The sequence below is a fragment of the Hemiscyllium ocellatum genome, chromosome 9 (genome assembly GCF_020745735.1).
Source record: "Hemiscyllium ocellatum isolate sHemOce1 chromosome 9, sHemOce1.pat.X.cur, whole genome shotgun sequence".
In the NCBI taxonomy this organism is placed as follows: Eukaryota; Metazoa; Chordata; class Chondrichthyes; order Orectolobiformes; family Hemiscylliidae; genus Hemiscyllium; species Hemiscyllium ocellatum.
In genome coordinates this window covers 15,057,313-15,129,401 of record NC_083409.1, presented here as the reverse complement: position 1 = coordinate 15,129,401, position 72,089 = coordinate 15,057,313, and the positions used below count along the sequence as shown (strand labels likewise).

General features: G+C 46.1%; 1 gene segment (V, D, J or C); it reads left to right on the top strand.

Annotated features, from left to right (window-relative positions):
- Positions 1–43,741: 43,741 nt before the first annotated feature.
- Positions 43,742–55,611, top strand: LOC132818599 (Ig kappa chain V region Mem5-like). The segment is given in 3 exon segments: positions 43,742–43,808; positions 43,995–44,321; positions 54,945–55,611. Coding segments are annotated over 3 exon segments (705 nt in total).
- The last annotated feature ends 16,478 nt before the right edge of the window (positions 55,612–72,089 follow it).

The following is a 72,089-nucleotide window of genomic DNA, read 5'->3' as shown; positions in this document are numbered from 1 at the left end:
TCTGCTATCTGGGTACCTACATTGGGGCTAGGGAGGGGAGCACCATTATTAAAGCAGACACTGTCAGATACCAGCTAAAACACAGCCATGTAAAGTAAACCCAGCCACTGCAGGACTGTCTGCCTGGGGCCACATTCCTGGGGGATTAGAACATGTCCGTCAGTTTCAGATCATCCTGTTACACTTTCATTGTTAATAAAGGAAACCGGTAACTATCGGATAGTGTAAATCGCACCGATACTACACTTGATTGATAAAGTACTTGCTAATGCCTCCGCTGACGTCAAACTCATTCGGGTCCTATGTTAAATGATAATATCTGTATATTCAACTATGGAGAACTATTGTGAACACCCAGACAGCCAGGCGCATAGCAATGAGGAAACCCTTCCAACAATAAACTTTTAATTTACAAGATCGGAAACTGCCGAACCTAGGATGTCTACCCATTGTTCGGCACAGCAGGAGTGGGACAGGTATCTCGGGGCAGCCAATAGAGACACTAATCCCTTCACAGACAGGTGAACCGACCAATGAAAGAGCCGAACAAGGGGAACCTGACCGGGAACTCGAGGAAGCGCGAAGTATAACTGCACCAGATCCGAAGGGAGAGTCAGAACGCCTTCTCCAACGAATTTGCATGCTTTTGAATTCGTTGTATAGTTTGCCAGTTTTGATTCTGTAATAAACGGTGTTTTTGCTCCAAACTCTAGCCGGTTTGATCTCTCCTTCCAACGAACACGTAGAGACGAGACCATTCGGTTTCCGTCTCAACAGATGGTGAGCCTGAACGTGGGAAGGGAAAGAGATGACCGTAAGATTGGCCACGTTGGCGGACCAGAGGGCAGACAAACTTTCGGCCGAACTTTTAAAAGGTCAGGAAGCACCTGTTAAAGCAAAGACTTCCAGTAGGTAAACTTTTTAGTTAGTCAGTCTTTGTCTGCTCCCTGATCCTCACCAACACAAACAGTACTTTTAAATCAGTTTGGCAGCAACGTTGCAGAGTCCATACTGGTAAGCTATTTTCTCACTTCTTCACTAATACCTGCCTGTTTTCGCGGTACTGAAGTGACTAATTGATCCATGGCTAGCCTTAAGTTAATGCGCAGCTTTTTGAGTTGAGTTTTACGCGTGGATTTCGGATCCTGGACGCGGTTTTTGAGTTAAGTTAATGCGTGGATTTCGGATCCTGGACGCAGCTTTTTGAGTTTGAGTTTTACGCGTGGATTTCGGATCCTGGACGCAGTTTTTGAGTTAAGTTAATGCGTGGATTTCGGATCCTGGACGCAGCTTTTTGAGTTTGAGTTTTACGCATGGATTTCGGATCCTGGACGCGGTTTTTGAGTTAAGTTAATGCGTGGATTTCGGATCCTGGACGCAGCTTTTTGAGTTTGAGTTTTACGCGTGGATTTCGGATCCTGGACGCGGTTTTTGAGTTAAGTTAATGCGTGGATTTCGGATCCTGGACGCAGTTTTTGAGTTTGAGTTTTCGCGTGGATTTCGGATCCTGGACGCGGTTTTTGAGTTAAGTTAATGCGTGGATTTCGGATCCTGGACGCAGTTTTTGAGTTTGAGTTTTACGCGTGGATTTCGGATCCTGGACGCGGATTTTTCAGTAAAGTTTATGCGTGGATTTCGGATCCTGGACGCAGCTTTCTGAGTTAAGGTAAAAGCGTGGCTTACGGAACCTGGACGCTTTCTGAAATTAATTAATACAGCGCTGACTGCACTTGACTGATTGGATCCTTTCTTTTTAGTAAGCACTTTATCTCTGACAACTATCGATAGACACACTCGCTGCGAGCATCCTAAGGGGACAGAGGGCGGATCTCATCTCCTGGATAGGGTTTACCTGCACAGGCGTTTGCCTTAGACCGGTTGTTAAGAGCAGAAATCTGCCACGCGAAGGTCAGGCTTTTGAAAAACGCACTGGTTTTAAAGTGGTACCCACCAGGTGAGATCCGTCATGGGGGACTTGAACTTTGGACCACCAAAAATGACCCACTTTCGACCATTACGCCCCGGAGTGCCCTGGTGGCACCTCACGGTGGGCACAGACGTAACTTGGCATGCTCTTTTATTACTGGACAGTGTAACAGTGCACAAGACAGCACTGGATCAAGTGTTTAACCAAGCGCCCGCCCAAAGAAAGACCTGATATTGACCAAACTAAAAGAGACCCTCACAAATACGGCGCTAATGAACAAAATTGTACACGGTCTCCTACTCTCGCCGCAATATTCAGTGCGGCAAACAATAGCCCTAGGAAAACCCCCTACTGATTGGGCACCACTGACCGCCGATAAATCCCTGGGGTGGAAGACGAAACTGTTAGTCACATTCAACCCGCAGTGGCAAGGGGGCCACTGTACCTCCACGACAGCCCCAGTCATTTCGGACGCCCCTGCCAAACATGTCACTAAAACTGGGGACAGGGGACTGCGACAGGCTGAGACGAGAGTACGAACACACCGACAGTATGCGTGGGTTGGCATGTATGTGGATGAAAACCAGTGTGGGGCCGGCCCAGTGAGAGAGGGAGTGAGTGAGTGAGTGCAGTGATTTTAACAGACGCGGCGAACGGAGGTGTCGCAGCAAATGTTTCATCCCAGGTCTCGGTGTACAGTGGACCGGCGCCGACAGCCTGAGTGACGGAGAGGGACCGTGGGAAGCCGCCCAGCAGCCGAAAGCAGTTTTACTGCTGTCGGAGTACGTGAGTGTTGTTCCCTACACTTAGCGTTTTGGGATTGATCACTTAATGGTCTGGGGTTTTTCTCCATAGTCTCGTCTTGATTTTTATGATTAAATACCGCTTGTTCCCCCACTATCACTTTTAATTACTCTTATACTTGGGAAGGAATACCTGGATGTAGAGAGGGGGTGCAGGAAGGGATGGTGGAGTTTTTATTTTAATAACACTACGGTTGTGGAATCCTAAGACGGCAACTCCCGGGGTGTCCCGTGCTGACCCTAGTTTTGGCGGGTCACCCTTCTCTGGGCGGGTCACCTTAGTTCTTGGCGGGCTTTCTTGCTTTTGGCGTGAAGACTCAGGTTGGGCGGGGCCAGCTGACTTTTGGCGCGAACGCTCAGTTGGGGCGGTGCCCGTTCGCTTTTGGCGCGAATGCTCACTCTTGGCAGGATTGCACAGTCTAGAAGGGGCTGCTCGCCTGCGGACGTTCCGCCACCCTATTAGCCCAACTACCGCGCCACCACTACCGCGATGGGTCTCTCAAGCGTCATTGCCCTACTCCAGGGGATTGCTCGATGAACAGGTCCTCTTCAGTTACTGGGATGTCGATATGAATCATGCCTCTAACCACATCTTCTCTGACAGGTTGTACCTTTCTAACTCTAATGTCCCGACCAACAACATGCGCATTGCCGTATCGCCATATTGTGCGTTTTCATTTACAACGTTTTGTATGTCCAGTGGTTGGCCGTCCCACTGCCCGAATATCCCCCAGCCCACTTATTTTGTCTCTCTCTTTTTCCCCCGCTGGTCATAGGCCTCAGGCCTCCAACTAGGACGTGCTACTCAGCACACAGCAGGGTGTTTGGCCCATCTCTCTTCCTCGCGGCCGCTCACTCATCTTTTTGTCCACCGGCATGGGTGTTTAGGCCATCCCTTTTCCCCCTCGTGTTCACAAAGTGCCAAGAACGAGGGGGGGCCCACCTACTCCTTCTTCCGTCTATGCCCTCCACATTTTTCTGCCCCCTCTCACGAACCCATTTTTATCTTTTCTCCCAAGTCCACAGATTTTTTCATTCGCTAAAGCATTATGGACGCTCATTTTAAAGCAATTTCCTCCTGCTACTTGTCCCCCCTCCTCAACTTTGCGGCTAGGGAGGGTTGAGCTACTGCTGCCACAGACACGGCCATTTCCAGTCCCTGAAGCGGGTATTGGCAACCATACGGGTTGAAGATGCCAGCCAGTCTACCTGTCTGAGGCTACACTCTCCAATGCTTTGAACATGCAACCTGTAACTGCCAGTCAGTACCAAACCTTCCCATTGAAATCTCGTACAGACTCCTCTTGCCGATTGTACTGCCCTATCCTACACCCCGCTCTCCATTCCCCACGCCATGGTCACGTCCCTTCATCGTCTCCTCCCAAACCTACACACTTTATGGTCACCGCCGGATCTGAGGTCATCTCAGCTTTGTCCTTCACTCAGCCTGCATTGAATTCACCTGGTTCTCATTGAATTGAGGATCCGCTGATCCCTACGCTCCATCTCTTTTTAAGGTTTTACGCTCCCTGAGGTTTTCTACCAGGACACAGTAACTCATCTTCTGGCCTCATCTCTCCATTAGGGCATTTCACTCACTATGCTTCCACTGCCGTGCTCTGCACCCCATCTTCTTTCCAAAGTCTTATGCTCCCTGAGGTTTCCTACCAGGGTTCGTCACGTCGTCTCCAAAGACTAAATGGCTTCTTTCCCCAATCTCACGCTCCCTGAGGTTTGCTACCAGGATTTTCCCCACTCTCATGCTCCCTGAGGTTTGCTACCAGGATTCCTCACGTCATCTCCAAATAATAAATGGTGCCACCGCCACTGCAAACTTAAAGGTTCCTGACCTCTCTGTTGCACTGTGGGCGCTCACGCCTGCCTTTCATTTTTCTCTGTTACACTCCTGGCCAACGCTCTCTTTTATCCTCCACCGCACCTACAGTATCGGCAGCACTTTGCTGTCGCCTTTTGCTTGAAGGCATTATACATACAATCGCCTCCCACAGGGATCAATACTCAGCTCCTGCCCAAATCCTTCAGTCTCTTCAACTCCGAGTAGTCCTCTCCAACTCATCTGTTCGTATCTTTTGCAAGGCGCTGGTTCGCGCTGAGAACAGCAGGGTCACCAGGTTCCTTTATGATTCTTTTCCCGGGGTATCTTTTAAAGGCTGTTACTTCCCTCAAACTGATCAAATCCTCAAGTGTCAAACGGAGGAAAGTGCTACACAGACAATTTCTGTCCTGACCTGTCTGACCATCCTTTTATGATACTCTCCCTCTCCCTCTCCTTTACACAGGGATGAAGTCCGATATGCCCGCAGCACCTGCGCATTCTCTTTTGTCTATGCCACACGGCCCTACACACACACAGATTCTTGCATACACAAGGATTATACTTGCACCTCTCGTTTTGTATCTCGTTTGGGGGGACAAGTCCCCTCAGGCAAACAGTCCAATTTCGTCACACCACAAATCTCCTAATTGCCCAGAGTTTTACATTGTCCCCCTCTCCATAATCATCATCATCATATCTTATACTGAGCTGGCTGGAAACACATAGGCCACCGCATGCACCACTTCTCTCATTGCTCCAGGTCAGCGCAACCTAATATATCCCTAAAGTCACTCGATGAGACAGGACCTGACGGGGAGGTGCAGAAAGAGAGGGGATCATGCAACCCCACCTTGGCACGGTTTCTACGTAGAGTTTGGGTTGCTGCCCTTCTACACCGACATGGCTCTGTTTCACTGATATCTTTGCTCTTCTGTACTTTATTCTGCTGTCTAAACTCTTCATTGGGCCTTCTCTTGGGAGGTCCACCTGGTTTATCATAGACTCCGCTTCGAGCGGGCAAATAGCCGCCAGGATAAGTTTGTGCCCTTTAGCTGGTGACTCAACCCCTTTTTATCTACATTGGTCTTTCTCCATTGTATAGGCGCCTTTCTCGATGTTACCAATACTGTCTGCCTCACAGTCGCCGTTCGCTCCAATATCATACCCAAGTGTCCGGGGGCGAAAATCCCCGCCCTGCCTGCTAGACGGGGTCCCGGCCGCCTTGAGGCTTACGCTGCACGCCCTGAGAGGTTAGGGGGATCTCCTGCGCTGTGTCTTCCCTAAACACATGGTGGAAATTTACCTGCTCTATTGTCCTGTTGCCACAGAGTTGATAGGGATCCTCATCATTTCCACATTAATGACCCTTATCCTAAACGGTCTCCATGGGTGACTCATCAAACGATTGTCCTACGACAACCCCGTTGGTTGGGCGCCCCGAGCACGGGCAGTTCCCCGGGGTGCAAATCGAGATTGCTTGCGCCCCTTACCGCACAGTATCAAGGCGTACCGTAGGCCTTCCCCTATGCAGTCTATTGTAGTTCCCTTCTCACTATTACCAATCCCACTTCCCTCTCGAGGGACTTACTCTATTTTTTCGACACAACTCCTGGACGAATGTTTTTACACTTCAAACATTGCGTTTTAAAACATACAGGCGCCTGTGCTCCTGCAGCTGCTAGCACACATTCCCACCGAGTCAGAACTGTCACTCGTACTATCTTGCATTTATATCAGTGTCCCGACTTTCATCTACCCCGTGTAGTGCTGCTGCTCAAATGGACACGGATTATCCTACTAATTGTCTTCCACACTATGCGCACACTTGATTGTAACTTTGTCAGAATATTGCGACTTGACACCGTTTGCGTGACTGCTCCCCGCAATTACCTCACCGACACTGGACCAGTGTCATGATTACGTTTTTTACATTTTTCCTCTGCCTCTTTGTAATTCGACGAACATTAAAACACCTACAGTATAATCTGGCTACCCCTGCCTCGACTGCCTTTTTGTGGCAGCCCGTGCTAGGGAGCCTTTTTCTCTGATTTGAGATCACGAATCCCTCTGACTACCTTTGTGTAAAGTTGTACCCTTTCCCTTACATGAAACCACTCCTTCTACCTCACACAGAGTTCTCTCTATTTTGATGTGACTCCTTTTTGTGGAATACTGCCACATACAGGTCCGCGACTCATAAGAATAGTTAAGGCTTTCACACTACCGTCATTATTTTCACCATGGTCTTTATATCTGCCCCCATTCCTCTTACACAAATGGTTGAGTACACTCTTCCTGGTTGCATTTGACAGTCCACATGAGCACAGACCTTATGTTCAGGAGTACTGACTGGAGACTTTGGGGACTGCCTCCCGTCCATTCCGGTCTCCCAGACATGCCACCCCAAAGACCCCTTACAACGCAACACTTTATTTCCCATAGTAGTCACATGGTTCCTGACTGACCCCGCCATATATCACCCTGGTGATGCGGGGACTCCTTTTTACTGCATTCCCACAGCCCCATCTCACTGATTTAAAGGTGATGAGGTATCATTACTTTTCAACCGGACCCCCATCCGTTGAGCTCCACCAGGAGACGCCGCTGCCACCAACTCCGACAACACGGCAGCCTGTGTGTGACCTCCTACAAACGGACAGGGACACATCCAAATCATGCTGTAATGCGACGTCCGCTCGTGAGCCATGATACCGGGTTTCTTGCTTACGGCTGGTTGCGATAAGGGCTGGCGAGTGGGCACCTCCCAATTCTTCTCCCCACTGGTATATTACCGCCGTTCCATGAGCTCGCGGGTTGGGCGTAGTAAATTCTATCTCACCGGTGCGTGTCAGCTCCCTCAATGACTTTCTTTCGAATTCGTCTGATCCTGTTGTACTCATGACTAACTTTTCATCTTCATGTACGCTAAATGCAGCCTGGTTGTCCAAAGAGCCCCCACTTATTTATTTTGCCCGTTTAAATTGGGGATATGTGAATTGATCCTTCCATAACAGCGGGTGGGTGAAATGTACTGTGTGCCTTGGCAATTGAAACACTGCTGTTCTCGCAAGCGGCCCTTGCGGACTGTCTAATATTCCTGACTGGCCTCAGCCACCCTCGGAGGCCACTGACCATGCTACTGAGCTGCCCACGCCTGTCCTTGGGGTGGTGAAATGGATGTCGGCGTCGATTACTCAATGCAGCACGACTGGTTAGCCAATGACGGGTAAGATCCCTCGGGCGAGGGACAACCTAAGACAGGCACAGTCGCGCATTGACATCGGAACGGGTGGCCTCCGTTCATCTCCATTTGATGAGATTTCTGCCTGCTTGCATCCGTGTCGGACGGTTGGACAGCACTGCTGCTCTCTGGACCATACTGATCTACGGGACCACCGGGGCACAGTACAGTTTCACACTGGGGTTCACATCTCTAGCGGGTACCTAAACTGCTGGTACCAGGCTGTTCCTACTCCCTTTCCAAACTTACAACGCCTATTTACATTTGCCGGCTCTTTGGACTACAGACTTGCGTTTACTAAATGGCTTACTCATTCTAACGCACTCGCGTACATTTCGCCAGCTCTGAATGACTTATTGCAATGTATGTCTAATCCTGTGCTTTTCGTTATTTCTGCAGACACTGCCTCAATTACTTCAACTATTAGTTTAACTTAGCATGCAGCTGTGACCATCTATTGCTTAATTGTGTAGCGGCGCGTTTTTCAGGGCACCCTTCATCCCCATATGACTGTCTCCTTAGAACCGGTGAGTCTGGTCGATACAACACCGGACACCGGTCGCCTCGTGGGGTTGCGTTCCTTACGGGATAAGGGGGTGTGGCCTCTTTCGAGGCCAAGGGAGGGAATGTTGGGGAGAATCTGCTATCGGGGTACCTACATTGGGGCTAGGGAGGGGAGCACCATTATTAAAGCAGACACTGTCAGATACCAGCTAAAACACAGCCATGTAAAGTAAACCCAGCCACTGCAGGACTGTCTGCCTGGGGCCACATTCCTGGGGGATTAGAACATGTCTGTCAGTTTCAGATCATCCTGTTACACTTTCATTGTTAATAAAGGAAACCGGTAACTATCGGATAGTGTAAATCGCACTGATACTACACTTGATTGATAAAGTACTTGCTAATGCCTCCGCTGACGTCAAACTCATTCGGGTCCTATGTTAAATGATAATATCTGTATATTCAACTATGGAGAACTATTGTGAACGCCCAGACAGCCAGGCGCATAGCAATGAGGAAACCCTTCCAACAATAAACTTTTAATTTACAAGATCGGAAACTGCCGAACCTAGGATGTCTACCCATTGTTCGGCACAGCAGGAGTGGGACAGGTATCCCGGGGCAGCCAATAGAGACACTAATCCCTTCACAGACAGGTGAACCGACCAATGAAAGAGCCGAACAAGGGGAACCTGACCGGGAACTCGAGGAAGCGCGAAGTATAACTGCACCAGATCCGAAGGGAGAGTCAGAACGCCTTCTCCAACGAATTTGCATGCTTTTGAATTCGTTGTATAGTTTGCCAGTTTTGATTCTGTAATAAACGGTGTTTTTGCTCCAAACCCTAGCCGGTTTGATCTCTCCTTCCAACGAACACGTAGAGACGAGACCATTCGGTTTCCGTCTCAACAAATGTCAGGAACGTGGCAGCCAGTTTCTACAGCAAGATCCAAGTAGAAGCACTGAGATCAAAGAGCAATAATGATGTTGGATTAATGATAAATATTGCCCTGATTAGATTCCCTCCAGTCTGGAAACAGACAGTTCAGCCTGACAAGTCCACATCAACCCTCCGAACAGCAGCCCACCCAGAAACATTCCCTATATTTACTCCTGACTATTTCACCTAACACCATAGGCAATTTAGAATAGGAGAAAGTGAGGATTGCAGATGCTGGAGATCAGAGCTGAATATGTGTTGCTGGAAAAACGCAGCAGGTCAGGCAGCATCCAAGGAACAGGAGAATCGACGTTTCGGAAGAAGGCTGCCTGAACTGCTGCGCTTTTCCAGCAACACATTTTCAGCGGCAATTTATAACAGCCAATTCACCTGACCTGCACATCTTTGGACAGTGGGAGTAAACCAGAGCACCTGGGGGAAACCCACACAGACACAGGGAGAATGTGCAAACACCACACAGACAGCTTCCCAAGGACGGGAATTGATCCCAGGTCCTTGATGCTGTGAGGTAGCAGTGCTAACCACTGAGCCACCATGCCTGAAGGTAACCCAAAGACAAAGTAATTTGGTTCAGTTGGATGGAAAATGAGAAAACGGAAGGTGAAGAAGAAGGTACGATTGCTGGTCAGTGATGGGATTGATTGTTACCAGAAAATAAAAGGTAGGGACAGAAATTTTAAAATCAAGGGAACCAAAGAAGTGCCAGGAAAATCAATAATATAACAAACTTAAAGAGTTTGTAACTCAATGCACGAAGTATTCCGAGTAAGGGAGACAAAGTGATGCCACAAATCCAGGTAAGTTGAGTGTCCAAGGAATTTAAACTAGTTAAAGTGTAGGAGTGCTCAGGGGAGATTATTTAAGTTTCTAGAATATGTAAAAGGACAGAGAGTGTGAAAAGGATCAGGAGTCAAAAGTAAAGCACAGCAGATAAGGGGACAATGATGGGAACATTGAATCTGGCAGGTACAATGTTGTGGGTTTCACAGAGACATGGTTGTAAGGGGATCCGGGCTGGGAACTAAATATCCAAGGGTACATGTCCTATCAAAAGGACAGGCAGAGGGGCAAGAGTTGCCTTGTTAGTGTGAAATAAAATTCAATCAATAGCAAGAAGTGATAGAGAGTCAGAAGGTGTAGAATCTGTGTGGGGAGAGTTGAGGAACCGCAAGAAATAAAGAATTTGATGCAAGGTATGTCCAGGTCTCCAAGCAGTAATCAGGGTGTGGGGAAGGAAATCAATCAGGAAACAGAAAAGCCGTATACAAAATGTCAGGGCAGACTTCAATGAATAGGTGGTCTGGGTAGTGCGTCTCAAGGAAAGGATTTCATGGAATGTCTATGAGATGGTTTTTGGAGCAGCTTGTGGTTGAGCCATAATGGAACAGGCAGGTCTGGATTCAGTGATGGGTAATGAGGCAAACTTGACTAGTGAGTTTAAGATGAAAGTATCCCTGTGGATAAATGACCATAATATGATAGAATTCCCCCTATAGTTTGAGAGGGAGAAGCTGCAATCAGATGGAACAGTGTTTCAATTGAGTAAAGGTAACTCCAAAGACATGAGGAAGGAGCTGGCCAGAGCTGGTTGGAAGGGGAGCCGAGCAGGTAAGATGGTAGAGCAGCAAACAGCAGGGTTTCTGGGGGTAATTCAGGAAGCAGAACAGGAACTCATCCCAAAAAAGAAGCAACATACTAAGGGGAGAACAAGGCAACCATGGCTGATGACGGAGGTCAAGGACAGAATAAAAGCAAAAGAAATGGCATACAATATGGTGGAGAATAGTGGGAAGCCAGAAGGTTAGGAAGTCTTGAAAAACCTGTAGAGGACAACGATAAAAGCATTAAGGATTGGAAAGGTGAAATGTGGGGGTAAGCGCACCAGTAATACATAAGAAGATTGTCAGAGTTTTTTCAGATATATAAAAAGGAAGAAGGAGGCAAAAATAGACATTGGATCACTGGGAAATGAGGTTTGAGAAAGAATAATAGAAATAGCAAAGGAATTGAATCGATACTTTGCATCTGTCTGCACCATGGAAAACATCAGCAGTGTACCAGTACTTCAAGACTGTCAGGGGGCAGGGGGGCGTGTAGTGGCCATCATTAAGGAGGTACAGGGGAAGCTGGAAGGTCTGAATGTGGATAACTCACCCAGACTGGGTAAACTTCATCAGTGTGTTCTGAAGGAGATCACTGAGGAGATTGTGGAGGCATTGGTGATGATCTTTCAGGAATCAATGGAGTCGGGGTGAGACCGTGGGGTGGGGTGGAATTTGGTGGGAACAAGGAAATAGAAAATGGTTCCCATAACAGCCCTGTTTAAGAAGGGAGGGAGTTGGAAGATGAGAAATTATAGGCCAGTTAGCCTGGACTGTTGTTGGTAAGGTTTTAGACTTCAATTTAAGGATGAAATTACACAGGACTTCAACGTGCAGTGGGAAAATAGGGCTGAGTCAACACGGCTTCATCAAGGGGAGGTACTGCCTGGCAAATCTGTGAGAATTCTTTGAGGAGACAATGAGCCAGTCAGACAAAGGAGAGTCTGAGGATGTAACCTATTGGATTTCCAGAAGGCTTTTGACATAAATTAAGAGCCCATAGTGTTAGGGGCAATGTACTGGCATGTAAAGCAGAGAATGAGGAAAAATGGCCGCTGGTGACTAGTAGAATTCTGCATGTGTCAATGTTGGGACAATAACTATTCACGTTATACATGAACAATCTGGATGAAGGAAGTGAAGACATTGTTGCTACATTTGCAGACGACATAAGATAGGTGGAGGGACAAGTAGTGTTGAGGAAGTGGGAAGACTGAAAAAGGACCTGGATAGGCTGGGAGAGCGGACAAAGAAGTGGCAGATAGAATACAATGTGTGACAGTGTGAGTGTGTGCACTTTGGGAGGAAGAAGAATTACAAAGACTGTTTGCTAAATGAGGAAAACCTTTGGAAATCTAAAGGACAAACATCTTTCAGGTTCCTCTTCAGGTGAACAGGCAGGTCCAGTTTGTGCTTGGGAAGGCAAATGAAATGATAGCATTCATTTCAGTAGGGCCAGAATACAAGAGCAGAGATGTCGTGCTGAGGCTGGGCAAGGCTCTAGTCAGACTGCATTTGGAATATTGTGAGCAGATTTGGGACCCAAATTCGAAGAAGCAATGTGCTGGCATTGGAGGGGTTTACAAGAATGATCCTGGGGATGAATGGCTTGCCATATGAGGCGCAGTTGAGGACTCTGGGGCTGTACTGAATGGAGTTTAGAGCATGAGGAAGGATCTTATTGAAATTTATAGAATACTGATAGGCTTGGATAGAGTGGATGCAGAGAAGATGTTTCCAAAAACAGGAGAGACTCGGTAACCAAGGCACAGCCTCAGAATGCAGGGCCAACCTTTCGAGCTGAGATGAGGAGGGATTTCTTCAGCCAGAGGGTGGTGAATCTGTGGAACTCATTGTTACAGAGGGCAGTGGAGGCCAAGTCACTGAGTGTATTTAAGACAGAGATAGATAGGTTTGTGATTATTAAGGGGATCAAACGTTCCTGTGGAGTAGGCAGGCAAATGGGGTGAGAAGCATATCTGCCAAGGTCAAATTTCAGAATAGATTCAATGGGCTGAATGGCTGATTTCTGCTCCTGTTTCTTAAAGTCTTCTGGAGAGTTTCCCCAAAACCCTGGAACACTGAATCCGCTGGACTGTGAGCCCTGCTGTAACTGTTTGTTATCAGGACTTTGCCAAGAGATAACCAAAGAGTGGAGAGAGTGTGCATCCATGTGGGAACTTCCAAATGTTTCCCAGCTCCTGGAATACCATGAGCACAGGAAGTGTGGTCAATGACAGCAGTTGGATCTCCGGGTTCTGGAGCTTGAGCAGCAGCTGGTGTCAGTGTGAGGCTGAGAGCTCCGTGGAGAGCACGTTTCTAGATGTGGTCACTCTGCAGCTTCAGAGTATGCAGGGAGAGAGGGAATGGGGGCGCAGTAGACAGTCCAAAAGGGCCAGGCAGCTAGTACAGGAATCCCCTGAGTGCATCCCACTGTCCAACCAGGATTCAGTTCAGAATCCTGATGAGAATGATGGTTCATCTGGGGAGTGCAGCCAGAGCCAAGTCCCTGGCACCATGGGGAGGGTTCGGCTGTACAGAGGGGCACATGGAAGACTGAAAGAGCGATAGTGAGAGGAGATTCGAGAGTGAGGGCTATCAATTGGTGTTTCTGCAGCTGCAGATGGGAATCCAGGGTGGTGTGTTGTCTCCCTGGTGCCAGGGTCAAGGGTGTCACTGAGTGGTGACAGAGCACCCTGAGGGGAGATGGGGAACAGGCAGCAGTCGTGGCCCACATCAGTCCCATTGACAGAGGGAGAAAAGGGATATGGTCCAGCAGTCAGAATTTAGGGAACTCAGGAGGGAATTAGCAACAGGAACTCAAAAGTAGGATTCTCTGGATTATTCCCAGTGCCCCATGCAAGTGAGAAGAGGAACAGGAGGATAACACAGGTGACTGAATTGCAGGAAAGAGGGTTCCAGGAAGGTGGGCTTTAGATTCTTGGGACATTGGGACTGGGTCTGGGGGAGATGGGACCTGCACAGACTAAACGGGGTTGCTCCTGAACAGACCTGGGACTGAGTTCCTTTGGGATGATCTACTAGTGCTGTTGTAGAGGGTTTAAGCTAACTTCACAGTGCTGTGGGAGCCAGGGGCGAATATCAGAGAGGAATACCAAGGACCACAGAATCCTCAGTGCAATCAATAAGTCACCACCCAGTGGGAAGGATGTAGAGGAATACAAAGCAAGGAATTTACAGAGAACTGCAAATATGATAAGGTCGTTATCAATGGGGAGGTGGGCTCATTAATTTCTGAATATAGACTGGCGTAATAACAGTGTAATGGGCAGGGAGGGGCCAGAGTTGAGAGAGTCTGTTCAGGTGAATTTTCAGGTGGCATCGTGGACAGTGAAGAAGGCTGTCTCAGAGTACAATGGGACCTTGACCAACTGGGCCAGTGGGCTGAGAAATGGCAGATGGACTTTAGTTCAGATAAATGTGACAATACGGTTAATGGTAGGGCCCTACGGAGTGTTGCTGAACAAAGAGACCGAAAGTGAAGGTGCAGGTGTGTTATTCTTTGACAGTAGAGTCGCATGTAGACAGTGATGAAGAAGGTGTTGGGTACGCTTTTCTTTATTGGTCACTGCATTGAGTATAGGAGTTGGGACATCATGTTGCAGCTATATAGGAGATTGGTGAGGCCGCTTTGGGAATAATGTGAACAATTCTGATCATCCTGTGAAAGGAAGGATGGTGCTAAACTTAAAAAGCTGCGGAAAAGAATTACAAGGACGTGACCAGGAACTGGAGGGTTTGAGCTGATGGGAGAGGCTGAAGAAATTGGGCCTATTTTCCCTGCAGCATCCAAGTCCAAGGGGTGACCTTATAGATGTGCATAAAATCATGAGGGGCATGGACAGGGTGTATATCCAAGGTCTTTTCCTTGGGAAAGGGAGTCCAAAACAAGACGGCATAGGTTTAAGGTGAGAAGGAAAAGTTTCAAAAGGGACCTGAGGGGTTACTTGCCACACAGAGGGTGGTGTATGTCTGGATCGAGCTGCCAGAGGAAGTGTTGGAGGCAGATACAATTACAGCAGTTAAAACACATTTGGATGGGTGCATGGATAGGAAAGGTTTCGAGGAATGTAAGCCAAATACTGGCAAATGGGATGAGGTCTGTTTAAGATATCTGATTAGCACAGGCAAGTTGGATTGAAGGGTCTATTTCCACGATGTATGACTCCATGACTATGAGACTTTTTTACCTGAAGTGTAAGAGTCTGAGGAGTGACAATACAGAGGTTTATAAAACCATGAGGGACATAGATAATGTGAATCATTCAAGGAGCAGGTGAAGTTTTGTAGAAATGGCAAAATATATTCCCAACGATCATTCCAGGGGTGAGGAACATCAGTTATGAAGATAGTTTGGAGAATTTGGGCTGACTTCTTTGGAGAAGGCTGAGACGAGATTTGTTCAAGGAATTAAAACCACGAGGGGCCTGGATACAGTAAATAGGGAGAAAATGTTCCCAATTGACAAATGATTGAGACCGAGAGACCACAGATTGAAGGTAATTGGGAAAAGTAACACAAGTGAGATGGGGAACAACATGTTCAGCCAGTGGGTGGTTAAGGTGTGGAATGCACTGCCTGAGAGTGTGGTGGAGGCAGCTTCAATTTAAACATTCCGATGGGAATGAGGCTATTATTTGAAAAGGAACAATGTGCAGGGTGACAGGGAGAAGGCAGGAGAATGACACTCAGTGAACTGCTCATTCAGAGAGCTGGTCCAGAAAGGATGGGCGGAATGGCCTCCTTGTGCACTGTAACAATTCTGTGATTGTGTGATTGAGCAGAGTTAAAGCTGGGGGAGGTGGGAGCTCAGTGTCTCACTGTGCTGCTGCTGCTGCTGCTGCTGCTGAGGTCAGTGAGATCAGAGACTGGGACAGGGAGCCAGAGCTCACATTAAAATCTGCCCGTGTCCATCACACTGAGACTGGCAGGAGGCTACTCACTGATTTCACTCCATGCTGCAGGAATGGGACCACAGGCTGCAAATGGACAGAGCTCCTCCACACGGTGAGTAAAAATTACTGACTTATGTCTTGCTGCTTAAAGGGGCCAATGGAACTAAAGAAATACAGCTGGACACCCTGTTAGACACAGTGCTCCTCAATCAACCATTTCATTCACTGCAATACTTCAACAATTCAATATTTGTGTTTTCGTAAGACCAGCTGTAACCCTGCTGACAGTAATAGTCAGCGACATCCTCATTCTGAACGTTGCTGATTGTCAGGGTGAAACTGGTCCCTGATCCACTGCCGGTGAATCGATCGGAGACTCCTGTGAATCGATTTGTTGCAGCATAGATCAGGAGAGAGGGTTTCTGACCTTCTCACTGCTGGTACCAAGCAAGGTAGTTGCTAATGCTTTGACTGGCCATACAGGTGATGGTTGCAGTCTGGTCCAGTCCCACTGACAGCACCGGGGGAGACTGGGTCATGATGATGTCCCCACTGATACCTGAGGGGTCAGAGAGAAACACAGTCAAATCAGAAGTGTCCCAGAAAGAGCCGGTCAAATGAGAGATTGTTGGAGACACTGAGCATTCCTCTGGTTTCAGCATTTTCCCTTCAATCACAAGTCAGTGGAATTGGAGTGAAATGGAGAGCAGCTAAAGATTCAAGGTGGAAGGAGAGAGATTTGTACCTGCGACACAGAATGCCAGGGGCCAGATCAGCTGGATGTGTGAAATCATGGTGTGTGCTCCTGTCCCTGTGCCTGGTTCCTGATAAACTCTCCCTTCACTGGGCTCTGCTTTATAAAGCTGCAGCCTGTGAGAGTGTGACTGGGTGTTCCTCAGTATGTAAATGGCATCAGGCAGAAAGAGTCATGTCAGCCCCTCACAATTCCTCTTCTCTCTCTGTCTCTGTCTCTTTCTCTCTCTCTCTCTCTCTCTCTCCCATTCTCTCTCTTTGTCTCAGATAGTCATTCATGTTAACAGCACTGACTGAGACCATTTGGCCCATTGTGTCTAAACTGGTCAGCAAAGATCTGATGACACTAATCCCATCTGCCACCTCCTCACCCATTAACTTGGGGGCTAAGCAACACAAAGGAATATCTAAACATTGCTCTAATATCACAAGAGTATGTGACTCAGCCAGCCTTTCAGGCAGTGAGTTCCAGTCTCCCACCACCCTCTGGGTGAAAACATTTCTCCCCAACTCACCTCTCACTCTCTAACTCAACTGGGCCTGATATCACTCGAGTTCAGAAGGATGAGAGGGGATCTGATTGAAACATATGACATTCTAACAGGGCTGGGCAGGGAGGAGGTTTCCCCTGGTTGGGGAGTCTGGAACCAGGGGTCACAATCTCAGGGGGATACAGCGTAGACCATTACACACTGAGATGAGGAAACATTTCTTCACTCAGAGGGTAGTCAAACTATGGAGGACAAGGAACTGAATATATTCAAGAGAAAGAGAGAGATAATTGTTTTGCATTTTCAAAGCATGAAAGGGACTGGTGAGAAGGTAGGAATATGGCTTTGAGATGGAGGATCAGCCATGATCATACTGAATGATAGAGCAGACTCAAAGGGCCGAATGGTTTACTCCTGCAGCAGTTTCTGTGTGGCCATGTCTGTGTTACCTTCAATCTCTGTCCCTGGTTATTGAATCCTTGACTCTTTTAAAAAGTGCCTTCCTACCCACCCTATCACTGCTCCGAGTAATCTTATAGCCCTCTATCAGGTCCCCTCTCAACCTTTACTGCTGCAAGGAAAACAATTCCAACCTTTCCAAGCTTTCCTCACAGCTGACCCTCCATCCCAGGCAGCATCCTGATAAATCTCTACACCCTCTCAAGTACAATCACATCCTTCCCAGAATGTGGTGACCAAGACCTCTCTCTCTCTCTCTCACTCTCACTCTGTCTCATAGCCGCTCTCTCCAACTCACTCACGCTTCCTCACTCTGTCTCATAATCTCTATTTCTGCATCTTTCTCTCTCACTGTCACTCACTCCATCTCTCACATCAATTGAAAACCTCCAAATGTTAATTGCCCCTCTCTATTCCTCTCTCTGTCTCTCCCTCCCTGTCTGCATTCCCAATCTACAGTCTCTCTTCCTCCCTCTCTGCCATTTTGTCTCTAACCATGCTCATCTATCTCTCTCTCTCACACACACTCAACCCTACTCTCTCTCTCTTGATTCCCTTCATTCTTGGTATCACACCCATCCTGTCTCTTTCTCTCTCTCCATCCCTCTCAGTCACATCTTGATTCTCTCTCTCTCTATCCCTCAACCTCACCATTTCTACCTCCCTCTACCTTGGTCTTGGTCCCCTCACATATCTCACACTGTCTCAGATGCTCCCCCATCTTTCCCTCAATTACACAAACATACATCCACCCTCTACCTCTCTCTCTCACTTCTCTCTCTTTCTCACAGTGTCCCAGGTGGTGACAGTTGAATACAGGATAAATCTCCCTCTGCTCTGTCCCACTAATGGATGTTAACCCTTGACCCCAGAAGCATGTCTTCTCCTGGAGTAAAGTCCCATTTCCCATATTGACCAGGGTTTAGTCTCTCTCAGGAAGACTGACATATCCTTGTCAAATGAAGGGTAGTCTGTGCTGTTGGCCTATGTTCACTGGGGACTGGTTTGGACTCAAAGCTCATTTCATGAAGGCCCAGCAGAGAGAGGAGATCCTCAATGTGAGCTGGAGGGACAGGACAGGCTCTGACCCACTGACCCATCCAGTGCATTCGCAACATGTTCCAATCCCTTCGCTTTCCTTCCCCTTCCATGATCAGTCTTTGAGTCAGGCTGTTTGACTGGTATGAGGGTCAGAGTATCACACAGTTACAACAGAAAGAAGCTCGGCCACACACCAGCCATGATGTCCATGACACACTGGATACTCCAACAGAGTCCAGTAAACATGAAATTCAGTTCACAAGGCTGCTCAATGGAGAAACATAGGCCTCTTTATCACTGAAGCTAGAAAACCATTAAACATTGGCCTCCTTCCCACTGGACTCTCCAAAGGAGAACAGTAAACATGGGCCTCCTTCTGACTGGATCCCCCATGAGAGACCAGTAAACATGGGCCTACTGTTCACTGGAGTTTCCAATGGAGATGAGCAGATGACTGAGTTTTTGAAGAAGTAATCAAGAAGATAGATCACGGTAAAGCAGTGCGCACCGTCTACATGGGCTTTAGCAAGGCCTTATACAAGGTTCCCTATGGTAGACTGCTCAGTAAGATGATATCACAGAGGATACAGGGAGAGCTAGCCAATTGGATATAAAATTGGCCTGATGGTAGGAGGCAGAGGCTGGTGAGAGAGGGTTGATCTTCAGACTGGAAGCCAGTGACCAGCCGTCTGCCACAAGAACCAATCTTGGATCCACTGTTGTTCATCATTTATATGAACAATTTGGAGAGAAAATAGCAGGAATGGTCAGTAAGTTTGTGGCTGACATTAAAATTGTTGGCATAGTGGACCGGGAAGAAGGTTATCCAGAGTGTAATGTCATCTTGATCAACTGGGCCAGTGGGTCAACAAATCCAGATGGAGTTTAATTTTGATAAGTGCAAGGAATTACATTTTGATAAGACAAACCAGGGCAGGAATTACACAATGAATGGTGGAGCCATGGGGACCAGAGAGACTTAATGGTACAAGTACATAGTTCTTTGGAAGTGGGACCAGACAGGTTGGTGAAGAAGGTATTTGACATGCTCACCTTCACTGGTGAAAGCAGGGAGTACAGCAGCTGGGACATTATGTTACAGCTGTACAAGGCATTGGTAAGGCCACATTTGGACACTGTAAATTTTGCTTGAGAAAACAATCTTCTGTAAAATGGGTGCCTGTTTCTCCCGGTCTTTGTGTAAAGGTGAGACTAAGTGTGTGTGAGCTCTTATACAGCACAGACAGAGGTCATTGGGCCTATTGTGACTGTTAGTCAAATTAGTCCAATGAGTCGCATTTACCCAGCCCTTCCTGTATAACCCTGCAATTGTTTCCTTTTCAGCTTTTTCTTCAAATGCCCTTTTGAAAGTTGCTGTTGAATCCACTTCCACTCACCTTGCAGACAGTCATCATGAACTCGCTGGATAAAAATGTTCCTATCTTCTCTCTTGTTCTTCAGACCCTTTCTGAAATGTGTGCCCTCTGGTTACTGACCCTCCTGCCTGGAGAAACAATTTGTCCTGTATTTGCTGCATCCAAACTCTCTAATTGTGAACCCCTCATTGAGTGAGATCTATTTCCAGCACGGGGGGAACATTCAGCCTGTCAGGTAAATGGTGTCATTTCATGGAGCAATCCAGTCAGTCCCACCCCCTCCCCTACTCGACCCCCAGAGCCTTGCAGGTTTATTTCCATCAAGAGCCCATCCAATCTGCCATTGCAATCACTGAGTGTCTTCACCTGCCTCACCTGAATGGGCACTAATTTCCAAGTCATTACCAATTGCTGCTAAAATCAAAGTCCTTCCTGATATTCCATATCTCTTGCCCAACAAAATGTAAGGTAATCACAATGTGAAGACGGGATTGTGTCTCCACACGGACTGTGCTATGGTCACTCTTACTGATACTGTCATGGACAGATACACCAGCAGCAGGCAGGTTGGTGAGGCTGATAGTGAGTATGTTTTTCCCTCTTGTTGGTTCCCTCACCACCTGCCCCAGGTCCAGTCTAGCAGCTGAATCAGGTGGAACTTGACCAGCTTGCTCAGTAGTGATACTTCTGAGCAGCCCTTGATGGTGGACTTTGAAGTCCCTTACTCAGGGTATATCCTGCATCCTTCCGTCCCCAGTGCTCCCTCCAAGTGTTGTTCAACATGGAGGAGGACTGACTGCTCAGTTGAGGTTGGAGGGGAGGGCGGTGCTATGTGGTAATCAGCAGGAGGTTTCCTTCCCCATGTTTGACCTGCTGTCATGAGACTTCATGGATTCCATAGTTAATGGTGAGGACTCTCAGGGCAACTCCCTCCCGACTGTACACACCCCTGTGTTGCCTTCCCTGCTTGGTCTATCCTGCCAGTTATAAACTGAATGAGGGAACAATTCTGTTTAGGTTCCACAGCTTGGAGACAGAGCTACTGCTGGTTTCTGTTTCTGATCTCTGAGGGCAGGTGTGTGTGTTTGTGAGAGAGTGACTGACACTTTTTCCATCACTGTGCTGTTCCTGTAAAAAAAAAATCCCAGAACCAGCCTCCTGTGCTGTCAGGTTCCAGGCAGTGCAGACAGTTCACAGTTTTCTCCCGTATCAGTAACAAACATCCAGCTGTCCGAGCTCCTTCTTTCACTTCCTCTATTGGTGAAGTTTCAACCTTGTGCTCTGACAGCCTTTACAGTTATTTTTTACACTGGGGTTTTCTGCTGTGGTCAGAATCTCTAATAATAAGTGTCCAATCAGTGACAATCACAGCAGCTAAGAGCAGTCAGGACTGAGGAGCCAGGATCACTGGAAAACATATTGGGAGGATCAAAGTCATCCTCTTCAGCTCCTGGTACAAACTCCATCCCTCTCCCTAAGCACTATCTGCTGTTCAAACAGACTCTTTACAACCTTGGCCTCATCTTTGGGGCTGATCTGAGCCTCACATCTTCCACATCACAAAGATCAGAAACTGAAAATCTCAGCCATGCTGTTGTGACTCCAAACATAGCCATTCCAATGTTGTGCTCGCACACGTCACAGCCATTGCCCTCCACTCTTCCCAAAGTCTTCTGCCCATGTCCAAACTTGCACCAACGTCTGTTCCCCCAACCCCCTGCATGCCATGTCTACATTGCCTCCTGGATCAGCAACACCTCGGTTATCAAATTCTCATCCTTGTTCTCAAATCCCTCCCTGTCCTCCACCCTCCCTATCTCTGTAACCTCCTACAACCTGCCTCGCTCAGTGTGGTCAGCAATCTATACCAAGTCATTGAGAAATATCGTGAAAGGCTGAGGTCCCAACGCAGATCTCTGGAGACACCAATATTCACATTATTGGAGAGCACACAAATGATCCCTCTTCTCTGTCTCCTACATCCAAAGGCCTCCTACATCCAAACGAATTCCTCACCAAACACAAATACTTTTCTTTAATTGGCTTAATAGTAGGAAGCAGAGGGTCATAGTGGAAGGATGCTTGTCAGACTGGGGGCCAGTAACTTAGGGAGTGCCTCAGGGCTCAGTGCTGGACCCATTATTGTTTGTTATCTATATCAATAATTTGGATAAGAATCTGCAAAGCATGATTAGTAAGTTTGTAGATGACATTACAAGAAGCGGTATCATGACCTTCATCAGTCAGGGTACCGGGTATAGAATTTGGGAAGTTATATTACAGTTGTACAGTACATTGGTGAGATTACACTTGGAGTATTGTGTTCAGTTTTGGTCACCTTGTTATAGGAAGGATATTATTAAACCACAAAGAGTACAGAATAAATTTACAAGGATGTTGCCTGGACTCAATGATCTGAGTTACAGGGAGAGGTTGGGAAAATTAGGACTTATTTCTTAGAGAGTAGGAGACTGAGGGGGATCTTTCAGAAGTATATAAGATCATGAGAGACATGGATAGAGTGAATGCACTCAGTCTTTTTCCCAGAGTTGGGGAATCGAGGACTAGAGGGCATCGGTTTAAGGTTAGAATAAAAGAGAACCTGAGGGACAACATCTTTACAGAGAGGGTTGTCCGCATATGGAATGAGCTGCAGTGGAAATGATTGAAGCGGGTACATTAACAACATTTAAAATGTATTTTGACAAATACATAGATAGGAAAACTTTTGAAGGATATGGACCAAGTGCAGGGAAATGGGGTTTGCATGGATGGATGTTTCGGTCAGCGTGGACCAATTTGGGCCAAAGGGCCTGTCTCTGTGCTGTTGGACTCGATGATTCTGTGACTCTATAATTCCATTGTTTCCATGTTTATGAACAATCTCTCATACATAGAAGCAAAGGAACTTGGAGCAGGAGGAGGCCATTCAGCCCTTTGAGTCAGCTCCACCATTCAATATGACCATGGTTGATTATTCAACTTTGTCCCCTGTTCCCAATTTCCCCCATAACCTTTAATCCCTTCAGTCCCAAGAACTGTACCCATCATCTTCTTGAAAACATTTAATGGTTTGGGCTCAACTGCTTTCAGTGACAGAATATTCCACCAGCTTCCCATTCTCTGGCTAAAGAAATATCTCCTCATCTCAGTCCGAAATGGCCTTTCCCTTTTCTTTAAACTGTAATTCCTGGTTTTGGATTCTCCAGTCATTAGGAACATCCTTCCTGTGTTTTTCCGGTCTTATCCTGTTAGGATTTTGAAGGTTTCAATGTGATTCCTCTCAATCTTCTAACTTCCAGCGAATATGGTCCTAACTGATCCAGTTTCTCAACAGATATAAGTGCTGTCGTCCCAGGGATCAGTCTGGTAGACCTTCATTGCCCTCCCCCTACAACCAGAACATCCTTCCTCAGATACTGAATCCAAAACTGAATGCAATAGAATCATAAAATCACACAGTACAGAGGAGGCCCTTTGGCCCATTAACTGTGTACCAACCAATTTACACTAAACCTACACCAGTATCACTTTCCAACACAAGGCTCATAGTTTTAATGTTCTGATATTTTAACTGCTCACCCAAGCACTATTTAAGGTTCGTGAGGTTTCCCACTTCAACCATCCTCCCACAGTGTGCATTCCAGACCCACACCATCCTCTGGGTGAAAAACAATTTCCTCAAAGCATCTTGAAACCTCCTATCTTTCACATTGAATGTGAACCAACTTGTTATTGACCCTCCCACAAAGGAGAATAGCTGCTTTCTATCCACCCTGTCCATTCTCCTCATAACCTTATACATCTCTATCAGGTCCCCCCTCACCTTCTCTGCTCTGAAGAAAACAACCCTAGCTGATCCAATCTCTCTTCATCACTGAGAGGTTCCATACCATGCAACATCCTGGTGATTCCCCTCTGCACCCTATCAAGTGCAATCAAATCCTTCCTACAGTGTGTTGACCTGAACTGTACACAATACTCCAGCTGTGGCCTAACCAATGTTCTGCTTAACTGGACCATATTCTCCTGCTTATATAACCAATACCTGAAATGACAAATGCAAGTGCCTTCATAACTGCTCTGTTAACCTGTCTAGCCACATTCAGAGATCAGTAGGCAAGTACCCCAAGATCAATCTGTCCCACTGAGCTTCCTCAGTTCAAAGAACAAAGAAAATTACAGTGCATACTCAGACCCTTCAGCCCTCCAAGCCTGCGCCGATCCAGATCTTCTACCTAAACTGGCCATCAATTTTCCAAGGATCTGTATCCCTTTACTCCCTGCCCATTCATGTGTCTGTCTAGATACATCTTTAATGGTGTGATCATGCCTGCCTCTACCACCTTCGCTGGCAATACGTTCCAGGCACCAACCACACTCTGTGTAAAGAACTTTTCATGCATTTCTCCCTTAAACTTTCCCCTTTTACCTTGAACTCATGACCCCTAGTAATTGAGTCCCCGACTCTGGGAAAAAGCTTCGTGCTATCCACTCTGTCTCTCCCTCTCATGATTTTGTAGATCTCAAGCAGGTCTCCCCTCAACATTCGACTTTCTCATGAAAATAATCCTGATCTACTCAACCTCTCTTCGTAGCTAGTGCCCTCCATACCAGGCAATCCTGGTGAACCTCCTCTGCACCCTCTCCAAAGCATCCACATCCTTCTGGTAATGTGGCGACCAGAACTGTACACAGTATTCCAAATGTGGCCAAACCAAAGTCCGATACAATTCTAACATGACCTGCCAACTTTTGTACTCTGTTCCCCATTCAATGAAGGAAAGCATGCCATACACCTTCTTGACCACTCTATCGACCTGTGTTGAAACATTCACGTTACAATGAACCTGAACACCCAGATCTCTCTGTGCATCTATTTTCTCCAGGGCTTTCCATTCACTGTATAGTTCACTCTAGAATTGGGTCTTCCAAAATTCATCAGCTCGCATTTGTCCGGATTGAACTCCATCTGTCCCATTCTCTACCCAAATCTCCAATCTATCTGTATTCTGCTGTATTCTCTGACAGTCCCCTTCACTATCTGCTACTCCACCAATCTTAGTGTCATCTGCAAACTTGCCAATCAGACCACCTATACCTTCCTCCAGATCATTTATGTATATCATAAACAACATGGATCCCTGTGGACCACCACAGGTCACAGGTCTCCATTTTGGGAAACTCCCTTCCACTACTACTCTCTGTCTCCTGCTGGCCAGCCTGTTCTCTATCCATCTGGCTAGTACACCCTGGACCTCATGCAACGTTCATTTCTCCATCAGGCTACCATGGGGAACTTTGCAAAACACCTTATTGAAGCTCATGTATATGACATCTATAGCCCATTCCTCATCAATCTACTTTGTCACTTCTTCAAAGAATTCTATTAAGTTAGTAAGATATGACATTCCCTGCACAAAATCATGCTGCCTATCACTGATAAGTCAATTTTCTTCCAAATGTAAATAGGTCCAATCCCTCAGTATCTTCTCCAGCATCTTCCCTACCACTGACGTCAGGCTCACCGGTCTATAATTACCTGGATTATCCTTGCTGCCCTTCTTAAACAAGGGGACAACATTAGCAATTCTCCAGTCCTCTGGGATCTCTGCCACTTTTAAGGCGGCAACAAAATATCTGCTAAGGCCCCAGCTATTTCCTCTCTCGGTTCCCTCGGTAACCTGGGATAGATCCCATCCCGACCTGGGGACTTGTCCACCTTAATGCCTTTTAGTATACTCAACACTTCCTCCATCCTTAAACCGACTTGACCTAAAGTAATCAAACATCTATCCCCAATTTCAACATCCATCCTTTCCCTGTCCTTGGTGAATACTGAAACAAAGCACTCATTAAGAATCTCAGCCATTTTCTCTGACTCCGCACATAACCTTCCTCCTTTGTCCTTGAGTGGGGCAATCCTTTTGCTAGTGACCCACTTGCTCCTTATATATGAATAAAAGGCTTTGGGATTTTCCTTGACCCTGTTTGCTAATGATATTTTATGACCCCTTTTAGCCCTTTTCATTCCTCATTTCAAATTACTAGTCTCCCGATATTCTTCCAAAGCTTTGTCTGTTTTCAGCTGCCTAGACCTTATCTATGCATCCTTTTTCCTCTTAGCTAGTCTCACAATTTCATCTGTCATCCAGGGTTCCCTAATCTTGCCAACCCTCTGCTACCTTATCTTGAACCCTCCCCAAGAGAGTGAGCAAAGGTACCACAGAGGACATTGGTTCCAGAACTGCCCAGGTGTAGACCATCTGATTTGTAGTAGTCCCACCTCTCCCTGAACTGGTCCTAATGTCCCAAAAGTCTGAGCATCTCCCTCCTGCACCGTCTCTCAAGTCATGCCTTCATCCTGCTTTTTTTTGTTTCATTTCTGCTATGTGGCATTGGTTGCAATCCTGAGATTACCACCTCTGAGGTCCTACTTTTTAACATGATTCCTAACCCTAAATTCTGCTTGTAGGACCTTATCCCATTTATTGCTGATATCATTTGTGCCAACATGCACCATCACAGCTCGCTGTTCACCTCCCCCTTCAGAATGTCCTGCAGCTGATCTGAAACATCCCTGACCTGTGCACCTGGGAGGCAACATGCTATTCAGAAGTCTCATTTTTGACCACAGAACCACCTGCCTTCTCCCCTTACAAAGTCCAAATAAACCATATCCATGGGGTCCACATTATCACATCCACTTGCTACATCCTTGAACAATTCCAGGTGATTTGTTAAGCATGATTTCCCTTTCGAAAATCCATGCAGACTCTGTCCAATTCTGTCACTGTTTTCAAAGTGCTAAGCTATAAAATATTTTATACTGAACTTGAGCATTTTCTCCACTGCTAATGTCCGGTTAATTGGTCTCAAATTCCTTATTTTCCCCCCTCTCTCTCTTTTTTTCAATAGTTGTGTTAAATTAGCTGCCCACCACTCCCTAGAACCTATTCCACAGCTGACAAACAGATAGCTGTCAGTGTTTTACAACCACTTCCTGAAGTACTCCCGAAAACAGATTATTTGTCCCTCTGATTTAACATACTTTAATTTTCCCAGAACAATTTCCCTACAAAAACTGATTCCTTTAGTTCCTTCCTCTGATAAGACCCTGGGTTCACCAACATTTTAACGATATATTTGAGAATTCATTTGTGCAGAAAGATCCAGAATATGTTTATCTGTCATCTCTTTGTTTCATTTATAACATCATAATATTTGTGCGTAACTTCCTTTAATGTCATCTGGACGTTCATATAAACAACACATTCCCTTATCTCACACACATTAGTGATCTCTTTATAGTATGTCACCAGGTTAGTTGAAGATGTCTGAACCTTTTTAATTCCATGCTGACTTATTCTGATCAGTTTAGATTTGTCAGACATTCTGTCTCTAAAACTTGATTCAATCAAATCCCAACAACAGACATTCAACAGAGATTTTCGTGGTGAGTGAGGTTAGTAAACAGATAGCACTGAATCGAGGGGCTGAACAACATCCTCCTGGAGTCATTAAGTCACAGAGATGTTCATTACGGAAACAGACCCTTCAGTCTAACACATCCATGCCGACCAGATATCCCACCCCAATCTTGTACACCTGCCAACACCCGGCCCATGTCCATCAAAACCCTTCCTATTCACGTACCTGTCCAGATGCATTTTAAATGTTGTAATTGTACTAGCCTCCACCACTTCCTCTGGCAGCCCATTTCACACACACACACCACCCTCTGCGTGAAACAGTGGCCCCCTCAAGTCTCTTTTATATTTTTCCCCTCTCACCCGAAACCTTTGCCCTCTAGTTTTGGACTCCCCAACCCCAGGGAAAAGACCTTATCTCTTTATCCTATCCATGCCCCTCATACTTTTATAAACCTCTATAAGGTCACCCCTTAGCTTCTGATGGTCCAGCGAAAACAGCCCCAACCTATTCAACTTCTACCTATAGCACAAATCCGCCAACCCTGGCAACATTCTTGTAAATATTTTCTGAACCCTTTCAAGATTCACAACATTCTTCCGATATGATGGAGACTGGAGTTGTGCACAATTGTCCAAAAGTGGTCTATCCAATGTCCTGTACAGCCGCAACATGACCTCCCAACTCCTGTACTCAGTATTCTGACCAATAAAGAAAACATACCAAATGCCTTCTTCACTATCCTATCTACCTGCGACTCTACTTTCAAGGAGCTACGAAACTGCACTCCAAGGTGTATTTGTTCAGCAACACTCTTTGGGACATGACCATTAAGTACATACATCCTGCTAAGAGTTACTTAGCTAAAATGAAGCATGTCGCATTTATCTAAATTAGACTCCATCTGCTACACTTCAGCTCATTTGACCTTTTGATCAAGATCCCATTGTTATCTGAGGAAACCTTCTTCGCTGTCCACTACACCACCAATTTTGGAGTCATCTTTAAACTTACTAACTATATCTCCTATGTTCACACCCAAATCATTTATATAAATGATGAAAAGTAGTGGATTCAGCACCAACCCTTGTGGCACTCCACTGGTCACAGGCCTCCAGTCTGAAAACCATCCCTCCACCAACCTCCGCTGTCTTCTACTTTTCAGAAAGTTCTGGATACAAGTGGCTAGTTCTCCCTGTATTCCATAAGACATAACCTTGCTAACCAGTCTCCCACGTGGAACCTTGTTGAATGCCTTACTGAAATCCACATAGATCCCATCTGACACTCTGTCCTCATCAATCCTCTTTGTTACTTCTTCAAAACACTCAATCAAGTTTGTGAGACATGATTTTGCACATATTAGTGGGCAACATTGTGTCCAGGAGCATCTTGAACAGATGTCTTCCTCTGTTTACATTTTCAACTCCAGGGCTGTCATGAAGGAGCTGAAAGAATCTTTGGTGAAGAAGTTTCTGGACGGTGAGGGCTGTGTGAAGGGTTTCAGCAGTGACTGATGATTGCAGCTCCTTGTTCAGTCTGCTCCTCCCTCACCACTGATCAAGCCATGTAACCTCCTGTCACACTGAGTGACATTGCAATCCATATCACAGTATCAGTGCCAGCAAACAGCAGCATCACAGTCTGACCCACTGGGACAGCCATCACTGCCTGACATCAAAGAACGGAGCCTGAATCCCCTCCCCCCATGCTCATAAACCCTACAGCATCGAAAATATACTGACACACAGCACCTTCTATTAAACACTGACCACCAGAGAACCCTTTCAGAGTTAGAAGCCAGCATCGAGACTGAGAGAGAGGGAGAGATGGGGTGATGCAAAGACAAAGAGAGGGAAAGGAGGAGAGAGAGAGAGAGAGAGGCAAAGAGAGAGAGAAAGAGAGAGATAGAGACGGAGAGGGAGCCAATTATTGGGAGCAAGCTGTTGTCCATGTCTGAGGGAAGGAGTCTTATTCCAATTATGTCAGACCTTGGTGAGGCCGCACCTGCAGCACTGGGTCCAGTTTTGATTTCCTTCCCGATGGAAGGATAGACTCACCCAGACTCTACCTGGAAGGAGTGCAGCAAAGATTCGTGAAGTTGATTCCTGGCATAAGGGGATTCTCTGATGAGGCCAAATGGAGTCAATTGGGACACTATTCCCTGGGGTTTAGTGGAGCAGGCTGGAGTGGCTGAATGGCCTCCTGTGTCCCTATTCTTTCTGTTCTGATGATGGTGTCAGTGTGTGCTGCTAAGATATGGGGTTCCTCTGTTGAAACTGCTCTTGATTTAATGATGGAGCTGGAAGCCAGGGGAAGCTGCAGAAGCTTCAATTTCTAACCAGAAACTGCCCACTTGGCCTCTTGGACACCATGAGCTGGTTAACAGTGCCCACCACCGACATCCCCCTCCCTCCCTCCCTGACAAGGCTCTGTCTGATTGGATTCTCATTGTTACATTTTCCCAGTTCTGGAGGAGACTCCATCCTCTGATCTAGCATCCTGGCGCATTCCCAAACCTGAGATACAGATCCGGAGTGGACCTGCTCCACTCAAATAACAATCCTAATGATGACATTCCACTCGGTCCCTTGCTGCAGGGAAAGGATCAGCCAGAGCCATATTCTTCAGCCACGGAGAATAATGACGGGATGTTTGGAGTGTGAGTTTGATGGTGTAAATGTGAACCATTGCAGCAAAGACATTACAGGTGGTTTGTACAGACAGCAAAGCCCAAACCAGAGCATTGTTACAAATGACTATTTCCCAGTGAAGGGGTCCATCCTGCTGAATATTAGATACAGTTGGGCTTTGGAGAAATATTGGGCAGATGGAGTGTAATGTGGGGGACATGAATCACAAAGCTAGTACACAGCTACAGCAAGTGAATCCGGAGGCAGATGGAGTGTTGGTGCTCCTTGTAAAGGGAATGCAATCTAAAAGCAGGGACGTTTTACTACTGTTGTTAGGGTTAGGAGCTAGGTGAGAGCACATCTGGAATATGGTGTCCAGCATCAGGCTCCTTATTGAAGAAAGGACAGGACCTGCATTGGATGTAGTTCTGAGATAGTTCGCTTGACTGATTCCTGGTATGGAGCGATTGTCTTATGAGCAAAGGTCAAACAGGTTTGGAATCTGATCCCTGGAGTTTAGAAGAATGAGAGGGAATCTCATCGAAATGTATCAAATTCTTAAGGGGCTTGACAGGGGAAATGCTGGATGTTTCCCTTCATGGGAGAGGAAGGGCGACACAGAAAACCACTGGGTAACCACTAGGACAGGATCCAGAACACAGGAGGACCAGAAAGCTGAACTGTATCTATTTTAATGTTAGGAGCTTGACGAGTAAGGAGGTTGAACTGAGAGCATTGACCAGCATGTGGGAATATCATATTGCTGCAATTGCTGAGACATGATTGAACAAAGATAGGACTGGCAGCTCAACATTCCAGGGTAGACAAGTCTCAGGTGGGATAGAGGGAATGCAAGAGAGGTGGGAGTATTGCATTATTGATAAAGGAGACCATCACTGCAAGATTGAAGGAGCATTTCTTGGAAGGCTCTTCAAATAAGGCCATCTGGGTAAAGGTAGAAATATCAAAAGGACAATCAGTTTGCTGGGATTATACTACAGGCCCCCCAATTGTCAGATGGGGAGAAAGGAGCAGATATGTTGGCAAATCACAGAGAGGTGTGAGAGGAATAGGGTTATATTATTAGGGAATTTCAACTTCTCTAGCATGAACTGGGATTGCCTTTGTGTGAATGGTAGAAATTTTAAAGTCCACCCAGGAGAGCTTTTGGTGCCAGTACATAGATAGTCCCTCTAAACATGGGCAGTGCTGGACTCAATCCTTGGTAATGAAGCTGGTCAAATGGTTGAAGTGTCAGTGGGTGAACATTTTGGAGATAGTGAACATAACTCCATATGTTTCATAGTTATTATGGAAAGGAGGAAGGGTCATCCTCATCTCCATTATACTCACTACCTGACAAATCTGTACATGGCACGATGGTTCCTCAAAAACTGGGAGAGGAATTAAGGATACTGGTTTTGTGTTGAGGTTTACCTACAACTTGACAAGTAGGACAAGTTTTATAAAACTGCACCACATCTTTATCCAATTGTAGCTCAGTAAAATGCCTGTTTCTGGATGCCTATGTTTTCCAAATCCCCATATGATCTGCCATGGGAGTCTCATGTGCTCCTTGTACTAGTTTCCTCTGATAGCTAGTGCGACCACTAACCAATGTCTAACCAACCATTCTTCATCTAGGGGTCCATGAAGCGGTCTCCACTTCCTCATCAGCACTCTGTTCTGAAGTTAACCATGGTGGCACGGGGGCTCAGTGGTTAGCACTGCTACCTCACTGTCTCAAACTCAGTAGATGTTTGTCCAGGCTGTTTCTGTAAGTTCTGAAACGTCTGTCTGTATGTTTCTGGGACTGACACAATAAAACAGAAACCAACAGAAACAGGCCAACATAACAGAGGGCTTCCATGTTGGAGAATCAGTTGATTGAACCAAGTCAGAGTAATTGGAGATCTCCTGTAGCATTGGTTCCTGAACCAAACTGTTCAATTTGATTCTGTGTAGACTCTAAGAAAGTGAATATAGTCACAAAACCAGATTCATTCCCTATTCCCAGACGAGAAGATTGCATAGATAAGATTGGAAGTGTATTATACTTCCCTAAAATTGATTTGTTAAAAGGGTGTTGATAAGACCTCATTGATAACTAGAACTATGTGAGTTTCTGTATCTCTTTCACCTTCAGGATTATACCCAATTGCCATTTGATCCTAAGTGTGCGCCAGTCACAATTGAATGATTATCGTGAAAGTGAACAAGGTCACATTTCACCACATTACTCTCCAAAGCCCAGCTGCATCTAATATTCAGCAGGATGGACCTTCACTGGGAAACAGCCATTTGTAATGAGAATAATGACACATCTCTGAGAATCACATTAATAGCCGTTTTTATTGAAGCTTTCATAAGTTCTGTGTTGATTGACACAATGTTCTAGTTGGGGCTTTGCTGTCTGTACAAACCATCTGTAATGTCTTTGCTGGAATGGTTCACATTTACATCATCAAGCTTACACGCCAAATATCCCGTCATTGTTCTCCATGGGATTCACTGGCATTGGCTCAGATCGAACTCCCAGCAGCTCAGAATGAGGGAGGGATGGAGCTCAGAAAAAGAGAGAGAGAGAGAGAGATGGGAGCTTTGAGAGAGAGGGAGATGGAGCTTGGAGAGAGAAAAGAGGGATTAAAATCAGAGTAAGATCCATGCAGCTGAGGTAGAGAGGGAGGAGGGGGAATACAGCGAGAGAGAGAGAGAGATGGAGTTCAAGGAGTTGTATATCAAAGATAAATTATACACTGTTAAAGACTGCCCTGGTTGAATGCTGTATGAGTCTCTGACTCTATCGACACTGTCTGCAATGCTGCCAAACTTTGTGTCATTAGCAAACTGAAATGTCTGACTTTCTGTGCCATTATCCAAGTCATTGATAAATAATGTAAATAATTGAGGTGTGAGTACACTTTCCTATTGGACAACACTAGTCACATCCTGCCAATTTCATCACTTACCCATTATCCATATTTTCGGTCACCTGTCACTCAACCAGCATTCCAATGTGTCAGTATTTTAGCCTCGATTCTGTGGACTTCTATCGAAGTTGACATTTTCTTACATAGGACACGATTAAATGTCTTCTGGAAGTCCCAATAAACAACATCCATTGACATTACTGTGTCCAATACATTAGTCTCCTCTTCAAAAAAGTTCAATGAGGATTTTCACCATGACCACCTTGTCATGAATCCATGCTGACTCTCCCTGAATAACTGACCATTTTCAAAGTCTTCAGTTACCCCCATCCTTGATTATAGACTTCAACAATTTCCACACTACAAACGCTGGCTTAGTGACCTGTAATTCCCTGGATTTTCTCTCAAATCCTTGTTAAACGTGAAGTGACATTTGCAAATTTCCAAGCCAGAGGTACGACTCCTGTATCCAGGGAACTCTGAAAGATTATAATCAGAGTGTCTACAATGTGGTCTGTTGCTACCTTTATCACCCTCAGATGGAGAATGTCAGATCCTAAGGATTTGTCACACTTTATTTCCATTATTTTCCTCATTACTGATGTTTTTCTGACATTAATTTTATTCAGTCCCTGTCCCTAATCCCCGTTAATTCCTTTGGGACTTCAGGCAAGTCCTCCTCCTTTTCTGCTGCAAATCTTGAGGTAAAGTATTTATTTAACATGGCTGTCATTTCCCCATTGTCACTGACAATATCCCCCACTTTCAGTCTTTAATGGCCAACATTGCTCCTGAACTCCCATATTCCCTTTTATGGAACTGAAACATTTCTCCTTATTGATTTTGATATCCCTTACATGTTTCCTTTCAGAATCCCTTTTGCTAGCTCTTCGAAGCTGCTTTGTGGCCCTTTGTATCTTTCCCATTCAGCAGATGATGTCATTTTACTTGCTTTTTTGTAAGCCCTTGTTTTAGTTTTATTCTTTCCCTAATCCCTTTTATTGTCCATTGCTGTTTGTTCGAAGAAGTGGAGCTTTCCCGTCTCAGGTATAAACTGGCTTTGTTTTATGTTGAATGTTTCTTTAAACATTCCCCACTGTTCTTCAGTTGTTTTACCCATGAGCAGACTTTCCCAGTTTACTGTGGACAGTCTCTGTCGCATCTCGTTAAAGTCAGCCTTACCTTAATCTCAAACTCTAGCAGCTGATTCATGCTTTTCACTTTCAAATGTGACATTGAACTCGATCATGTTATGATCACTATTTGATAAATGTTCATGTACAAGTAGTTACCAACTAAATCTGGTTCATTATTCATTACTAATTACAATATTGCTTATCCCCTTGTTGTATCCAGGACCTATTGCTGTTGGAAACTATTCCGGATATCCTCCAGAAATTGACTACCTTTCTGACAGAGGGCTTGTCTCTCTCCCAATCTAAGTTAAAATTAAACTTCCCCTTTAATAATGCACTGGCTTTGCTGCACACTTGCCGAATTCCTACATTTATACAATCCAGCACCTCAGAGCTGCTACAAGGGATGATGGTTGGGGGGGAGTGGGGAGGGGTTCTGTATCCAACATCTATTACAGCTTTAGATCCTTTCCTGCTCCTCAGTTCCACTGAATGTTTTCTCCTCATTTTAACCTCCCTCACCATTGAAGTAATTTTGTTTCTAATGAATAAGGCTGCTCCACCTCTTCTGTCATTTCCCCAAGTCCATCCTGTGAACCTTCTAACCCGATATATTTCGTTCCCAATCCTAACTATTCTGCAAATATGTCTCAGTAATTGATCCTACAGCAAAATCTTAAATTTGAATTTGTGCCCGCAGATTATTGTATTTATTCCTTATGCTCCGTCCATTCATATATAGAACTCTCATTTGGTCCATTCACTGGAATCTGTTCCTCAGCACTGATACTGTATTCATCTCTTTCTTATTTCTCTCTATCTGTTTAATCAATATCCTTCTGATAGCTTTCCTGATATTGCCCAAATAGGACCTTTAGCCTATGTTGCCAATGTTGTTGGTCTCAACACAACAACAACTGGATCCTCCTCCACGCCCCCACTCCAATATCCTTTCAAGCTGGTTCGAGATGCCCCTTACCTTGGCACCAGGCAGGCAACACACCATGTGGGACTCTCAATCCTGCTCACAAAGGATGCTCTCAGTCCCCCTCTTTATCGAATCCTCCTCCATCCTGTGTGCTCCCCCTGCCTGAATGGCCTCCTGGACCATGGTGCAGTGGCTTTCATTCATTCATTCATAGGATATGAGCATCTCTGACCAAGCGAATATTTACTGCCTATAGGGCAGTGAACAGACAACCACATGGAATCATACAATCATAGGGGAAATGAGGAAACTGGTGAAGTCGAGTCTCTTTCAGTACATGGTTGAAGAGCTCATTTCCCCTCCTTCCACCTTACCCCAGTTCCAACCTTCCAGATCAGCATTGTCCTCATGACTTGTCCTACCTGCCAATCTCCCTTCCCACCTATCTGCTCCACCCTCCCCTCTGACCTATCACCTCCATCCCCAGCCCCATTCACCTATTGTACTCTTTGCTACCTTCTCCCCAAACCCGCCCCCCCCACCTCCATTTATCTCTCCACCCCGGAGGCTCCCTGCCTCTATTCCTGATGAAGTGCTTTTGCCCAAAATGTCAATTTTCTTGCCCTCAGATGCTGCGTGACCTGCAGTGCTTTTCCAGCACCACTCTGATTTAAACTCTGGTTTCCAGCATCTGCAGTCCTCACTTTTGCCTAGTTGAAATTTACACATTTAATTTTTGCTTCATCTTTATCTCTTTACATGATGACTTTGAAACTTACAGAGTTATGGTCACTATCACCAAAATGCTCACATTACGTTTGCCCATTCTCCCGGCAATCCTTTTCCTCAGTGACACAGGGAACAAGTACCTCATTCCTGTTGGACAAGGAGCTGAGACTCCTGCAATACTAAATTCAGGCTGCATCAACCTGCTCATTTATAGTCACACCCTCCTGTACCTGACCACTGGCCATAATTTGAAGCATTTAACCTACAAGGTGTGACTGTCTCCCCAAACACAGTGTCCAGTAACTCTCCCCCTCCCTGATGTGTCGCAGTGTTTGAAGCTCAGATTCCAGCTCATCAACTCTGAGCTGGAGTGCCTTGAGCAACCAACACTTGCTGTAGATGTGGTCACTCTGAGCTACAATGGGCTCCACCAGCTTCCCCATCGTACAATTACTACACATCGCCCGGCCCTGTATGTGGAAATTATTTGAGGAGTTTTTGATTTTTAAAAAAAAATTGCTGTTCGTCTTTAATTTTTAATCTGTAAAATATTTCCATCATGGAGACAGAGAAGGCTCCAGCTCAGAAGGAGGCTCTTCAGCCCCTCATGTCAGTGCTAGCGGTTTAGTAACCTCATTCACGATGAACATCTCTGTTGAATGTTTGTTGTCAGGACGTGATTGAGTCTGTTTTTAGAGAGAGAATAACGGACAAATATGAACTGGTCTGAGAGAATCAGCCTGGATTTACAAAGGTTCAGACATTGAAGGTTCAGTATGGTGGCTCAGTGGTGCGCACTGCTGCCTCACAGCACCAGGGGCCCAGGTTCAATTCCAGCCTCAGATGTCTGTAGAGTTTGTACATTCTCCCTGTGTCTGCGTGGGTTTCCTCCCACAGTGCAAAGATGTGAGGTCAGGTGAATTGTCCATTCTAAATTGTCCATCATGTTAGGTGCATTAGTTCAGAGGGAAATGGGTCTGGCTGGGTTTCTCTTCAGAGGGTCAGCGTGGACTTGTTGGTCCACAGGGTCTGTTTCCACACTGTAGGGAATCTGATCTAATCTTTAACTAACGAGGTTACACATTGTTAGGAGTTCCCTAATGTGGGATATAAGGGAATGCCGATGGCTATTGTCCACAGGGAATTCCACAAGACATTTAAGAACATTCCACAAAAGAAACATGGAATCAGATCTTGCACTCCACAATCATTTGGTGAAGGAGCACCGCTTAGAAAGCTGGTGTTTCCAACAAACCTGTTGGACTACAATCTGGTGTTCTGTGATTTTTAACTTTGTACACGACAGTCCAACACTGGCACCTCCAAATCATGGAATCGGATGGAATTTGAGAAATGCATTTACCTTGGGTCAGAAATGGGTCTGTCTAGGAGACAGAGAGGAAGGATAATGTGTTTGTGTTCCAATGAGCCAGATGTGAATAGTGGTGTTGCCAGGGATCTGTGCTAGGACCTCAGCTTTTCACAATATTTTTCAATGACTTGGATGAAGAAACAGAGAGCATATATCCAAGATTGCTGACCACACTGAGGTGGCTTGCAGGAGGTCACAGAGATAGGGAGGATGAAAGGACAGGGAGCGGATTGAGAACAAGGATGAGAATTTGAAAATCAAGGTGTTGCTGGACCAGGAGCTGATGTTGGTCAGTGAGGATTGTGGTGGTCATGGTGGGATGGAAGACAGGGGCGGGGGTGTGGGGTGGACTTGGTGTGAGTTGGAACACCGATAGCAGATTTGGGATGAGCTGATATTTACGGAAGGCAGTGGCTGTGACGTGGGCCTGGATAACATTGGAATGGTCACATTTGGAGTCCCAAAAAAATGGCTGAGATTTTCAGTGGATGATCTTTATGATGTGGAGGACTTGGGCCTCAAATCAGCCTCAAAGATGAGGCCAAAGTTATAAAGAGTCTGGTTGAGCAGCAGACAGTGCTCAGGGAGAGGGATGGAGTTTGTACCGCGAGCTGAAGAGGATGACTTTGATCTTCCCAATGTGTTTCCCAATGAGCCTGGCTCCTCAGTCCTGACTGCTCTCAGCTGCTGTGATTGTCACTGATTGGACACATTATTAGAGATTCTGATCACAGCAGAAAGCCCCAGTTTAAAAAATAACTGCAAAGACTGTCAGATCGCAAGGTTGAAACTTCACCAAAAGAGGAAGTGAAAGAAGGAGCTCGGAGCAGCTGGATGTGTGTTACTGAGACAGAAGAAAACTGTGAGCCATCTCCACTGCCTGGAATCTGACAGCACAGGAGGAGGCCATTCAGCCCATCATGCCTTTCAATTACTCAATTAGCCCCATTGCTTCTCTCCCCATAACTCAGCAAATCTTTCCTTTTCAGCTCAATCTCCAATTCCCTCTTATAGACCTCATGTCCACAGAGTGATACTGCTCCGAAGCTGGGCTTCAAATTGGCATCTCATTCATTCATTGGGAGACAAACTGCCTGGGCTGGGAAATGGAGTTCAGGATCCTGAACATTCCCTCTCCCCTCCTGAGGAACACTTCATTTGGTTTTAAGTATTCACTTGTGGGAAGTGGGCTTCACTGGTTGGGCCAACATTTTTTACCCTGTCCCTAGTTGCCCTGGAGAAGGTGGTGGGAAGCTGCCATCTTGAATTGTTATAGTCCACAAGCTGTAAGTTGACCCACAATGCTCTTGGGGAGGGAATGCCAGCATTTTGACCCAGTGACAGTGAAGGAATAGTGATACATTTCCAAGTCAGGATGTTAAGCTTTTTTCGAGGGGAACTTGCAGCTCAGTGTTCCCATGTATCTGCTGCTGTTGTTCTAAATGGAAGTGAACATGGGTTTGGAGGGAAACCATAAGGACTGCAAATGCTGTAAATCTGAGACAAAAATAGAAATTGCTGGAAAAGCTCAGCAGGTCTGGCAGCATCTGTGAAGAGAAATCAATGTTAACATTTCGTGCTCTGATTTCTCTCCACAGATGCTGCCAGATCTGCTGAGCTTTTCGTGCAATTTCTATTTTCCCATATGGGTTTGGAAGGTGCTATCTGAGGATCTTTGGTGAGTTTCTGCTGAGCATCTGATCAATAATTCACGCTGCTGCTATGGAGCAGTGGTGGGAGTGGATGCTTTGTGGATGTGATGCCAATCAAGGAGGCTGCTTGGCTCTGGATGGTATCAAGCTTTCTGAGTGGATAAGAATGACACAGGATATGATAGACATAGACAGGAATGGATTTGAGGGATATGGGCCAAATGCAGGCAAATGAGACTCGTTCACTTCAGAAAACCTGGTCAGAATATAGAAGTTTGGCTTAAGGGTTTGTTTCTGTGCTGTATGACTCTGTGACACCATTATTCTATGAATGTTGTTGGAGCTGTACCTATCCAGGCAGGTGGGGAGTATTCGATCACACTCCTGACTTGGTTGACAGGCTTTGGAGGAATCAGGAAGTGAGTTACTCGATACAGTATTCCTCGCCTCTAACCTGCTCATGTAATCACTGTGTTTCTGTGGTGAGTCCAGTTGAGTTTCTGGTCAATGGTACCTCAGAATGTTGATAGTGGGGATTCAGTGATGGTAATAGCATTGACTGTCAAGGGACGATGGCTAGATTGTCTATTATTGGTGATGGTCATTGGCTGGTATTTGCATGGCACCAATGGGAAATATTGCTTCTCAGATGAAATTGGATATTGTGCAGATATTGCTGCAATCGAACATGGACTGTTTCAGTATATGAGATGTTGAGATTGTGCACACATTGGCAATGCTCCCCATTCATGATCATTGCCTTGAGTTGCAATATCTGTTTGGAGTCTGTCCTATTTAGCACGGTGATTGTACCACACACCAAAATAGAGGGTATTCTCAATGTGAAGGTCAAACTTTGTTTCTACAAGGACTGTGTTATGGTCACTCTTACCAATACTGTCAAGGACAGATGCATCTACAGCCGCAAGATTGGTGAGGATGGGGGTCAAGTACGTTTTTCCATCTATTTGGTTCCTTCACCACCAGCTGCAGAGCCAGTCCCTCAGCTACACCCATTAGGAACCAATCAGCTCGATCAGTAATGCTGCTGCCGAGCTACTCTCATTGGTGGACATTGAAACCCCCCCACCCAAAGTACATTCTGTGCTGTCACCACCCTCAGTGCTTCCTCCAAGTGCTGTTCAACATCCAGGAGAGACTGATTCATCAGCCGAGGGAGCAAGATATCTTGTAATCACCAGGAGGTTTCCTCGCCCATGTTTAGGCTGGAGTCATGAGACTCCATGGGGTCTGGAATCAACTTTGAGGCCTCTCAGGGTAACTCCCTCCTGGCTGTAGACTACTGTGTCATCAGCTCTGCTGGGTTTGCCTTTCTGGTGGGACAGGATACATGCAGGGACAGTGATGGCGGTGTCTGGGACATTGTCTGTAAGGTATGAGTCTGTGAGTATGGCTGTGTCAAGCTGTTGCTTGACAAGTCTGTGAGACAGCTCTCCTGAATTTGGCATTGCCCCCAGATGTCAGTAAGAAGGATGGAGCAGGTATGTCAATACCTTTACTGTATCTGCATCGATGCCTGTGGTCCGTCCAGTTTCATTTCTTTGTTAAGAGGTCGTCACAATTGATACAACTGAGAGCCTTGCTCGGCCATTTCACAGGGCAATAGAGAGTCAACCACATTGCTGGGGGACAGTGCCAAGGATCTCAACATCACATTCTGACCTCCCCGACTTTCCCATTCTGTATGTGGAAGGCTGAAGTTTGCTAGTAGGATATTCAACTGCAGGAGATTTCACAGCCCCCTGCACAATTCTGTCCCCACATTAAATCCACACAAATGTTGAATTCATATCGCACCTTCAATATTCAAAACATTCTAAGATGGTTCACAAAGTTGCAGTAAGAGGGATGGGGGAGAGGGTGGATGAGCATACGAACTAGGAGCAGGAGCAGGCAATTCAGCCCCTCAAGCCCACTCCACCATTTAATACAATCATGGCTGATCCCATCTCAGACTCAACTCCATTTTCCTGCTCACTCTCCATGATTCTTTCAACCCATTACCCATTAAATATCTGCCCATCTCCTCCTTGGTGTGAGACAGGGAAATGACCACTCCATTTCAGACAGTTGGGCTTTATGGAATGGGTGGAAGGAAGGTGGGAGAGGACATCAGGATTATGGAGTTAGGAGGTGGGATGAACAGGAATAAGGGTTTCTGTGGTCAAGGAGCTGACATAGTGCAGAGAGACAATGTTGTGGAGATAGAAAAGAGGCCCATGTGATGGAGAGGATGTGCGGTTTGAAGCTCAGATACTGAAGGGTGCAGCGGCATGGAAGCCCATGTTTACTGGTCTCTATTGGAGGATCAGTGAGAACAGGATGCATGCCTACTGGTCTCTATTGTAAGGTTCAGGGGAAAGAAGGCCCTAGTTTACTGGTCTCTACTGAAGTATCTTGTGAGATGGTGACCCATGTTTACTGGAGTCTATTGGAGCATCCAGTGGGCTGTGGGCCTATGATTACTGGTGTCTATTGAAGGGCCCAGTGTAATGGAGGTCCATGTTTACTGATATGTATTGGATGATCCAATAGTATGGAGATCCATATATACTGGTCTCTGCTGGATATCCATTGGGAAGGAGGCCTATGTTTACTGGTCTCCATTGGAGAGTCCAGTGGGTCATGGATATCATGGTGGATGTGGGGCTCAATTCCTTTCGGGTGTAATTGTGTGATGGTCCTGACCTCATCCCAGTAAAACACCCTGACCCAGAGCCTGACTGTGGAAGGGGAAGGAGAGGGGAAGGGATTGGAACATGTTGTGAATGAACAGGATGAGTCAGTGGGTCAGATCCTGTCCTGTCCCCCCAGCTCACACTGATGGCCTGAGGATCTCCTCTCTCTGCTGGATCTTCATGGAATGAGGTTTGTGTCCAAACCAGTCCCCAGTGAGAATAGGCCAACAGCACAGAACTGTCTTCATTTAACAAGAATCTGTCCATCATCTTGAGACAGGCTAATGCCTGGTCAATGTGGAAAATGGGGCCTTACTCCAGGAGAAGACATGCTTCTGAGGTTAAGGGTTAACATCCATTGTTGTGGTTCTGTTCGCCGAGCTGGGAATTTGTGTTGCAGATGTTTCGTCCTCTATCTAGGTGACATCCTCAGTGCTTGGGAGCCTCCTGTGAAGCACTTCTGTGATCTTTCCTCCGGCATTTGTAGTGATTTGTATCTGCCGCTTCCGGTTGTCAGTTCCAGCTGTCCGCTGCAGTGGACAGTATATTGGGTCCAGGTCGATGTGCTTGTTGATTGAATCTGTGGATGAGTACCATGCCTCTAGGAATTCCCTGACTGTTCTCTGTTTGGCTTGTCCTACAATAGTAGTGTTGTCCCAGTCGAACATCCATTAGTGGGACAGAGCAGAGGGAGATTTGCCCTGCAATTAACTGTCACCATCTGGGATACTGTGGGAAAGAGAGGGAAGGGAGAAAGAATGAGAGTTGGAGGGAGAGTGTGTGTGAGAGAGGGAGGTGTGTAGAGGGAGCGAGAGAGATGCAGATGGAAGTAGAGATGGTGAGGTTGAGGGAAATGGGGAAAGAAATAGGGTGTGAAATAGTGTGACTAAGAGGGATGGAGAGAGAGAGAGAGACCAGGTAGATGGAGAGGAAGGATGGAGAAAGAAGAAGGAATAGATAAGAAACAAGAAAGGGACGGAATGAGGGAAACAGTGAGAGATGGAGAAATAGAAATGATGAGACAGAGTGAGAAAGTGTGAGTGAGTTGAAGAGAGTGATGATGGGACAGAGTGCGAGAGAGAGAGGATGGGAGAGATTAGGAGTGCCAAAGAGAGAGATAGAGAGAAAGAGTTGGCAGATGTGAGACAGAATGGGAAGAGAGAGAGAGTGATAAAGAGAGAAAGTGAGAAAGAGATCCGGTCACCACATTGTGGGAAGGAAGTGATTGTACTCGGGAAGGTGCAGAGATTTCCCAGGATGCTGCCTGGGCTGCAGGGTCTGAGTGATGAGGAAAGATTGGAAAGACTGGGATTGTTTTCCTTGGAGCAGTGAAAGTTGAGAGGAAACCTGACAGAGGACTGTAAGGTTATGAGGGGCACAGATAGATTCGACAGGAAGGCACATTTTACACGGATAAAGGAGTCAGAAACTAGGGTCAGAAACTGAGGGTAACACAGACACAGAAACACAGAAACAGGAGTAGCCCACTCAGCCCTTTGAGTCTGCTCTGTCAGTCAGTATGATCATGGCTGATCCTCCATCTCAAAGCCATATTCCTGCTTTTTCCCCATTCCATTCATGCTGTGAAAAGGCAAAACAATAATCTTGAATATATTCAATTCTCTCTCCTCCATAGCTGTCAGGATCATAGGTACAGAGTTCAACAGGTTGACTACCCTCTGAGTGAAGAAATGTTTCCTCATCTCAGGCCTAAATGGTCAACTTTGTATCCCCCAAGACTGGGTCCCCTGGTTCCAGAATTCCCAACCAGGGAAACCTCCTCCCTGCCCAGCCCTGTTAGAAATTTATACATTTCAATCTGATCCCCTCTTATCCTTCTGAACTCAAGTGAGTTCAAGCCCAGTCGACTTAGAGTGTGAGAGGTGAGTTGAGGAGAAATGTTTTCACCCAGAGGGTGATGGGAGTCTGGAACTCACTGCCTGAAAGGCTGTTTGAGTCACAAACTCTCGTGACATTGCAGCAGTGTTTAGATATACATTTGCATGGCTGTAGCTTCCAAGCCTATGGACCAAGAGTGGGAAAATGGGATTAGTTTGTCAAGGTCTTTGTTATCCAACACAGACACAATGGGACAAATGGTCTAATTCAGCACAGTTCACATCAATGTCTCTCTAGGATAGACAGAGAGAGAGAGAGGGAAAATGGGGAGACAGAGACAGGAGCGGAAGTGTGAGGGGCTGACGTGGCTCTCTCTGCCTGATGCCATTTACATACTGAGGAACACCCAGTCAGACTCTCACAGGCTGCAGCTTTATAAAGCAGAGCCCAGTGAAGGGAGAGTTTATCAGGAACCAGGCACAGGGACAGGAGCACACACCATGATTTCACACATCCAGCTGATCTGGCCCCTGGCATTCTGTGTCACAGGTACAAATCTCTCTCCTTCCACCTTGAATCTTTAGCTGGTCTCCATTTCACTCCAATTCCACTGACTTGTGATTGAAGGGAAAATGCTGAAACCAGAGGAATGCTCAGTGTCTCCAACAATCTCTCATTTGACAGGCTCTTTCTGTGACAGTTCTGACTTCACTGTGTTACTCTCTGACCCCTCAGGTATCAGTGGGGACATTATCATGACTCAGTCTCCCCCGGTGCTGTCAGTGGGACTGGACCAGACCGCAACACTCACCTGTACGGCCAGTCAAAGCATTAGCAGCTCCCTTGCTTGGTACCAGCATCGAGAAGGTCAGAAACCCTCTGTCTTGATCTACAGTGCAGCAACTCGATTCACAGGAGTCTCCGAGCGATTCACCGGCAGTGGATCAGGGACCAGTTTCACCCTGACAATCAGCAACGTTCAGAATGAGGATGTCGCTGACTATTACTGTATGCAGCATTACAGCACATTCACGTTCGGTCCAGGAACCAAGCTCAGACTGAGTAAGTAAACCTCATTCCTCTGTTGTTAACCCTGTCAAACACAATTTCTAAAACACAAATGCTGAATTGTTGAAGGTGTTCGTGAGAAGCTGCAGTGAATGAAATAGTTGATTGAGGAGCATTGTGTCTAATAGTGTGTCCAGCTGTATTTTATTTCGTTCCATTGCCCCCTTTAAAAAGCAAGATATAAGTCAGTAAGTTTTACTCACCGTGTGGAGGAGCTCTGTCCATTTGCAGCCTGTGGTCCCATTCCTGCAGCATGGAGTGAAATCAGTGAGTAGCCTCCTGCCAGTCTCAGTGTGACAGACACAGGGCAGAGTTTGATGTGAGCTCTGGCTCCCTGTCCCAGTCTCTGATCTCACTGACCTCAGCAGCAGCAGCACAGTGAGACACCGAGCTCCCACCTCCCCCAGCTTTAACTCTGCTCAACCACACAATCACAGAATTGTTACAGTGCACAAGGAGGCCATTCCACCCATCCTGTCTGTACTGGTTCTCTGAATGAGCAATTCACTGAGTGTCATTCTCCTGCCTTCTCCCTGTCACCCTGCACATAATTCCTTTTCGACTAACAGTCTCATTCCCTTCAGAATGTTTTAATTGAAGCTGCCTCCACCACACTCTCAGGCAGTGCATTCCACACCTTAACCACCCACTGGCCGAAAATGTTTTTCCTTGTCTCACTTTTGTTACTTTTCCCAATTACTTTCAAGCTGTGTTCTCTCAGTCTTAATCTTTTCTCAATTGGGAACATTTTCTCCCTATTTATTCTGTTCAGGCCCCTCCTGATTTTGAATTCCTCGAATAAATCTGCTTCCAGCCTTCTCCAAAGAAGACAGTCCCAAATTCTCCAGTAGATCTTCATAACTGATGTTCCTCATCCCTGGAATGACTTTTGGGAATATAATTTGTCATCTATCCAAACCATTCCTGAATTAGTCACATTATCTGTGTCCCCTCATGATTTTATAAATTTCTCAGCCTCCGATGTTCCGATTCATCCTCTCCCTATCGTTCAAACCCTCCAATTCCTCACAAAATCTTTGTAAATCTTTTTCTGCACCTTTTAAAAGTTGAACAACATCCTTCCTATCACAGAATGATCAGAATTGTTCACATTATTCCCAAACTGGCCTCACCAATCTCCTGTACAGCTGCAACATGATGACCCAACTCCTATCCTCAATACAGTGACCAATAAAGGCAAAGGTTCCCGACACCTTCTTCATCGTCCTGTCTCCCTGTGATCCAGTTTTAAGGAATAATGCACATTTCCCTTACATTCACCCCTCACCCTTCACCCTTCACCCTTCACCCTCACCCCTCACCCCTCACCCCTCACCCCTCACCCCTCACCCCTCACCCCTCACCCCTCACCCCTCGGTGTCTTTGTTCAGCAACACTCCACAGGGCCCTACCATTACTGTATAACTCCTGCCCTGGTTTGCCTTTCCAAAGTGCAACACCTCACATTTATCTAAACTGAACTCCATTTCCCACTCCTCTGTCCATTGCCCCATCTGATCAAGGTTCCACTGTACCCTGAGATAATCTTCTTCACTATCCACTGTCCCACCAATTTTGATGTCTTTTACACACTTATGTTAACTCCTATATTCAGGTGAAATCATTTATTTAAATGACCAAAAGCAGTGGACCCAGCACCACTCCTTGCGGCACACAGCTATTCACAGATCTCCGATCTGAAAATCAACCCTTTACCGCCACACCCTCTCTCCTATCTTCAAGCTAATTTTTTTACCCAAATGGCTGGCTCCCCCTCAATCCCATGTGGTCTAACCTTACTAACCAGTCTATCATGTGGAACCTTGTCAAATACTTTACTGAAGTCCATACAGACAGTGTCTACTGTTCTGCTTTCATCAATCTTCTTTGTCACCTCCTCAATTAAATCAGGGAGACACAATTTCCCACGCACAAAACCACATTGATTATCCAAATGGATGGAAATCCTGTCCCTCAGAATCCACTCCAACATCTTACCCAGCACTGACATCATGCTCACTGGTCTATAGTTCCCTAGCTTTTCCTTATAGCCTTTCTGAAATAATGGTACAACATTAGCCAACCTCTCTGGTTCTCCAACATCTTACCTGTAGCTGTCAATGATAAACATATCTCAGCAAGGGGCCCAGCAATCTCTTCCCTCTTTTCCCACAATGTTCTGGGATATACCTGATCAGGTCCTAGGGATTTATCTACCTTTAAATGTTTTAAGACCTTTTGCATCTCCTCATTTGTATTGTGGACTTTTTGAAAGCATCACTATTTTTTCCAAATTCCCTCGCATTCATGTCCTTCTCCACAATAAATACTGACCTGAAATATTTGTTTAGAATCTCACCCATCTCCTGTGTCTTACCCAAAATACAGCACTCACATTTATCTGAATAAAACTCCATCTGCCATTCCTCAGCCCACTGGCCCAGTTGGTCAAGATCCCATTGTACTCTTAGACAGCCTTTTTCACTGGCCACGATGCCACCTGAAAATTCACCTGAACACAGTCTCACACCTCTCACCCCTCTCTGCCCGTTACATTGCTACTATCCCAGTCTATATTCAGAAATTAAATACCCCTTTCCCCCATTTATAACGGCTCGATCATATTTGCAGGTTTCTGTAAATTCCTTGCATTTGCATTCCTCCACATCCTTCCCACTGGCTGGTGACTTATTGACTGCACTGAGAATTCTGTGGACCTTGGTGTTCCTCTCTGATATTCCCCCTGGCTCTCACAGCCCTGCCACGTTAGTTTAAACCCTCACCAACAGCACTAGTAAATCACCTCAAAGGAACTCAGTCCCAGCTCTGTTCAGGAGCAACACTGTCTGGTCTGTCCAGGTGCCATCTCCCCCAGACCCACTCACAATGTCCAAAAAATCTAAAGCCCTGCCTCCTGGACCCTTTCTCCAGCTCCACCGTCACCTGTGTTACCCTCCTGTTCCTCTTCTCACTTGCATGTGGTAATGGGAGTAATCTGAAGATTCCTACCTTTTAGCTCCTGCTCCTAAATTCTGACTGGAGGACCACATCCCTTTCCTCCCACTGTCACTGGGACCGATGTGGACCACAACTGCTGCCTGTTCCCCCTCTCCCCTCAGGGTGCTCTGCAGTCGCTCAGTGACATCCTTCACCCTGGCACCAGGGAGACAACACACCATCCTGGATTCCCATCTGCAGCTGCAGAAACACCTTTCGATGCCCTCACGCTCAAATCTCCTCCCACTATAGCTCTTCCAGTCTTCTTGTGCTCCCCTGTACAGCTGACCACATGTGCTGCCAGGGACTTGGCTCTGGCTGCATTCCCCAGATTAACCATCATTCTCATCAGGATTCTGAACTGAATCCTGGTTGAAGACTGGGATGCACTCAGGGAATTCCTGTACTAGCTGCCTGGTCCTTTTGGACTGTCTGCTGCTCCCCCATTCCCTCTCTCCCTGCATACTCTGAAGCTGCAGAGTGACCACATCTAGAAACGTGCTCTCCACGGAGCTCTCAGCCTCACGGACGCTCCGCACTGACACCAGCTGCTGCTCAAGCTCCGAAGCCCAGAGCTCCAACCGCTGTCACTGACCACACTTCCTGTACTCATGGTATTCCAGGAACTGCAAAGTATCCTGAAATTCCCACATAGAACCACACCCTCTCCACTCTTTGGTTATCTCTTGGCAAAGTTCTGATGACAAACAGCTACAGCAGGGCTCAAAGTCCAGTGGGTTCAGTGTTCCAGGGTTTTGTGGAAACTCTCCAGAAGTTTTTAAGAAGTAGGATCAGAAATCAGCCATTCAGCCCATTGAATCTGCTCTGCCATTTGATCTTGGCAGATATGCTTCTCACCCCATGCTCCTGCCTACTCCACAGGAACTTTCCATCCCCTTAATAATCACAAACCTATCCATCTCTGTCTTAAATACACTCAGTGACTTGGCCTCCACTGCCCTCTGTAACAATGAGTTCCACAGATTCGCCACTCTCTGGCTGAAGAAATTCCTCCTCATCTTAGCTCTAAAGGGTCGGCCCTTCATTCTGAGGCTGTGCCTTGGTTACCAAGTCTCTCCTCTTATTGGATAAATCTTCTCCCCATCCACTCTATCCAGGCCTATCAGTATTCTGTAAATTTCAATGATATCCTTCCTCATCCTTCTAAACTCCATCGAGTACAGACCCAGAGTCCTCAACCACACCTCATATGACAAGCCCTTCATCCCCAGGATCATTCTTGTAAATCCCTCCAATGCCAGCACATTGTTTCTTAGAATTTGGGTCCCAAATCTGTTCACAATATTCCAAATGCAGTCTGACCAGAGCCTTACACAGCCTCAGCAGTACATCTCTGCTCTTGTATTCTGGCCCTATTGAAATGAATGCTGTCATTTCATTTGCCTTCCCAAACACAAAGGGGACCTGCCTGTTAACCTGAAGAGAAACCTGAATGTGGTTTGTGCTTTAGATTTCCAAAGGCTTTCCTCATTTAGCAAACAGTCTTTGTATTTCTTCTTCCTCCCAAAGTGCATAACCTCACACTGTAACACATTGTATTCTATCTGCCACTTCTTTGCCCACTCTCCGAGCCTATCCAGGACCTTTTTCAGTCTTCCCACTTCCTCAACACTACCTGTCCCTCCACCTATCCCATGTTGTCTGCAAACGTAGCAACAATGTCTTCACTTCCTTCATCCGGATTGTTCATGTATAACGTGAGTAGTTATTGCCCCAACATTGCCACCTGCAGAACTCTACTAGTCACCAGTGGCCATCTTTCCTCATTCTCTGCTTTATGCCAACCTGTCTGTCCTCGGTCCATGCCAGTACATTGCTCCTAACACTACAGGCTCTTAAGTTATGTCAAAGGCCTTCTGGAAAATCCAAATAGATTACTTCCTCAGACTCTCCTTTGTCTGACTGGCTCATTGCCTCCTCAAAGAATTCTAACAGATTTGCCAGGCAGGACCTCCCCTTGATGAAGCCATGTTGACTCAGCCCTATTTTCTCATTGCACTTCCAAGTCCTCTGCAATTTCATCCTTAAATTGAAGTCTAATACCTTACCAACAATAGTCCAGGCTAACTGGCCTATAATTTCCCGTCTTCCAACTCCCTCCCTTCCTAAACAGGGCTGCTATGGGAGCCATTTTCTATTTCCTTGCCCCCATCAAATTCCACCCCACCCCACTGTCTCACCCCGACTCCATTGATTCCTGAAAGATCATCACCAATGCCTCCACAATCTCCTCAGCGATCTCCTTCAGAACACACTGATGAAGTTTATCCAGTCTGGGTGCGTTATCCACATTCAGACCTTCCAGCTTCCCCTGTACCTCCTCCTTACTGATGGCCACTACACGCCCCCCTGCCCCCTGACAGTCTTGAAGTACTGGTACACTGCTGATGTTTTCCATGGTGCAGACAGATGCAAAGTATCTATTCAATTCCTTTGCTATTTCTATTTTTCTTTCTCCAACCTCATTTCCCAGTGATCCAATGTCTATTTTTGCCTCCCTCTTCCTTGTTATATATCTGATAAAACTCTGACAATCTTCTTTTGTATTACTAGCTCGCTCACCCCCACATTTCACCTCTCCATCCTTAATGCTTTTATCATTGTCCTCTACAGGTTTTTCAAGACTTCCTAACCTTCTGGCTTCCCACTATTCTCCACCACATTGTCTGCCTTTTCTTTTGCTTTTATGCTGTCCTTGACGTCCCTCATCAGCCATGGTTGCCTTGTTCTCCCTTTAGTATATTTCTTCTTTTTTGGTATGAATTCCTACTCTGCTTCCTGAATTACCCCCAGAAACCCTGCTGTTTGCTGCCCCACCATCTTACCTGCTCGGCTCCCCTTACAATCAACTCTGGCCAGCTCCTTCCTCATGTCTTTGCAGTTACCTTTACTCAACTGAAATACTGTTCCATCTGATTGCAGCTTCTCCCTCTCAAACTACAGTGGGAATTCTATCATATTATGGTAATTTATCCACAGGGATGCTTTCACCTTAAACTCACAAGTCAAGTTTGCCTCAATACACATCTCTGAATCCAGACCTGCCTGTTCCATCATGGCTCAACCACAAGCTGCTCCAAAAACCATCTCATAGACATTCCATGAAATCCTTTCCTTGAGACGCGCTACCCAGTCCACCTATTCATTGAAGTCTGCCCTGACATTTTGTATACGGCTTCTCTGCCTCCTAATTGATTTCCTTCCCCACACCCTGATTACTGCTTGGAGACCTGGACATAACTTGCATCATATTCTTTATTTCTTGCGGTTCCTCAACTCTACCCACACGGACTCTACACCTTCTGACTCTATATCACTTCTTGCTATTGAGTGAATTTTATTGCACACTAACAAGGCAACTCTTCCCCCTCTGCCCATCTACCTGTCCTTTTGATAGGACACGTATCCTTGGATATTTAGTTCCCAGCCCGGATCCCCTTAGAGCCATGTCTCTGTGATACCCACAACATCGTACCTGCCAGTTTCAATCTGCACTACAAGCTCATTGTGTACACTGTATGCATTAAAGTACAACACCCTCAGTCCTGTATTGACTGCCGTCCTTCTCATCATTGTTCTCTTATCTGCTGTGCTTTACGTTCGATTCCTGATCCTTTCCACACTCTCTGTCCTTTTACATCTTCTAGAAACTTAAATAATCTCCCCTGAGCCCTCCTCCACTTTAACTAGTTTAAATTCCTTGGAAACTCAATTCATCTGGATTTGTGGCATTACTTTGTCAACCTTACTCGAAATGCTTCGTGCATTTCCTTACAAACTCTTTAAGTATGTTCTATTATTGATTTTCCCGGCTCTTCTTTGGTTCCTTTGATTTTGAAATGTCCGTCCCTACCTTTTATTTTCTGGTAACAATCAATCCCATCACTAACCAGCAATCCTACCTTCTTCTTCACCTTCCGTTTTCTCATTTTCCATCCAATTGAACCAAATTACTTTCGCTTTGGGTTACCTTCAGGCATGGTGGCTCAGTGGTTAGCACTGCTACCTCACAGCATCAAGGACCTGGGTTCAATTCCCGTCGTTGGGAAGCTGTCTGTGTGGTGTTTGCACATTCTCCCTGTGTCTGTGTGGGTTTCCCCCAGGTGCTCTGGTTTACTCCCACTGTCCAAAGATGTGCAGGCCAGGTGAATTGGCCATTCTAAATTGCCTACAGTGTTCGGTGAAATAGTCAGGAGTAAATGTAGGGACTGTTTCTGGGTGGGCTGTTGTTCGGGGGGTTGGTGTGGACTTGTCAGGCTGAACTGCCTGTTTCCACACTGGAGGGAATCTAATCAGGGCAATATTTATCATTAATCCAACATCATTATTGCTCTTTGATCTCATTGCTTCTACTTGGATCTTGCTGTAGAAACTGGCTGCCACGTTCCTGACATTGCGACAGTGTAGCTTGTCAAACAAAACTGTCTGTAAATGTCTTTGGAAGACCCTGAAATGTTAAGAGTTGGATTGATGCCCATATCCCTCTAAACTCTTCCTATTCACATATCCATGCCTTTTAAATGTTGTAATTGTACCAGCCTTCACCACTTCTTCTGGCAGCTCATTCCATACATTCAACACACTCTGAATGAAAACGTTGTCCCTTAGGTCCCTTTTAAATCTTTCCCCGTCACCTTCAGCCTATGCCCTCCAGTTCTGGACTCCCCCACTCTGGAGAAAAGATCTTCTCTATTAACCTTATCTATGCCGCTCATGATTTTATAAATCTCTATATGGTCACCCATCAACCTGCAATGATCCAGGGAAAACTGCCTCAGCCCATTCAGCCTCTCCCATTCACGCAAACCCTCCAACCTTGGCAACATCCTTGTAAATCTTTTCTGAACCATTTTAAGATTCACAACATTTTTCCTCCAGCAGGGAGACCAGAATTGCACACAGTATTCCAAAAGAGGCCGAACTGATGTCCTGTACAGCCGCAACAGCTCCCAACTCCAATACCCAATGCACTGACCAATAAAGGAAAACATACCAAATGACTTTGTCACCGACCTAATTACCTGCAACTCCATTTTGAGGGAACATTTCTTCGTTTTTTTGGATGAACTGAGAGTCTTTCAGTTGGGAAAGATGCCATTCCATGGCACTATTGGATGAAAAGCAGGCAGTTCCCACTGGTGTAACTGATGAATATTTATCCCCCAGTCAAAATCACTAAAAATCTGTTTCTCTGCTAATTATCATACTGTGTTTGGGATCTCGCTGTGCACAGTTTGCTGGAAAGAGCCAGTGGGACATCCTGAGTTGGACAGGTGCTACACAAATGCAAGTCTTTTTTAAGGTTGGAGTCTCCTGATCCGGGTTCTCATCCATTGTCTGCGCACTCTCACCTTCCAGGGGTCATGGGGTCATTAGGAGCAGTGACCCTGTCTGACCCCAGGACATTGAGACTCTTTGCAGCGTCACCCTTGACCCTCAGCCCAGCAGTGTGCAGCAAGGTTTAAAATGTAATCTAGAACATTCTACACAGACACCCCAATGTGACTTTCCCGAAGTGTGTGGATCCGAGTCTGCTCCAATGTTCTCGGATAAGGTTCTCCAGATCTGTGTGTGATCGGAGATTTGTTAAATAGGTATCGAGCTCCATCCCACTTTCCAGCTCTTGCTCCATAGTTCTGGAGGTTTCGCTGTTTCAAATGAATATACAAGTGTTTTTTCAATGTGATGAGGGTTTCTGCCTCTCCCACCCTTTCAGACAGTGAGTCCCACATCCCACCAGCCTCTGGGTGAAAACAAATACCCTCAACCCCCCTCTAATCCTGCCCAGAACTGATTTCAATCTTTCCCCATGGTTATTGCTCTCTGTGCTGGTGGAAATCAGTCCTTCCTACCCACTCTGTCCAGGCCCCTCATCATTTTACACACCACCATCAAATCTCCCTTGTGCCTCTTCTGTTCCAAAGAAAACACTCCCAGCCAAACCAATCATTCCTCAAAGCTCAAAGTCCCCATTCCAGACAAACTCCTCCTCTGTCCCCATCTCTAATGGAATCTCATCCTTCCTGTAATGTGGTGACCAGAACCGTACACAGTTCTCTCACTGTGCTCTAACTGGGGTTTTATACAGTTCCAGAATAAACAAACACCTTGCTTTCACAGTCAACCAAAAATGAGATAAGGGAGGTGATGGTCTAATGGTGTTATTGCTGAGCTGTTAATCCAGAGATCCAGGTAATGTTCTGGGGACCAGGGTTAGAATCCAGCAGATGGTGGCATTCAAATTCAATTAAAAAATGCAATTAGGAGTCTAATGACGACCATGAAACCATTGTTGATTGTCAGGAAAAAGCATCTGATTCCCTAATGTCCTTTTGGGAAAGAAACTGCCATCCTTACCGTGTGACCCCAGACCCACAGCAATGTGGGTGACTCTAAACTGCCCTCTGGGTGATTATGGATGGGCAATAAATGCTGCTGATCCAGCAATGCCCTCATTCCATCAAGGAAAATGAAAAACAGTTTATCCCATGTGTCTTCTTACCACCTCACTGACCTGCGGTAATCACCATGGCCACATCTTCCACCTCCACACACATTTGACTTAGATCTTCAAACTGATGAGAGACATTTCTTCATTACCTGGGAAACAGATAGAAACATCCAAACCTGGAGCAGCAGTCGGCCATTCGGCTCCTCAAGCCTGTTTCACCATTCAATATGATTATGGCTGATCATCCAACACAGTCCCCTGTTCCTGCTTTCTCCCCACATTCTTTGATCCCTTTAATCCAAAGCATTCCATCTAATTCTTTATTGAACACATACTGCATCTAATTCCACCATGCTGGTAAAATGGATGAGAACTATTGAGTTGTGGTTTTTTGACCAGTATGGACACAATAGGCCTTTGGGTCTCTCTGACTCTCTGACTCTATTGTATTATATTATGAATAACTGAGTGCCAAGGACTGACACGTGTGGTACGCTAAGTTGTGACTACCTGTCATTCAGAAAAAGACTCACTATTTCTGTCCTGTCCACCAATCAGTTCCCAGTCCATGTCAGTACATGACCCCAATCCTCTTGTTCATTTGGTCTAGATCTGGAAGTCCCACCCTTACTAATTATGGGAACAGATTCTGAACAGTCTGTCTCGTCCTTCGAGGGCTCCCACTGCCCTGACACTGATTTCCCATCATGTCGCTGGTTCCAATCCACTTTTACCAAAGCACCGCACAGTTTAGTAAAATGAAATCTTTTACACTTGCTCCATGGTTCTCCATTTCCATCCCTACTCTCAAGCTCACTGTGTTCTGATCACTGTCACTGAAATGCTCCCCCATTGATAGCCTTTCCAGCTGCCCACATTCATTCTAAAAACAATGATCCAAAACTGTCCCTTCTCTCTCTGCTGCTTCACCATCACCTTCTCAGGGGCAAGTAGGGATGGGTAGTAAGTGCTGGCCCTGCCAGTGATACTCACATCCCCAAGAAGCAATTTGAACAATGTCTGGTAATTTGTTGGGTTTATTCTGTATTGACTACAAATGTTCAAAAAGATTGAATGGCCAGTGAATATTGGGAGGTTTGAATTCCCTTCCAGTGGTAGGAATTAAAATTATTTCTCTTGTCTTTCAGGCCGTGAGAACTCACAGCCCAAGCTGACCCTGCTGCCCCCCTCCCCGGAGCAGGTCAATGCCAAGGGCACTGCCACCCTGGTGTGCCTTGCCAATCACTTCTATCCCGATGAGCTGGAGGTGCAGTGGAAGAAGGACGGTGCAGTCATTTCGGACGGGGTTCAGACCAGCAACTACCTGCGAGCTTCGGACAACACCTACAGTGTCAGTAGCCTGCTGACCCTCTCTGGGTCTGACTGGGAGTCCAACGCTCGCTTTTCCTGTGCCCTCACCCACATGACCCTCCCTTCTCCCCTCAGCAAGAGCATCAGGAGATCAGAATGTGTGTAGAGTGTTGGAGACAGTCCACAGAGGAGACACAACTTTAAATAGGACAGGGCTGAGCTGGCAGGACAAAGGTCATTGTCAGCACTGAATTTCTCTTCCTTCCTTCTCAGGATTGCTCAGAGAAACATCTGAGGTTTGGATGTTAAAGCATATCATTGGGATAGTGGTGAGAGAACACCATGTCAAAACTCATACTGTCCTGGGAGTGTTTGATGGGGACAGGATTGCCTTGTGATGTTAGCTGCACAAATCAATGTGAACCTCAGAAGTCTGTGCTTCAGTAACCAGATCTCCTTTCTGCTCAGCCACCAGTTCCAATTTAAGGTTTTGTCACTGTTTAAAGGGGCAGGATTCTCGTGTTATTGAGAAAATCTCTCCAAGTGTTTTCCTCAAGCTCCATTGTGGCTGTGAATTTGAGCAACTTCCTCTGTCTGGGCTGTTAATTGCAGTTGTTTCTTTTTCCGTCAATGTGAATGTGGAAAAGGGAATAAAGATGAAGATTCAGTCTCTGCCTCTGTGCGCTTTGGAAATAACTGACCTCCACCCCATCCCCACCCCCAAACCCCTCAGTTAATTGGTTGCATTTCAGCAGATCGTTGTCACAATTGGTTACTTGGCCTGTCAATCAATTTCAATCATTAATCATTTTCAAATGATCCCTTTGATCAGGGATTTGTGTAGGTTACAAGATTCCAAAAATAACAGAAACTGAAAGCTGTTAGGACTCAATAAATACAATCTGATGCATTCCCTCTTCACTCTGTTGGTCCAGGCCCAGCTGATGGGATCGAACTGTGCAATCTCTGCTGTATGTCAGACAGCCCCTGAAACAATCATCAGCCATTCACAGACATTGCCGGCTGTATCACTCTCGGTGTGAGTGTTCAACTTAATGCTGCCTGTAGGTGTCTCTCTGAGTGTGGGTGTGTTACTCAGAGAGACACTCACAGGCAGCACTCAGTAACGCACCCACATTCGGAGACTCCTTCAGGCAGCATGGAGTGTGAGCATGTGACTCAGTGCAGCCTGTCTCTCAGAGTGCGTGTGTTACTCTGTGCTGCCTGTAGGTGTCTCTCTCAGTGTGAGTGTGTTACTCTGTGCTGCCTGTAGGTGTCTCTCTGAGGTCTGTGTCTCCGAGCGATGGATTGAGAATGGGCTTTGTGCTGGGGATTGAAGATCAGGCTTTAATCTTCTCAAATCATGAATGAAAAAAGGTTAATCTGATTCAGACTGAGAGGCAGCTCATTCAGATAGCCAAAGTTAAAAAAACATACAACACCAGGTTATAGTCAACAGGTTTATTTGGAAGTAAAAGCATTTGGAGTGCTGCCCCTTCATTAGGTAGCTGGAGGGGCAGGATCATTGGGCACAGAATTTATAGCAAATTCAGATAGCAGCTGAAAAAAGTGAATTCTGAGAGTGTATTCTCAGTAAGGGAGGGATTTCAGAGGCAGTGGGCACTGTGCTCTCATATGTGTTGCCGAAGTCCGAGGGGATTTTCTGGAGGAGAAAGTGAGGACTGCAGATGCTGGAGATCAGAGCTGAAAATGTGTTGCAGGAAAAGCGCAGCAGGTCAGGCAGCATCCGAGGAACAGGAGAATAGACGTTTCGAGCATAAACCCTTCTTCAGGAATTACTGGATCCAGGGTCAGAGCAGTCATGGCTGCCTGCCCAGCCAATGCTGGCTACCCATAGTCATATTTCAGTGGTTAATTAACCCAAAACAAGATGCAGCAATATTACCTTCCAGGGAGGGGAGCTGTCTGAGGGAGGGAGGTTGAATTCTTGCAGCCCCAAGAGAGGTTGCGGTGGATTAATGACAGGTATGACCACCATGAAGGTGCCACCTTCGCTCCCCCTGCCCCAGCTGTGATGACCCTCAGGTTAAAAGTGTGACTGCTCTGGGATGATGACCACATTCCTGGGTGATGGAGGGAAGGCCAACCTCTCCCAAAGGCAGCACAGGCTGGATCGAAGTGGCATCAAGAGTAAGCATGGGGAGATTGAGGGTGACAGAAGGAGGGGGTTGGTTGGCAGGTTGTTATTCAGAGTCAGGTCCCAGAGTATCAGTCCTTCTGACACTCCCTTTTTTATCTGTCGGTAAGATTCCCTGACTGGACAAAGTTAACTGTCCCTGTCAGAGAACTCATATTTTATCAAAAAGAATAAACATTTATTGAACATGGAGCTCAAGAGCTAAACGACACGAGACAAAATGAATGGTTTGAAAGGTTTCATCATGGACACCGCAAATAAGATTTGGGGAAGAATGTTTTCACTCAGCGGGTGGTGGGAATCTGGAATGGACTGTCATAGAATCCCTACTGTGAGGAAACAGGCCATTTTCACCAACAGGTCCACACTGATCCTTGGAAGAGTAACCCACCCAAGATCCAATCCCCTATCCCATTACTCTACTTTTGCCCTGACTAATGAACCTAACCTACACATCCCTGATCACTATGGGCAACTTAGCACAGCCAATTCACAAAAGCCGCACGACTTTAGATTGTGGAAGGAAACCCAGAGCACCCAGAGGAAACCTACGCAGACACTTGGAGAATATGAAAACTCCACACATACAGTTGCCTGAGGCTGGAATTGAACCTGGGTCAGACTGGCCTTGACTTCGCTCCAGTTTCTGCCTCCACTTCTGGCCCCACCCACTCTGCAACCAAGACTCAGACTGCATTTCGCAGAGACAGCCTGAGTCCAATTGCCTACCTGCAGCCATCCAGCACACTCGCTCTCCCTCCTCACCTATCCACCCCCACAGTGCACCCTATCCCTCTACTACTCCCTCTTCACCTCATCCCCACCTCCCCACTCCCCCACCTTACTCCACAACCCACCTCCGTCCCAATCTCCTTTCTCTCCCACACCCATTCCCCATGCAACATCACAACCAACCCTCACCCACCACATGCAATCATCCTTCTCCCCTCCCCTCCTTCAGCCAACTTGGGCCCCCCCGAAAACCTCACCCCTGAGCCCTGCACCACATTTACTATCCCCACTGACCTCGAACTTTCTGAGACCAAAAGGTCTATCCTCAGGAAAGGGGTCACAGTCATTCCTGCCTGACCCCACCTCAAAAAGTCCCACACCCACCACGATGCGGAGCTCTTCTTCCGCAGCCTCGACTTCCGTGTCTTCTTCTTTAATAAAAACTCCCAAACTCCCTCTGAGGACCCCTTCGCTCACCTCCAACCTTCTTCCTCCATTTGGTCACCCCCCCAACCTCCCACCACCAGCTGTGTACACACCCTAGACCTCATCATTGCTGACTATTGATGTGCCATCAGTCGCCTCAATTTCTCCCCTCACCCACTACAACCACACCCCCTCCGATCGAGCACTCCACTCTCTCTGCGCCAACCCTTGGTTCATCATCAAACCCACTGAAAAAGGTGGGGTGGTGTTAGTCTGGAGAACTGACCTAAATGTCACAGAGACCAAGCCCCAATTCTCAGACACCATATCCTACCTCCCCCTTGCCCATAACCCCGCGGTGACCCATCAGGTCAAAATCACTCGCACTGTCAGTGCCCCCATTGCCTCCAGTGATCTCCCCTCCACTGTCTGCAACCTCATAGTCCCCAAGCCCTGCATTGCCCAGTTTTACCTGCTCCCTAAGATCCACAAGCCCAACTATCCAGCTGACCCATTGTCTCAGCATGCCCCTGCCCCACCAAACTCCTCTCATCCTACCTCAACTCTCCTCCTTGGTTCAGGCACTGCCCACCTACATCGGCTACACCAACCATGCCCTCCATCTCTTCAGTAACCTCTAGTTCCACAGCCCTAAGTGCTTTATCTCCACGATGGATGTGCAGCCCTTACATATGTCCATACCCCACAAGGATGGCCTCCAGGCCCAACACCTTTACCTCTGCAACAGACCCGTCCAGTCCCCTTCCACCAATCCATTCCTCCGCTTTGCCAAACTGGTCCAGGGGGTGGCCATGGGCACCCGGTTGAGCTATGTTCACCAGTCCCTCTTCAGTGACTATACAATTTCCCCACAATCTCCACCCTGTCCTCAACATCACTTCATCCATCTCAGACACCTCCCTGCCCTTTCTTTACCTCTCCATTCCAATTCTGGTGATAATCTTCAGACAGACATTTACTAATAACCCACAGACTCCCATTACTACCTGGACTACACCTCCTCTCAACCAGTATCCAAGAACTCCATCCCATTCTCCCAATTCATCTGCTTCCGCTCGATCTGCTCGGATGAGGAGACATTCCACTGATCACAGATGTCCACCTGTTACGAACAACGTGCTTTTCCTCCTTCTGTCATTCACTGCACCACCTCCATTTCCCATTCTATTGCTCTCAAACCACCCCCTCTCCAAACGCAATAAAGTCAGAGTTCCATTGTCCTCAACTATTACCAATCTTCATATGCAACGCATCATCCTTAAACACTTCCACCAACTCCAACTAGACCACACCACCAAGAACATCTTCCTCTCCCCACCCCTGGCTGCCTTCCACAAGGACTGTTCCATTTGACAATTCTTGGTTTGTGCCACTTGCCCACCTACCCTCCCGAACCCCGAGGAACCTTCCCCTGCAACCCAAAACAATGCAAAGCCTGCTGGTACACCAATCCCTCCCCTCCATCCAGGCTCTAAACAGTCCTTCCAGATGAGACAGAGGTTCACCTGCTTCTCCTCCAACCTATTTCACTGCATCAGGTGCCTGCGATGTGGTCTTCTCTACATTGGGAAGACTAAATATAATCTTAGGGAATGTTTCACCGAGCATCTCAGCCAGGCTTGCAGGGGCCGACCAGACCTCTCAGTCCCCACCCATTTCAATTCCCCTTCCCATTCCCTTTCCGACATGACCATCATTAGCCTCCTCCATTGTCACAATGAACCAAATCACAAATTGGAGGAACAATACCTCATCTTCCATCTGGGCAGCCTACAGCCCAGATGACTCAACATTAAGTTCTCCAATTTCAAATAACTACTATTCCCTTCCCCCGATTCCCTTCCCAGCCCCTCTCCCTCCCTTCCATTCCTGCGTGCCACCAACCAGATTCATTCCTCCCATTGACCATCCATGTTGTACCATCTACCTGTCATCACCTATCCTCACTTCATCATCCTGTCCCCACTACCCCCTTTGTCTGCAGCTTTCTCGACACCTAACCCCATTCCTGAAGAAGGTTTACACCCAAAACATCAACTTCTACACTGCCTCATGCTGCCTACTTGCTGTGTTCTTCCAACCTCCTGCCTGTCATGAATGGAACCAGCAGGAAAAGGTTAGATCATCAAGTGTCAGGGCCATCAACAAATGGGAATGGGACATGCTACAGACAGATGCATTGAGACAGTCAATCACAAAGAGAAGACCAAACTGGAAATAAAACACTAATACACAGTGGACGGAATTTAATGTAAGAAAGTGTGAGACCATGCACTTGGGTCGGAATAATCTAAAGGTCGACTATTATTTAAATGTGAGAGATTCCAACGAAGTGCAGTACAGAGTGATCTGGGTAGTTTTTTGCATGAAACACAGAAAGTTCGTGCTGGTACAGCAAGGAATTGAGAAGGCAATTGAATTTTCACCTTTATTGCTGGTGGTTGGAATTTAAAAGTAGAGAAATCCTGATAAAACTATCAAGGGTGTTAGTGAGCCTGCATTTGAAGTATTGTGTGCAATTTTGGTCCCTGTATTTAAGAAAGGATGGACAGCTATTGGAGGCTTTCTCCTGCTCCTATTTCTCATGTCCTTGTGTGCTCCAGTGTCCTTCCCTCACAGCAGAGCTGGTTGGACCATGCCTGCAGTAGCAGCCTCCAGTCTCTGGGTGGTGCTGCCAAATGATCTGCCATGCCCAGGCTGTCACAGTTCCCACATCAAAACAATGTCTGGACTTCGGAAGTATTCCATTGGCTGTAAAATATTTCCAAACATCCTAAGTTCAAGGAATGTATAACACACATTTAATTCTCTCTCCTTTTATATTTTATCTCCATGTCTCCCAGCTGTCGCCTGACAACATCACACACTTGTGTAAAATCTAGAATGAATCATGAATCTCTGGGAGAACTTAATCTATGACAACACTGGGATTAATGACCACCTCCTGAGTGGGCTTTGAGGGGGAAGGTCAACAGCAGTCTCACTGGAACTTGATCTGGGTTATCTTGAGCGTGATCCAGTCAGTCGGACCCTGTGATCTGATTGAAGTGAAGGGTTAGCTGTGCTGGGTTTTCACACATGGCTCACACACATAGTGAAGCAGGGATTACACATTTCATGAGAGTAAATGAGACCCACACACTGTCTCCAAGAGAGTGGGGACAGGAACAGTAATATTCTCATACAAAAAAGGATGGTAAAAATGATAACCCACAAAGAGAGAGGAGACAGGAAAAGTGACGCTCCCCAGAGACAGGCGAACAGTAACTGTCTGCTCCCCACTTTCTTGTTGTGACATATGTCATTGGGAAATTGGTTTGGTTTATATTTTCTCAATTGTATTTAGGTTTGATGAGGTGATTCGGGAACAAGGATTCCAATTCAATATTTTGCATAGCAGCAGATCTACTGAAGGACATGTTTTCATTTGGAGTTTGCCCAGGTTTCTGTCCAGGCTGATACAGCATGATCTACCAGAGCTGCTCCTATTGGGCTAAACCATCACACACCAGAGAGTCTGATGGGCACTTTCTCTTTGTGCCAGAAAAGGGAAGGATTTGCTTTTCCTGCAATGGCAGCCAAAGAAATTAGTCAGTGGATGTTGTTCCAGCTGACTATAATGTTCTGATGTTCATGATGGGATTAACCTCGACAGTTCCCACTTGCCTTTACCCCGACAGTGGAACAGGAAGTCACCACACAGTGGTCTCCTGGCTCACACTGAGAAACCAAGTTGATTGTATAACTGCAGAGAGCAAGACAATGGCTTGGACTCACCGAACAACCAGAGGCTTTGGCCAGTAACTGGGTCACAGGCAAATGGTGTGTTGTGTAAACTTCCAGTGTCTCGGGAACAAACACAACTATTGAGCTACAAAACTGAACAGGATATTTTTATGACAAATTGGCATTCCAAAATTAAATAAAAACACAATATGCAATAAAACCTGAGTACAATCTAATTTCAGAGACTACAGCATTTTCTTCGAAAGCTGTATGATAATGAGATGAGAATTCAAACAGCCACCCACTCCCTCAAACAGTGTTGAAGTTGCATTGTCCTCATCATAATAAGTTTGCAAGCTTCTTAATAACACAAAAGGGGAGCGAAACATTGCAAACTGTATTAACACGAGTGAGGATCCATTAAAAACTAGGACCATGATGTTAAATGCTCCCAGCCATAAATAACACTGATGCATTCACATAATTAGAGGGTTAAATGATGTTAAAAAGTCTGCCAACCACTTTCATGAAGATGGAGTATTTAAAACTCAAGAGGTATTGATGACTTTTTTTTCAGTTCTATGCAAGGAAGCAGCAGTTGACATATGAACTCCAACAAACTCATGATAACAGGCATTGAATACAGAGCAGGCTCCTGAGAGAGAGAAAAAAAATCAACAGCAGAGATCTGCCCAGTGCTGGGATCATTTTAGACAAGACACCTTGTTGCCAGCAAGTTACTGCAGCTTGAAAACTCCAGTACGGTCAGAAAGAGAAAAAGGACAATGTGCAGATTGTTGAACAGGCCCCTACACCTGGGCCTGAGGCAGGAGCCCAAGCTCCAACACACTGGCCTCACTTCACACCAACCTTCACACAGTGCGGGATCATGAACTCCAACCATCAATTCTGAGACTGGGACGGAGGGAGCAGGGGTAATTGTAGAAGAGTCAATAGAGAGTAAAGCAAGATGGAGAGGGTGTGTTGGAAAGGGGTTAGAGGAGGAAATATACTTTGTGCCACTCAGTACTGACATTGTCTATGTGTATCACAGAATGAACAAAACAGCACACTGTGAAGACAAACAAAAGTCACATCAAAGTACTTTTCTTCTCACAGGGGATATTTTCATTGTGGTGTGATAAGTACCCTGCTTCTAGAGCTGTACACTCTATGTGTCTGGAGGAGAAAGTGAGGACTGCAGATGCTGGAGATCAGAGCTGAAAATGTGTTGCTGGAAAAGCTCAGCAGGTCAGGCAGCATCTAATGAGCAGGAGAATCGACGTTGCCTTCTTCAGGAACTTCATGTGTCTCTCCAGATTGAGCCTGTTAGTTGCAAGCAGAGTCCCACTTTACTGATCAGGGACAGTGAAGCAGCTGCCCTCTAGTGGCGAGAGAGCGCTTGCACTGCTGCTGAGGATTATGGGTAAAGTCCCCTTCCATTCGCGCCCACACAAACCAGCAGCCACTTCAGCTGATTTATTGAAAACCACAAACTTTAAGGCATTGTTCTTTCAACGGTGGAACTGGACACACCATCATACGAATTAGGGACAAAAATGAAGGAGATTCATCCTCTTGAGCCTGCTCCCCATGGCTGACCTGATTATTCCACATTTTTGCCTCACTCCAATAGATTTATGATAAGCAATGGCTATCTACTTCTTCACTACCAGCATTCAGAGGTTTCATTTCTATGTTTGAAGAAGATTTCCAAAGATTTATGACCTTAAGAAAGAAAGAAAACCTGCTTATTGCGGTCTTAAATGAGGGAACTTATTTTAGTTTTATATTCTCCCTGAAAAGGAAGCATTCATTTCACATCCACGCTGTATTCTATGCTCATGTTGATATGGCATCTGCTTTAATCAGCTGCTCTCTCATGAGAACAGCAGCCTATCCTGCCACCTTCAGTGACTGATGCACATAAACATCCAGGTCCTACTGCCCCTACACCCAACCATATTTGTACCCATTATTTTGTTTGTCTCTCCACGTTTTCCTTCCAAAATGAATCAGTGACAGCTCTTTCCATGAAATTCTATCCGCAACCATCTGCTCATCCCAATAACTTATATATATATAGAAGTTAGACACTATCTTCTTCATGAGCCATAATACATCCAAGTTTCATACCCTCAGCAAATTTTGAAATTATGCCTTGTACCCTCAGGTTAACATAGATTTAACTATTTAAATAGTTTTTAAAGTGAACTATTTTATAAACTATTGTAAATTAAACCTCAAATTTATTGCCCATCTCTAGTTACTCGGACTGAGTTCTGAGCCAAATCATGGGGCCTTAAGAATGAATCACGTCACTGTGGGACTGGAGTCACAGACCGGGTGATGACTGGGTTCCCTTGTCCAAACTACATTCATGAACATGACATTGAGTTTCATGGGGTTTTTCTTGGTTCAGATCCCAGCGCCTTCCTTCCCAGATGTTACACGGCTCACCAATGCCCTCTCCAGGACAATTTGGGAAGGGCAACAAATAACTGCCACTTTTGTGCCCGCCCATCCCAGGAGAAATCAAAATAAACAAGGTACACTTCAAATGATCAAACTGTGAGGCTTGAATTCATCTCTTTGAAAAACTGGAGCCTAGGCTGGAAATAGAGTCATGACATGGGTGACCCTGGTTTGTCAGACTGAAAGGTGGAGTGTCCTTCGGATTGATACTGGGCTCAGACACAATATGAATTACACTCAAAGACCGAACACACGGCTATCAAAGCAGGTCACCAAACTGCAAAGAGCAGCAATTTATCTGGGAGACCTCAACAGGTATCAGTGGGTGTAAGAGCATTAGGCAGGCAAGTGTCAGATATTGTTGAACACACCAGAAACATAGTCACACAGAAAGGGAAGCTATTAGGATAGAGCAGGGAAACGGGAATAACTGAATTTCTCCACTGAGAGCTGGAAGGGGTTTTCTTGGTTATAAAGCCTCTGAGAACGATAAAGGTTGAAGGGCCGTTTATATTATAAACAACACTGCAGCACGCAAGAAAGGATGCCAAGTGACACGTCTCCTTTAAATTGGAAACAATATCAGAAACATAAAGGTCAATGTGATTTTGGATTGAATATTGAGAGTGAGGAGATGGAGGGGAGAGTGACCATGGCAGCTGTCCTGAAGAATGGTTCGGTCACGTCTAGAATATGGTGTACAGTTAGGGGCTGCTTTGAGGAATAATACATAATGTGACAGGGACAAGGGATCTCGGTCACAAGGTTTTATTTCGGGATGTAGATTTCCTTACACAGAAGGTGGTAAGAATTTGCAATTTTCTACCACAGGCTGTTAAACAAAACCTATCCATGTTTTATTCTCTGGTGGGACATGGGCGCTGCTGGCTGGCAGCATTTCCTGCCTGTCCCTGATATTCTTTGAACGTGGTGAGGAGCTGCCTTCCTGAACCCGCTGCAGCCATGTGCTGTAGGTAGACCCAGAATGCCCTGAGAGAGAGAATTTCTTGATAATAACCCAGTGACAGTGAAGGAACAGGGATATATTTCTTAGTCAGGATGATGAATGGTTTGGGGAAAACCCTGCAGGTGACGGTGTTTCCATGTGTGTACTATTTTAAAAGGCATTTAATAACCTGAAAAAGAGGAATAATAAAGGGAAAGTAATGTGAGAAAGCATTCGACTGGATGGTAATGGATTAATTATTGCGGTGACGTTTTGGGCAGAGTTGGCTGTTCTTGTCCTGCAGCAACATTCTCCATGGTAACACTTCATTGCATTCCAAAAGAACACGTTAAAACCTCAAAACTCTGACCTTGCACAAAGACAGTATGAATTATTGACATATTTTATGATTTTTTAAAGTATCAGCCTTGGCTAAGTTGTTAGAACTCCTTCCATGGAGTCAGAAAGGTTTGGCTTCAGTCCACTCTAAGGTGAGTCAACAACAATCTCACCCATCAGTGACAGAACTGCCGGGGAGCTCCTTTTGGTTCCTGGGGAGGTCCCCAGTTGGGAGCGAGCAGAGCAATGCTTGTTGGAGACAAGGCTCTCACTGGAGACCTTGGCTTATTATGGAATCCCTGATCAAATGCAACTAAAAGCAGATGTGGGTCATGAGAGGGGTGGCAGTTTAACATGAGGACATCATCTGAAGCTTGGTCCATTGATTAGACAAATTGTGGGACAGCCAAGCCGATTTAATCCCTGAGCTGCCATATAATCAGGATAGATTCAAGAATTTAGGGGTCAATTGGCTCCTCAGTCAAGTTGATATCGTCTGATGGTAGCTGAGAATTTCAGTTCATTACTTCTATCCTGATATTCATTGGGAGAGATTTGCTGCCATTGGGGGCATTGAAATGGGCCACTGGAATGATTAAGTTTGCCTAGAGTCATGTTTCCAACTGTATTAAATCTAGCCCAAAGCGTAAAAATCAAAACTGATGTTTCATTTGCAAAACTGAGAGAAGATGTGTAGGTTGGGGATTGGCCGTGCTAAATTACTCATTATGTCCAAGAGATGTGCAGGCTAGCAAATGGAAAATGCCATGGAAAACGCAGGGTTACAGGGATTGGGTAGGGGAGGTGTGGGTCTGGGTGGGATAGTCTTCAAAGGGTCGGTATGAGCTTGCTGGGCTGTGTGGCCTGCTTCCACACTGAAGGGATTCCTCAATTCTATGATTCTATGATTCTATGAAGGACAGAACAGGATCTCGACAGTGGAGAGGGGGTATTCTGATGTTCAAAAATTCTTATAGAAAGGAACACAAAAAATACATATTAACCATCAGAGCATACAAACTGAGCGGCAAAATGACACATTCTCCAGTCATATACCAAGTACAGAAAGGAAATCAGGAAAAATATTTTGATGCAGTTACGGAATTTAATGATGAATGATGTATAAACTGAATGCTCCATTCAAAAAAGGACAGAATGATTTTTAGAATTTCAACAGGTCTAAAGCAAAAGAGGAAATCAGGATCAAATAGTCATTTGAGAATCTGGAACTTGAGTGAGAGAAAGTCCTTTTTATGAAAACATTTCATTTTGCCTTGCTTTCTCTCCATGGATGATGCCTGACCCGCTGGGGTCTCCAGTCTACATGGTGTTTGCCTTTGCTGTGCTATTTCTCGCAAAATGCCCTGATGTGTGCAAGACAAAAGCTTCGACAAAATGTCTCTTTTTTTCAGCAACTCTCAAATCCAGATCAGTCTGGAGAGAAAGCAGGGCCATGGAATCATCTTTCCCTGCAGGGAGGGAGGGAGGGAGTGTGTGTGGAATCTCCCATGGGCAGGGTTCTCCTGGCTGCCACCACATCAGGAAGGCTGGAGCTTGATGATCGAGCTGAATTGACAGGGCTTACTCTCACAGTCCTCAGGGCCATGGAGCCTCTTGAGATGGGAGCATCTACTTGGTGTCAGGGCAGACAATGACATTGCAGTGGGATTGGAAATGTGACAACTCGACACTCGATGTTGCACAATGGCTGCACTGACTCTTCCTCTCTGCCTGATCCCTTCAGGAGTGAACGTGGATGTACAGAATAGCTGAACACCTTGGTTTTTGAAGAAGGCATGTGCAATGGAACATTATTCTCCAGCTGACTGTCACCAGCTTGGTGCTAGAAAAGGTTCCTTTATTCATTGAGCTGAGAGCCTTGCTCCTGACCCAACAGATTGGTGTTGAGTGGAGTTTCAGGAGATAAAGAGAGGCTGAGGAGGGAATGAATGAGCAAGTGAATGTATCTGCTTCTCAAATTTCCCAGCAACAATGAGAGCTCAGGGTTAAGACACGAATGAGAAAGGGTGAAGCGTTGAAGTAATCTTTCACACAGAGAGTGTGTATGAGTGGATACAGAGAAAAGACCATTCAATTGTTTTGAACTTACAAATTAGTGGCTGAATTAGGTCATTCAATCCTTCAAAATTCTCGACCAATGAATAGGACCATGGCTGATGTGATTTTGCTTCCAATGTCACATTCTCATCCATCACAGAATGGTGAATGTATAACAAAAGTGGACAGAAAAGCCAGATCCTGAACTACAACAGCAACCACCCAAACACACACAGGAGAAGCTGCATTAGGCCCCTGTTCAATAGGGCTACAACACACTGCAGCACTCCCGACCTGCGAAGAGAAGAACACTTCTACAAAGTCTTTACCAAGAACAGATTTTCCTGCAACTTTATCCGCAGATACCTAACAGACAAACAACACGATGAGGACATGCTACAACCTAACTCCTAGCCACGCTACCGTATATAAAGAAACGCCACCGAACTGACAGCCAGACTTGTCCAATCATGGAACGGTGGCTCAGTAGTTAACACTGTTGCCTCACAGTGGCATGGATCCGATTTCAATTCCCTCATCAAGCAACTGTCTGTCTGGAGTTTGCATATTCTCCCCGTGTCTGCAATGATTTCCTCCGGGTGCTCCGGTTTCCTCCAACAATCCAAAGATGTGCAGGTCAGGTGAATTGGCCATGCTAAATTGCCCCTAGTGCTAGGTGCATCAGTTGAGGTCAGTATTGGGTAGGGGAATGTGTCTGGGTGGGTTATCTTTGGAGGATCGGTGTGGACTTGTTGGGCCGGAGGGCCTGTTTCCATACTGTAGGGAATCTAATCACTCAAATACTGCCCAGAAACTGCCAGCCACACTCAGACAACAGTGCGTGAGAACAAAAGACCCAAAACCAATCATGTGAAAGACAAATGTAGTTTACAAGATTCCATGCAAAGCCTGCATGAAACACACAGGACACACAGCCAGACAACTAGCCACCCACATCCATGAACACCAACGAGCCACTAAACCCCATGAGCAGCTGTCCCGAGTAGCTATACACACAGATGAAAAGGACCACAAATTCAATTGGGCCAACACTATGATCATAGGACAAGCTCAACAGAGGGCAGCCAGAGAATTTCTAGAACCATGGGCTCCATCAATAAACACATTGACCGAGACCCAGTAGACCGACCACTGAAATGAACATTCCCAAACCAGCAACCAGAAACAGCAGGGATGGAACCAAATAAATTCCAGAAGACACAGCACAACAGCGCTTCACAGGAAGCTCCAAAGCTCTGAAGGTGTCACTGAGACAGGGGACAAAATGTCTACAAATCAACTTCCCAGCTCGGTGAGCATACCCACAACTACAGCAAGAGTGAGGGGTTTTCCTGTCCTACAGTGCGCTCCAAATCCTTACCTGCCCTCCTCATTGTCATACCCTCCTGCCCCTTCCTACATATGGAATGGGACAGCCTGGTCCTGAGGATTATGACTTCCTTCTGGAACAAGATCTCCAGGTATCTCTGCACCTCCCTGATGTGTCACCAATTATTTCAACACAGCCTCCAGTCCAAACACCCTGTGTGGGAGTTGTTGTAATTTATACATTCACTGCAGATGTATTTAATCTGAGTCATTTTAATTTAATAAAGAAATATAGATCCCACTTACAAATGGAAGATACGGCTTCCTCTATTAATCCAGTAATTGTCTTCAGTATCTGAATTTAAATTTTCGTGCTTTTGATTTATTGACCTTCTCGAATGGGGGTATCCCGAAGCAGTACAAGATGACATGAGGATATAGATGGGCTGGGAGGGTCAGATGGGCTGATCAGTAACAAATGGAATTCATTCCGATAAATGTGAGTCAGTGAGCTCTCCCTGACCATGTGAGTGAGGTGAGGGCAGAGTGACAGCACTTGACATCAAGGCCTCTTTGATGGTGTGTGGCATCAAGGAGCCTGCTAGTCCAGGGAAGGGATCAACATCTGGATCCTTCCAAGCAACTCCTGAGAATTCTGTCATCCCAAACGGACACCTCCTCCTCCTCAGTTCACACAAACAGCAGCAAGTCAAGCACACTCTGTCCAAACTGGTTGGGGGAACTGACCTGAACTCTCACAGCCCTGTGCCATGCTCTGCTGAAAGATGGAGGGACTACTGGGGAACCCTAGGGGCAGACAGTTCCACCAATATTGTTGTTCATTAAATGTGAATGTGAACTTGTCCTGGTCCTCAGCCCTCCCTGGACCAGGGCACATTCAAAATGACCAACTGTGTAAAGACCCATTGCCAGTCCATCAGCAATGAGCCAATCTGCTCTGAATACTCCCTGAGTTGGCGCACTCCATTATGTTCGGTTAGACTGCCAGAGAGCCCACCCTTACACTCCAAGGTTTTGATAGCCCTCCCACCACAGAGTCCTCCCATGAATCTCTTCAGTTTGCTCTCCACTAGTGAGGGCTGGTCCCAGTGGTTTTGATGGATGCATCTGTGAGTGAGATATAATGAGATATATACATATATATAATATATATATAGCTTGATATATTCCCTGTTCCCCACCCACACACGTATGGACACAGACTCTTCCCCATTCATCATACACTATCAGGCACAGCTATTCAGGATGGGTACTGCCCCTTCAGAGCATCACCATGGTGTATGGGTGGTTATCGAGTGAAAGGTACCCTCCCCACTCTGGGTTGGATCTTTCCCATCTACACTCTGAGTTCAGCTCACTCTCAGCTTCATTCTTTGATCTTTCTGAACTCCAACACACCTTCCTTCTTTTCCCCATTTATTGGGGAAGATTTTCTCAGGGCCCTGCATTCCTGCTGAAAGTGCCCCTTCTGTCCCTAGCTGTAGTATTGCCCTCCTGCTCCCAGGACCCCATTGCCCTCTCTATTCTCCCCCTCCTGTTCCGTGCCTTGATGGTGGAGGGTTTCAATTCACACACCCTTTCCCAGAGGCTTCAGCTCGGGCCATCTCCAAAGCACACACCAGACAGAGACTGAATCTTCTTCATCTTTATTCCCTTTTCCAGATTGACATTGACAGAAAACAGTCAGCAATTAACAGCCCAGACAGAGGAAGCTGCTCAAATTCACAGCCACAATGGAGCTTGAGGAAAACGCTTGTGGAGATTTTCTCAATAGCATGAGAAACAGTGACAAAACCTTTAGGTGGAGCTGGTGGCTGAGCAGGAAGGAGATCTGGTTTACTGAAGCAGAGACTTCTGAGGTTCATATTGTTTTTATACAGCTCACAGTTTTCAATATCTTTGAAAGGTTATACTTGTTGTTGCAAGTCAACACTGTCCCCAACAAACAGTCTCCTGGACGGGGACAGAATAGGGTTATATGCAGAGTAAAGCTCTATCCATACTGTTCCCACCAAAGACACCTATGACAGGGACAGGATAAGAAACAGAATAAAGCTGTCTCCACACTGTCCTTGTCAATACTCCCAGGACAGGGACAGTACTGGGTTCTCAAAGTGTCACAGTAACCTGCCTTAACCGTTGAACCACAGAGTCTCCCAGAGGCCAGTCTCAAGAAGGAAGAGAGTTGAAATTCAGTGCTGACAATGACCTGTGTCCTTCCAGCTCAGCCCTGTTCTGTTTAAAGTTGTGTCTCCTCTGTGGACTGTCTCAAACACTCTACACACATTCTGATCTCCTGATGCTCTTGCTGAGGGGAGCGGAGAGGGTCACATGGGTGAGGGCACAGGAGAAATGAGCGTTGGACTGGCAAAAGTATAATTTTGAACATTTGTATCCAATACCCAACAAACCGGATGTTTTTTAAATTTCTTTTTGATTGTGGACATTGAAGTCCCCCACCCAGAGTACATTCTGTGCCCTGACCACCCTCAGAGCTTCATCCAAGTGCTGTTCAACATGGAGGAGAGACTGACTCATCAGTCGAGGGCGGACAGAACATGGTCATCAGCCAGAGGTTTCACAGAATCAGAGAATCATACAGTGTAGAAGAGGTCCCTCATCTGATCATGTCTGTCCCACCAAGGCAAAACTAAATCTACTCTCCATCCACTTTCCAGAACTGGGCCCAACGTATTGAATGTTCGGATATTTCAGGCGCTCATCCAGGTATTTTTTAAAAGATATATTTTT